General features: G+C 35.0%; 1 protein-coding gene and 1 pseudogene across 3 annotated transcripts; one reads left to right on the top strand and one right to left on the bottom strand.

Annotated features, from left to right (window-relative positions):
- Positions 1–8,013: 8,013 nt before the first annotated feature.
- LOC124082234 (sulfotransferase 1B1) lies at positions 8,014–35,864 on the bottom strand. 3 transcript variants are annotated; one of them, XM_046428712.2, is made up of 8 exons: positions 35,727–35,864; positions 31,445–31,628; positions 31,048–31,176; positions 20,482–20,579; positions 15,781–15,907; positions 15,009–15,103; positions 13,876–14,056; positions 8,014–10,722 (listed from the first exon to the last, which is right to left on the bottom strand). In XM_046428712.2, exons 2-8 carry the CDS (start codon positions 31,590–31,592, stop codon positions 10,610–10,612), a joined length of 891 nt encoding a protein of 296 aa, XP_046284668.1. In that variant the 5' UTR covers positions 31,593–31,628; positions 35,727–35,864; the 3' UTR covers positions 8,014–10,609. The 3 variants fall into 3 exon arrangements, with proteins under 3 accessions (XP_046284668.1, XP_046284670.1, XP_046284671.1); XM_046428714.2 differs by having other exon boundaries at positions 31,445–31,631; positions 35,727–35,863; XM_046428715.2 differs by lacking the exon at positions 31,445–31,628 and having other exon boundaries at positions 35,727–35,851.
- A 12,460-nt stretch (positions 35,865–48,324) lies between these two features.
- The window catches only part of LOC124082253 (UDP-glucuronosyltransferase 2B31-like), a 21,257-nt pseudogene continuing 4,365 nt past the window's right edge, over positions 48,325–65,216 (top strand).

Below are 65,216 nucleotides of genomic sequence, written 5' to 3'. Positions count from 1 at the left end.
GAAAATGTAACAAAAAGTAGGAAATACACCTATCCACATTTAGTTAGTCTGTGCTAGACACGTCCCAAAATAGTTACAAAGGCCTGAGATTGTTCCTAGCTTTATTGGTACCTGTCAGGTTGGAGGATTTAGTCCTTTAGATTCCCTTTTAGGGGAAAGTTGTTCCCAGTTCAGGCAGGAAGTTAAACTCAGTCTGTTTTGACACCATCAAATTTCTGGATCTCAGGACTGTGAAGTACACCACTAGACTTCTAGAGTATCCAGGTTGCAGAGGGCAGATGATGGGACTTCACAGCTCTCTCAGTTGTTACCCATTCCATCATGATGGACATTCATTTCTCTGAAGAACCCAGAATAATCATGAGCATACATTTTTAAAGCTTACTTATTCTTAACAGATTGGTTCTATGTCAATATCTAATGTCTTTCTTGTCTCTCAAAACTATTTGATTAAAGTATCTGATAGTACTATGGACATTCTACTTTCTCTCCCTCTCCTCCTCTGTGTCTTTGTCAGTTGTCTATCTCTATTATCTATTTCCTTGGAATACTATACGATCCATATGTTTTCCATCCCAAAATTTGTGTTCAACTCTCTCTGAGAGTTTTTGTCTCTTTTTGAAATACTTTTGATGAGATATTGTTCTTCTGGTTTTCTTTAACTCTTTGTCCATATTTTCCTACACTTCTTTGAACATGATTTATACATTTAACTTAAATTGCTTTGTCCAGTAATTTCAATATATGGCCTTCTTTATGGATAATGTGTACTAAATTCTTTTCTTCTTCTATGCACGTGCTATGTTGTCTTCTTGTGATTTTTGTTGTAAAATGGACATTTCCAATACCACAATGTGATCAGTATGGAAATCACATTTGATATTTTCCTCATTGTTTGTTGCTGCTGTTTGATGCACATTACTATTGTTGTTTAGTAACATTTCTAGATTATTTTTGTATAAAAGTATTCATTTTGATTTGTGGTCACAGAAGTACCTATTTTTTTCCTTACTCCTTAACTATTAAATTGGTGGAAATATTCTCAAATGCTTTGAGATAAAGAATTACTCTCACAGCTTTTGCAAATTAACTCTTTGATGCAGAACTTACTTAAAGATTTTCCAGACCATTTGCAAATTTTTGTGCCTTAATTCCTGCTTCCTTATAGTCTAATACTACAGAGAAATATTGGACTACTTCAGAGGTTTAAAACTAGAGTTTAGTAAGGGGATTTTGAGCATGTGCCTATTTGTGGACATGCACATAACTTTCCAGATTCCTCAAGATATGCAAAAGCTTTTGTAATTTCATATTTTTTTATAATTTCATATCTTAAGTATATCTTTCCCCAACATTCTCACTGCCAGACTCATGATCTGACCATTATTTGCTCAGGACTTTTATGCTTTGCTTTAGGCTACTGTGTTACATTTACTTTAAAATGCTTTTTCTAAGTAACCCCTCCCCTCAAAAAAACAACCTCTGTCATGGGGTAGCTTTAAGGAAAGCAAAACAAAGCTATGAGTTTGATAATTTCTTCAGGAACTGCCAAACATGTTAAAACACACATCACAAAGCTGGAAGACCAAGATTCATATTAGTCTTTTGAAACAAGCAATCTGCACCAAGAAGGTAGTCTGTCATTTCCAGAGCCAAGCCAAAGAATAGGATTGGGTAAATGACTAAGTTAAATGTCGCAGCACACTCTGACAAAAATTCAGTGACTTCTTTCTTCATGAGGCATTCTCTCAGTCGCTGTAACTTCTCAGTAGTGGAGTAGTGTCAAGAGTCCATTATCCTTGTTAAGTTCTGAAATGTATTCAATATGATTTTTAAAGGTTTTCTTTTATGTCTCCCAACAGTTCCAGGGCATTTTTCTTTTCTTTTTAAATTTTGTTCTCAGTGTTTATCCCTCTATATATTGAGCTTGTTCCTTTACTGAGACATGATGCGGTTTTTGAACCTCCAAATATTTATACTTATGTATTTTATCTGCAATATCAAAGATAAAAGTGTTAAAAGGAAAGAGCCTACCAAGGAGCTGAGGCATAGTGGTCCTTCCTCACCAGTTCCTGTGATCATACCAGAAAGATTTCAGACATGCCACTTACAATGGACACTTTCAAAGGAAAGAATGAATTCTCTCAGAGAGGAGAGGGAGGGCTGCCCAGTCTCCCCTCCTGTTTTACTGGTGTACTGGGAAGTTTCCAGAGAGTACACTCAAGTCTACTTCTTGACTTGACTGAGCAGGATTACATCAGACTTTCAAATCCCTGCTGTGTATGGTAAACTTTCAGGAAAACTCAGTTCACTTTGGCCCATGCTGACTTATTCTATTTGGAACTGGCTCTTACAGATTTTTATGGTTATGGGGAATTATTCTTTTTTTGATAAGCTCTGCAAACTGATCTGTGTAAAGGTCATAAATGTCCACCACTCCAGGGTAACTTGCGTTCTTCTTATCAGCATTTTATACCTGCGTTTGTCCTGCAGATAACAGATTGTTTGCTGATGAATGTAACATATTCTACCCAGCAGGATTGAAAGTAAATCATTTTCTAAAAGAATGCATGTAGAAGTCAGCACAATAGACCCAATTTATGGAATTATTCCCTTAAACTCACATTCCCAGTTCTCATGTATGTCAGCTATTATCAATCCCGGCAACTTTGTGTCCCTAAATTCTTTTAGAGTATTTGGGCATTGATTTGTTCTGGCTGGTACTTGCCAAGAGAGGGTGCAATTAAGAGTGACCTGAAGTCACTTTATGTCCAGTAGGGCATGGAATGTTAAGGGTATTTAGCATCAGAGCAATTCACAGGTCCATTATGGCAGTTGGTGGGTGACTCAGTGAGATATGCATAGGGTCAGGATCATGTAAACATAAAAATAAACAAGACAGTTAAGATAAAATAAACAACATAACGAAGATATTGTTTTTGTAAACATTTAGTAAAAAAAAAGCAATCAATAGTTTTTTTGTTTTTGTTTTTGTTTTTACACGGATAAGTAACTCATTAACAGTTAAGCAAGTTGCCATTTATTTGTTTATGGAGGTCGGTCATTTAAGTCTTTAAATATATTAGCAGAGATGTTAGAAAAAGACAAACAACATGGCACAGTTATCTGCTTGAGCTATCTCATTCAATAAAATATCTCTTTTAAAAATTACTGTTACTTTTTTGTGGTTAGTGGAGGAATCCTTTAGCTGTGTTCATTAGAGCTCTCTTGGTAGAATTAGACAGGGCTGACACAAATTCACATCTCAAGTTCTATTCTCATAATAGTGTGAGTAAATTTTGTTGCACTTTTCTGTCAGGTGTTTGTTTTAGTCGGCGTTTTCACTGCTGCAACCAAAGTACCTGACAAAAATAATCTTAAAAGAGGAAAAGTTTAGTTTGGGTCCCACAGATTCAAAGGTCTCAGACCATAGAGTGCTAACGCCATTGCTCAGTGCCTGAGGTGAAGCAGAACATCATGGCAGAAGGTTGTGGTGGAGCAAAGTGGCTGGGAATATCACACCAGGACGCAGAAAGAGAGACTAAACTCAGTTCACAATATATAAGCCCCAAAAGCACATCCCCAGAGACACACCTCCTCTAGCCACACCCTATCTACCTATAGTCACTACTCAGTTAATCTCTACCAGGGATTAATGCATTGATTATGGTAAACCTCTTATAAACCAACGTTTCATCTCTAAACTTTCTCAAATTGTCTTATATATGAGCTTTTGGGGAACATCTAATGTCTAAACCATAACAGTGTTTAACAGCAAATTGGTAAAAAAAAAAATCAACCATGGTCCTATCTGTGGTTAAGTTTGGCTGAGATTCCACAGGGATCACTTTGGGGAGCTTGTGAGAAGCCTCTTGACTCCTTTATTAGCTTTTCCTATATCAGGTGTACCAACTGCCAGTTTAGGTCAGGGTCTTACTGATCACACTTCCCTTGGAAGGATCACGGATATTTTCTTCCTCAGTTCCCCTCCCTCTTGCAGAATGTTCAGTGATTTCCTTCCTTTTTTCTAGAGTCCCTCACAATCCCACTGATGGGAGATCAGGTGACCCACAGAGTTTCAGGGCCCTTAGTGAGATTCCATCATTCCCTGGATCCGGGATGATCTTAGAAGACAAGGTCCAAAATATTGGCTGCTTTCCTCTTAGCCTTTTTACTCCTTCTCTTCTGTGTCCAAGTTTTGGGGTTAAACATGGAGCAGGCCAGTTATACCAGTCTTAAGGGTAAGTAATGAGTTTTAACTTTAATATATATGATTTTATGGTCACCCCTTTCATTTATGGGTTCACTATGAGTACTCAGATTAAGCATTATATCCTGTCTGTTCTGTAATTGATGGCTGATTATCATAAGTTATCTCAGATTATTCTGTTAGAAGTAGTACTTCCACATTAGCAGGTAACAGTTATAAAGTTCTACAAGGAAAATAAAAAACAAACAACAATAACAAAATCATATTAGTTTATATGATAGCTTTGAACCAAAAAACATAATTTTTATAGCAACAAAAATACATCTTTGATATCTCTTTAGCCTCCATTAAAATTTACATTTAACAAATAAATTGCAAATAAAATCCTTAATAGGTCCTTTATAGATTTTATTTTAATTTTTTTTAAATTTTATTTCTAACTATTCTTTGTAATTTATGCAGATCTTTTTTTAATTTTTGTATTATAACCATTTTTATTTTGAGATCACAGTTTAGGTCAGGGTCTTACTTACAACAAAAATCTATCTTTTAAATAGGAACTATCTTAACATGGAGTATGTTAAGAGGAAAAGCCTTAACTTAGATGAAGCTGACCAATTAATGAAAATTTTTTATTTTTGAAACTGACCATTGCTCTTCTTTCAAATGTCATTCTATATATTGTTTTCTAAGACTATCTGAACATCAGTTAACATAATTGAATATCAGTTAATCGAAACCATGAATCAAACAGTAGTTTCCTCCTTTCTCTAGTATATAGGGAGTAACTGATTGAGAGAACAGAGTCCCAGAGTACAAAAAAAGAGAAAACACGCATTTATGTACAACAGTAAAAAATGATTCAAAAGTGACACTTTTAAGCCAAGTATTGTGTCTCACACCTGTAATCACAATGACTTAGAAGGCTGAGGCTAAAGGACAATAAGTTCAACACCAACCTCTGTAATTTCTCTAAGTTCCCTAAGCAACTTGAGAAGACAGTGTCTAAAAACACAAAAATAAAAAGGGCTGAGGATGTGAATCAATGATTAAGCACCTTGGGTTCAATCCTCAGTACCCCAAAAATAAAAGTGACCGAGAAAACTATACTGGGAAAGTTTCTATTTCTCCTACTTGAAACAGTGCAAATTTGAACAAAGGCTCATGTTGAGCTGTGTAATTTGCTGAATGTACTTTTTCATTTCAAATTATATTAAACCATTAGTTTTAAATTTCATTTGCCCATTTTATTTTTCACTTTTTATTTATAAATATTATTTAAATCAGTGCAAAAGGGATGCCTTGATAGCTGTTTTGAAAGTATCTATTATCCATCTGTCTATAGAGCTGCTCCTTGGAAAACATGAGTAGTTCAAATTTGTCACTAGGAAAAATCAATAGACAATACAAGCATTGATTCACCTTTGATGTTTATATAACATACATAATCTGGGGCCAAATTCTACACTTTCTTAATCAGACTCTCTAGAGAGAACCATAAGAATATTTTTTTTCTTTTCTAAAGCTTCTAATATGCACAGCATTTTTGGTTCCCCTGCTAATAAGATTAGAGGAAAGTAGGGGATATAGAGAGTGTAAGTTATGTGGAATTTTGTTTTCTCTCCTCTTTTTTTCACCATATTCCAACTTTCATGAGAAGTTTCTCCATAAAATTTATACAACTAGTTTTCTTCAAGCCCTCAATAGAAGAGAACAGGATAGTGGAGTCAGTGCTCATCTTATAAGTAAGCTGCATTCCAAAAATTATCTTACTAATCATTTGTTGAAACTGGTGAATTTTACCAGAGACATTTTTTTTTTCTGATTGGTAATTTAATTTAATTAACCTACAAAAATTTTTAAAATGCTATTGTCATTACTATTTAAAACTATAAACAAGTACCAATCATGTTCAATTACAGTTTATAAAAAAACATTAGAAATTTAATCACAGGTGTGGGAGGCCATCCTCACACGTGATTTGGGTTACCTCTCTGGCTGGGTGAGAGGTGCTTAGGCTCAGCTGTGTCAGAGCTTTCCCCACCCTTCTCCAGGTCGGAGGGCTTGTCTGTGCAGAGGCGTGTCTGGCCACTACCCCGAAGACCCAATCGATGCCCCTGACCTTGGGATGCTGCCCCCCTTAATCTTCATTAGATGGGATTTTCCCCAGAATTTTTTGTTTCCCAATAAAAGTCCACTCCCTGGCCTCTTCAGTAAACCTCGCTACCATAACAGGTGGCTTGAGGCTGGAGCTAGGAGGAGCCATCCTGAAGCTGATTTAAAGGTAATTCGAGGCTTGTCTCTTTAATTCAAAACTCCCTAGCGGTTTCTCACTACTCAACCTTCTTTCATGAAGCCAGAGCTGGTGGCGGGCTAAACACAGGCTCTTAGGCTGCATCTGTGCAACACTGGTGCTCTGAGAATAAACACAACTTGGAACTTTTACACTGTAACATTGACCACCATTACCTAATTGTTTCTATGACGATGTTCCTAACATCTATAGGAACTTCTTATACATAATTCTATGTATTGTCATATAATGGTTAAGAATGACAGTTGGAATCAAACAGACTTAGATTTGAATCCCAGTTGTGTCACTTTGAATACTTTAAAAATTCTTCTATAAAATTGTCTAACATCTAATTGAAATGGCAATGAGATACAAGGTTTAGTAATTTTATATATCATTGTTTCAAATTTTAAATTATACAATTGCCATATATTTAATTTTATTTTCCCCTTCTATAGTTATTAAGAAAATTATAGGTAAATGTGAATATACATATTCATAGATGCAAAGACTAACCGTAGAGTCTTCCCAACATAATCAAATTTCCACTAAGAAATTTTAATCCACATGTGTGGAATGATTGCTTGATTATATCTAACTTTTATTTATATTTTTTCAAAGGTTGTATTATTATATTCTAAACATTATTTGCAGAGGTATTTCAATCTACACAACTTTCTTATGCTTTTCCTTTGAATGATGATCATTGGCTTCCATTGAAAATACTATTATTGGACAATAATCCCTTATATAGTAATAGCTAACACATGTGGGAAATTAAACTTGAGAATACACAATAAAAGAACAATCATTAGATGTAATGAAATCAGAGAACTCTTTTCCTCTCACTAATATGTAAAATATCTGTCATTTTGAAGCCATCTGTGTGAAATAAAAAATTTGATGCTTCAAGCCTATTTAGATAAACAAAATTTCAAGATTTATAAAACCAAATTTCTTAAGGGCATCTAATAATAAGTGGGCATACCAATATATAAGAAGTACCATTCTAATTATTTTATTGAATGTTTCTTGTCATCCTTTTTAGAATTTCCCACTGTGTACATTGTACAGATAAGGAATTGAGTCAATAGGAAAGTTAAGTTACAGTCTCAAGGTCCCAAGTTTCATGGTTAGGAAGTGGCACAGACTAGATGCCAAAAAGATTCTTTTACTCTAGTCTGTGCTCTTATCTTCTGTTTTCTATTGCTTCCTTTTCTGATTTAGTCCCGGTTTCCGGGCACAAAAACCAATATGCCAATTTATTAACTAGTGAGATAGAAGCTGTGAATTTTGATGCTTCCCTTTCTACTAAGACATTTGACTACTTATATTTTGAAGGTAGAAAATTAAATTAACCTCTAAAATCAAGCATTAGATATCACAAAAAGTTACAAAAGTCAATGGCACACAGAGCCACCAAATAGTCATCAATGAATTTAGTATGGCAAATAACAATAATTATGTTGTATTAGATAAGTGGCAGCTTAAAAAAGATTGGTGCTTAAGGTAACATTTTAATAACATAGAAATTTTATTTATATATAACAAGTCCAAACGTCACAAATAATAATGAGACATTTGTGCAGATAGCTTACTAAAAACTAGTGATTTCTAGGCCTATTTTTCCTTCTTGCCTTTGGTGAGTTTTCTGAAAAACTCTAGCAAAATAATTGGCTTTCACATCTCTTTAACATCAAGTATTTGAAACAGGTTGTACTACCTTCTTGTCTGTATATGAAAAGCACTGTCAAATATGGAGGAGAGTGTTTTGTCGATTGATGGTGAAATGGGGCATAGTACTCAAACCTCAAAATCCTCAAAGGGAAAATGAAAAATAAGGCCAGGGTGGAAAGGGAGTAAATGGTGTGGGTAAGACAAGTTAGAGCACGGTGGAGTGAAAGGGAATAGATTTCTGTGCTGTGATGTTTATTAAAAAGTTTATTAACTTCTTGATTGAATAATGAGACTTGTGGCAGATAAGGGAATATTCACATCATTGGCAGATGTTTGTTACTACTGTCCTTACTTCATGGTACATCAGTTAGGTTAAAAACAAACAAACAAACAAAAAAACAACAACAACAACATGAGGATGAAGTTAATGTAACTGTGTTCTATTTGGCAATTAAAAGAGAAATAGAGATAAAAATTATTTTTGAAAAATTAGTTTGATGGCAGTTTTTTATGGTTTCAAAACATATAGAACAATCCAAAACTGAATTCTATTAAGAATGTTTGGCATTAAGAGTGAGCTTTAAAGTGAGGGAATCAGAATGGATGTTTGAATCATAGATTAAGGAATAAATAAGAGGAAATAACCCATAGAAAAGGAAAGGAAAATCTAGATTTTGTTTTCCACTCTACATTTAGTGCATAGAAAAAATACCTGGAGAATAGATAATATTACAGTATTTTGTTATTGCTGAACCAAGTCCAGTTAGAAACTTCTTCCTAAAAAGAAAAACTAGGGAATGGGGAAATTATTACATCCTGCTAGTGAAGACAACTAGTGCAGCCAATCTATTGCAAAGATTAAAGTCTAGATCAGAGATTTTTTTCTCAATAACAGACAATAGTTGCAGAAGCCCATATGTGTTAGGCCACATTATCTTAGTGTTAGCAAAGATAACAAAGCAAATAGACACATGATTGGTTTATTTTACTTCCTTCTTAACACCAGTATTAGCTGGAATTAATTCAAAATATCCCTAAAATCACAGGATTAACTCCCTCAAAATATGTTTATAAAGCACATGAACACAAGTTTTGTACGCTGATTTGATTTATAGCATACACTGTAAATATATAGAAGCAAATATTTCCAGAAGTAGAGGCAATCACTTATAGATTTGAAATATAGATTTGATTCTATATCACTCTTCTGCTGGGATTAAAAAGGAGTGTAGTTACAGGCTGAAGGAATGTTTCCAACTATTCCAGACTGAGAGCATATATTTGCAAAACTACAACCCACTGATATCTGTATTATGCCTCAGGGGGTCTGAAATGCATTTGAAGTTCCAACTCCTGAACATGAAAGGGAACAGCCCAGAGCACTCTAAGGAGCTTCAGTTTGGGAACGGTGGCTTTGGATTTAATTTGGCACATGCTGATATGAACTTCAGGTAGAAGTTCTTGCTGCAAATGGATAGAGGCATAGCTACATGCATGGAAGAACCAGAGTTGAAATATAAATGTTCCCAGGAAACGTCTATCAAAGAGTTGAAGCACATAGCCATAGTGTGGGATAGTAGGTAGGAGGGATACTGGGTCAGGAGGGCAGAGTGAGACTCAGACTAATCTTCCTTGGACAGCAGACTAGAAAATTTTCAGCAGCATTTATAACCTTATCTTGGGTGCTATTAGGGTATCCAAATCTATTTGGATAAGATGAAAGTGACCAGAGCATGGCCATGTGTGATTTGTAGAAATTGAAAAGGGTCTGCTAAGAGAAGAGGACTCTCCACAGGAAGCAGGTCCTGGCCCTCACAGTAGTCTCTCAGAGACAAGCTCAAGTCCCCAGGGAAGACCTTAGAGAGAATAAGGTAAGTCTTTGCCTTTTTGAGACCTGGACATGAAATAAGGTATAGAAAAAATATTTTCACTAGATCTGGAACATGAACTGCGTGTTATAGAAATAGAGAAAGATGAGCTATGACTCCAAGAATAGTTTGACACCGAGTAAATAGTGGAACACAGTGTCCTGGGTAAATAATTCAGCAAAGGAAACCAGCAGAGGCAGAAAATATAGTGTTAGTTTGAAAAAACAGCATTTCTTAGACCACAGTAAGAGGGAAATCAACTTAACTAAGTCATAAGATATAGGAGACTGAAGAGGGTAAATACTGTCTTATCTGGTCTAATCTAGGAAAAGGCAGCATTGGCCTACAAAAAAGGGAATGATGGGCCTTGGCTTTAGGGATTTAGGAATCTCAGAGACAGTGGAACAAACTGAAGCCTGATTAACGATGCTGAAAAATCCAAAGTTTTAAAATCAAGGTCTTTCCTTCCTATAATCATTTGATTGTTCAGCCAAGTCATAACTGCCCCATTTCTAAAAACTGTAGGTCATCTCTTCTTTCTTCAAGTTACAGTTCAGCACTTTAAATCTCTATGCAAAATCGAAGTGTAGTTCCAGACATTTCTTTTTTATAAAGGGCATCAAATTTCTCATTTTGGGCCACTGTGAAGTAATTTTTCCAGTCACCTGTAATCCCTAAAAATAAAAAAAAAACAAGGAAACATATGAAAGATAAAAATATATCCATTATGAAGGAAAACCTAACATACACCAAAAGAACAATTAGAAGCCATAAGGAAAGTCTTGCTTGTGTATGAAAACTTTAAAATGTCATTTACTAAAAAAGTTGGAAATTTCCTCTCATTTGTAAATGTGGCTTATAACTAAACACACAATCTAAATTTTAAAAGGTTAGAAGGACTAATTTTTGTATATAAATTCATGGAAGCGCAATTTTTTTTCCTGAGAGAGATTCTTTTATTTTTTCTGACAGTTCTGGGTCATGGGATTATCACTGAATCCTCTGGATCAATACTCAGGACTTATTATATTTCCTGAGTTACTTTGGGAAAATGTACAAAGAACAATAATTAGCCCAAAGAACCATGAAACAGAATGTGGATGTATAGTTTTCTAGCATTCATAAATAAAAATATAATGATACCTGGAAGACACTTGTTTTCCCTAAAATTCACCAGGTTTGCACTTGATTTTTCAAGTTGGGTAAGAATAGCACTATAAAAATCACACATATAACATCCCTGAACATCTTTTTTACAATAAAATTTGGAGGACATAAATGAACATTTAAGCTCTGATACTTGGATGATTATAAAAATTCATTTTTAAAATGAATAAACTGTTAATGTGCTGCTAATAGTCTAGGAGGAAAATACATTTTCCATTTTATGAAATACTGAATTATGAACTATGTTAATTCATGATACCTTAATAAAACTTGCAGGTATTCTCAATGAAAAATATACTCCTAAACAAGGTTGTCTTTCTGGTTATTATAATTTATTTTATGTTTACCAAATGGTAATAGCTCTTTGTAATGCACATGAAGATTTACACAAACATATATGGGATAGTGCATCAGCAAGGATGTCATTAAAAACACAGAAGAACACAAATTTAAGAAATAAAAAGTTATACGTGAAGCATTCTGGTGATCTTCTGAAATGTGCATCAATTATATAATATACATAAACACTTTGTAACAATTTTTTAAATAACGTAAATGCTGGCCAAAGGCCAGATTTTTTTGTTGTTGTTAATTGGGACATAGGAATAGACATTGGACATCATCTGTCCCCTCCTTTATGCTGACTATTGTGCCACTAAATGAGGACATTAATTTTTCCCATAAAGACATTTTTCCAATCTGGGTGTGCAAGGTTCCTGTGTCCTATTTCACATTGATCCCTTTCCAGCATTCATTTGTATGATTCTTATATTCCATTGTTATATTTTTGAAGAAAATGTATTTGTCACTTATCCTTGAATGGCCTAAGTATGTGTTGCATGTAGGTATTCAGAAAGAGCATTTTGTATATGTGAATTATTGAGTAAATACAAGAATGAGTGAAGGAATGAACAGATGAATCTTGAACTATTTAGACCCATTTTATTTATTACTTCTTCATGTATTATGTTTATAAAATACCCTAAATGCTTGCATTTGATTTGCTACAATACTCCCACAAAAATCTTATTAGATAAGTGTTCATATTTTTCCCATTTTGTCAATAATGTAGACAGAACTTTGGCAGGTAAATTAATGTATTCAGTATCATAGATTTTGGCAAATGCATAGCCTGGATATACACTAGATCTATCTACCACAAATGTTTTTTTTTTTCTTTATCACCACCAGAGGAGATGCAAAAACTGACCTCATTATTAGAAAAGCATGTACTCTTCCTGTTGAACTGGAGAAGTTAAATAATCCAGATGAAAGGTTATTTCCTCTACATGTACATTTTAGTAGATGTCATAAGATGGCATCAATTTTTATCTGATTGGAAGTAACAAAAATCTCTTGGAAATTACATTGAGTGATCTATCACTGAGAATTTGCTTAAAAAACAGTTTTTAAATTTTCTTCTAGGGAGTGAAAAAATACATTATGTATCTTTTATATATTATATATTATATATTTTATACATATATTTATTTTTGCTCCAATTATAATGTAATGTTTATAAAGAAAAGTCTGCCTTTCTCTCTTTTACTAGAGGTAATTTTTAAGATGTTATATGCAGTATTTTGTGGGGAAAAAGCTTAATTTGAAAACATTAAGTATATTTTATGTTTTAATGTTATCAAAACCTCTTTAGAAAAGAATTCATTGAATAACTCATTTCAGATTGATGGTTTTCATTCATGTGTTCATGTGCAGAACACATTCATACAGTTATGCTTGCTTCCAAGAACATTAACTGAAATTCTTCTCCACCCACTCACACAAGAAAGTATTGAAATTATATGGTGATATAATTATTAGATGGATAAATTCTCAGATTTGAGATAATTTGTTAAGTGTGTTTTTATTAATAGTAACACATTTTACATGTTTCCTATTATAAATCACAATATACACAATTTTCTTTTTTCTTTTTGTAATTTATTTAGAGACAGGGTCTCATTGAGTTGCTTAGGGCCTCACTTTTGTTGAAGCAGGCTTTGAACTCGTGATCCTCTTGCCTCAGCCGCCCAAGCTGCTAGGATTACAAGCATGCACCCAGCCCACAATTTTCATGAATGTGGTAAAATTGTATTTTAACAGCAAATTTTATATTCTCCTATGTTAAATCTGGACTTTGTTTCTGTTTCCTGTAATTCAGATAGTATCTGTAAGACAGCAATTTCCCATAGGATTAAAAAAAAAAAAAAAAGGCCTTCCTTTTGGTGAACCTTCTTAGTGAAATAAATGACCACTATTTTCTAAATGATGTGGAGGCTGTAAAGAACAGAGTACGGTACTAAGTGAAATACTGAGGAGGAGAAAGGGGTCTATGCCAATTTAGACAAAGAATTAAAGAAGAATGAAGACATTGTATTTTCACCACAATTCTCCAAAACCACTTCTATGTAGCAGAACAGTAAATAACGGGGAAAATACTCCTCAGACATTTATTGTATTCTACAAACAGCTTTATACACATTACCTCATTTAATAATGTTGATGCAAATTGAGCACCTTTTGGTGCTAGGTATTATTAGAGTCCTATTTTTTACAGGTGAATAATCAAACCCTAAACAAGTTAATAATGCAGGAGAGATCACAGAGCTAATCCTCCAGAAGAAAGTAAAACAGGAAGTTAAAATGAGAAAAGTGTTTACCTTTGCGCATGAAAGGAGATTTGCTGTGATCCATTACTGCAGTGGGCAGGTGTGTGTAATTCACCAGAGGATTGTCCTTCATCGATTCAAATGAGGTGTGATGGATGATCTTATCCAAGACCTCATCATTCAGGTTCTTCTCTAGAAATCTAGTAATCTTCTTGATTTCCTCCTTTGGATTCTATCAGTGGGTAAAATACACATCTAAGGAAATGATGGGAGTATAAATGACTATCATAATGTAAAAAAAACACAAATTTATAATTTTCTTATGGGTTGACCCCAAATGTTGAAGGAAATTTATAATTAGTTGGGTTCATTCTCCATAATTTTTTAAAGTAATTAAAATTATTGAAGATTTGAAATTTGCCTTGAAAACTAACAGAACATGTTTGGGCATAAAATATATTTTAAAAAAAATAGAAGACTCCAGGGATCAGTGGTAGTGTGTTTGCCTAGCATGCTTGAGGCATGGGCTCAATCCAAGCACATCAAAAAAGGATGAAAACAGACAAGATTATAAGGTGCAAAGATATCAAGAACTAAATTACTCATTAACTATTAAAAATAAAATGAACAAAATATGAAAAGTGGGTCATTCTCAGTTGCTAATGATGAAAACTCACCTTTGTAATTTCATTAAAAGCAAATAAACCTCCATGGATATATCTAGAAGATTTGGGGGAACTCAAGCTGAAGTTGAGAAAAATGAGTTACAATTTACCAAAATGCATTGCCTATTCCTGTGTTGGACAGTGACATAAATATTCATGGGGAAAGTGAGCCTGGACGTGATCGCAAACAATTCAAAAAGAAAAACAACTGAGTCAATGGACAGTATACAGAGGATGATCATGAGTATGAAATCTGGGGAAATTTAGGAGACAATTTCAAAAGGAAAAGATGCTCAAAGAAATACAGTGGTTAAGGAAGGAGAGGAGTGAATATACGTCATTGATTTCTCAATTAGAAAATTGTTAATGACTCTATCAAGATTCAGATAAGCAGACATGGAGGATAAGAAAGCAGTGATACCATTTTGGACTTGAGACTAGTTTCAAAAATAAAGATTAATCATTTTGCCCTAGGACAGGGCAAAGATATTATCCATTATAAATATCCACCACTTTTACCTCTTTCATATCTTCATAGTACAAGAAAAGTATCGGATGTTCTTCCTTTTTCTTCCACCAGCTCTTAACGTGATTAAACCAAGAACCATAGGCCACTAAAACCAGAGAAAAACCATAACATTCATCAAATCATTTTTTTTTCTGAACAATAAGTTAAATTGTAAAGACATTTTGTGGAATTTAGTAATCATGGGAATTGAAAATATAAGATCAATTTTAAGAGGTAAAATTAGCCATTTATGGATGTGCAAGCAAATTTTCTTTAAATATGAAACACAACGGAAACATTTCAGATAAAAATACAATGACTGCCAATAAATTATACTCAGTCTCACATGGAAGGAAACTATTCTCATACAAATGTTTTTTTTTTATCAAGTATCTATTACAAATGCAGGTGTAACAGAGCTAACCAATGATTTGAGCACGTTAAGCAATGTCTATTGTGAGCACAGACTGAGAACAGATTCCTAGCAACTGAGAAAGGATTCTAAAACACTTTCATTATGCTAGTGTTCGATATCAGGTCAGTTGACTAATTTTCTAAAATGGAATTTGAATGTATTTGTGCTGAGTTTGAAATACTTATTTTAAAAAAAAATAAGTTTTGAAATGAAAATCCGTAACAGTAATGGCTAACAGTACTGTTTAAAATTATATATATATATATATATATATATATATGTGTGTGTGTGTGTGTGTGTGTGTGTGTGTGTGTGTGTGTGTGTGTCTGTGTGCGCGCGCGTGAATTTTAAGCTAAAGATCACTTAACCATTTCCAGTCATGAATTTCTCCAGATATTCTTCCCATGTTCCAGGAAGAGGGTGTAAATTATTCATTAAGTCAAAATGGTAAAATGATACTGCAACATCCTTGGCATTTCGAGCAACATAAATCATCTGCAGGAGAGAGGAAAAAGAAAATAAAATGAAAGTTATTCACAAAAGAAAAAAAACAAAAAAACACTCATAGATAATTAAAATGGCAGAGTGCTTTTTCTCCTAGAAACTGTGAACCATAATGCTTCTTCGTCAACACTTCAAATATAGAATTAATTTAAGTGATTTTTCTGGTAGAGCAATGTTTTTTATGAGATAAGAAGCAGAAAGTTCTGAGTGCTTTGGAAAAAGCCTTGTCAGTTTCTGGCTCCTTTGACTCTGGGATCCATGAATAAACAGCGACATCTTCAGGGAGAACAGAGAATAACAAGCAAATTGAAAATAAGAAAATTGTGAGGCTTTGGTGACCTTATTTCTACCACTTAAGCATCTGGAAGCATACAACAGGTTGAAAAAGATAAAGGTTAAGGAGGAAATATAAAACAAGGACAGGCATTAAAATGAGTTTTTAAGGGCATTCAGTTCAAAAACTGGAAGACACAGATCCACTCGCCCCTGCTTTTCTCCTCTAAGGATCACTAAAGCCCTAAAAACTTAACACAGTGATATAGGAACTCTGGAACTGAATAACCTGAGGAAACTAATATAGTAAGCTCCCTCTGGATTTTCTTTTTATCTCCTGTATGCTCTTGAACTAGACAACAAGGAGCTTTGTGACCTGGAACCTTTAGCAAGCATAAACCAAATAAAACAAAACCTAATTTCTAGACAAAAGATCAGAAAATAAGAAGCCCAAAAAGACACAGCAGAAAATCCCAAACTCTGTTCTATACTTGGGCCCATCTACATGACCTGATGCCCTTGGCTTTCCCAGCTTCTGATCCACAGTTGGGGCCCCCATGGGTAGTTCCATGTACCACAGCAGCAAAGCTCTGTTTCTGCATACCCTCCACCAGGTGGCACAAGGAGACCCAGACATCAAGGCTCTGTCCTCCTTTAGTAGTTCAGTCAGTACTAGCCAGTGGTCCTAGGAGGTATCTTATGCCTCTGCATAAGGCATGAGCAGGGACAAAGCAAGATCACCAACAACCCCAGAATGTCAACACAACGAGAAAAACATTGCACAGACTTACGAAAATAAACTCCTATAGGAACAAAGTCCCCAAAATACAGTAAAAATCTATATGGTAAACCTCAACAGGGTGAATAACTACTAAAACTAATCCTAAAAACATAGTCAAAATATCCAGGATATAAATAGAAATAATCTGTCTTTCTAAATACTAGGAAAATCACAATTTAAATGTAGAAAGACAATAGACACCAATACTGAGATGAGTTGAATTCTGAGTTATCTAAACAGGATTCTAAATCAACTTCATAAAGATGTTATAGCACTCAATTAAATTTTTTCTTTAAACAAATGAAAACATAGATAGGAAAGATGTGCTATACATGGAAAGTTTTATATACATGGAAATAATAGGCCTAAAATCTACCATAACTGAAATAAAAACAGCTTACTGGGTGGACTTAATAATACAGTAGCCATAATAGAGGATACAATTAGCAAACCTGAAGATACATCAATAGAAGTAACTTGATGTAAACAACACAGAGAAAAATGACTGAAGAGAAATGAACAGAATCTTAGGGATCTGTGAAACCATAATGAAAGATTTCTCAGTCATATATTCAGAACTCCAGAATAATAGGAGAAAGAAAAAAAACTGAAAAAAATGTTTTGGAGAATTAATGACTAAAACCTTCCAAATTGTTATGGTTTGTATATGAGGTGTCCCCCAAAAGCTTCTGTGTTAATACAAAAAAAAAAAAATCCAGAGGTAAAATGATTGGATTGTGAGAGCTGAAATTAATCAGTCCATCCTACTTTGAGTGGACTAATGAGGTGGTAACTGTAGGCAGGTGGGGCATGGCTGGAAGAGATGGGTCACTGGGGGCATGCACTGGAAGGGTTCAACTTTCCTGTGGTTCCTTCCTCTCTCTTTCTCTGTTTCTTGGTCACCGTGAATAGAGCAGTGCTCTTCCACCATGTCCTTCCTCCGTGATGTTCTACTTCTCCTTGGGCCCAAGAGCAATGGAGTCAGTCCACCATGGAACATCCTTTGAAACCCATGAGCCCAAAATATCTCTTCTACCTCTAAGTTGCTCTTTTCAGGTATTTTGGTCACAACAACAAAGTGTCACAGCTAACACTCATGTATATTAAAACAAATAAATCTATAGATCCAAGAAGCCAAATTAACTCCAAAAAGGAGAAACCAAATAAAGTCAGACCAAGACAACTTTGTTAATAAATTCTAAATATAAGGGCAAATAAAAACCTTAAAACCAGCCAGAGAGATACTACATTGCCTTTTAAGGATCATTAATGTGAATGGAAATGAATATCTCATTCAAAATCATGAAGGTCAAAAAGATGTTGCATGATACTTTACAAGTACAGAAAGCAAAATATTGTCATCTGTATGCAGTTAAAACTCTACTTCCAGCAGGAAAGGAAATAAGACATTATCAGATAAGGGATATGAAAAAAAAAAGCTGTTACTTGCAGACCTATCTTAAGGAAGGGCTAATGGAAGCTCTGAAGAGAAAGAAAATAACCACAGAAGAATGGAATCTTCAGAAAGAAAAAAAGAGCAAGAAAATGGGTTAAAGGGAAGTAAACAGAATGTCTTTGACTTGGCAAGTTTTTTCTTCATATTTTATAATTGAAGCAAAGGTTAAAAGAACATCTGTTGAGGCAATTTATTCATGTCCGGGAAAATAGTTCAGACCATTATGTTTAACACATGGAGGGGGTATAGGAAATAAAATTGAAGTAAGAAAATGTTCACAACAATAGTCTATGATAAGTTATGTATGTTTATATGTTTATAGTAACATCTAGAGCAGTCACTGAGAAAACCATATCTAAAAACAAAACACAAAAATAAAAGAACAAAAAACTCAAAAACATTAAAAGCAAGTGAAAATGACCCTCTTAAAAAACGTTCTGGTAAAGTGAGAATGGAAAAATGCAGAAACAAAGATATGACAACAAAAAAAAAACAAAGAAAAAACATGACAGATTTCAGTTTTAAAATGTCAATTTTTTTCAAGGTAAATGGTATAAGTATATGAATTTAAAGACAGACTGGCAGAAAGAAAAATTAGGAGTGTCTGTGTGATTATTAGATAAGGTAAAATTCAGGAGAAAAAATTACTAGGGACAAGAAAGGACATTGCATAACGACAAAAGAATGAACCCACTGGGGAGATCATGCAATCCTAATGCCCAAGCACAAAAAATATAACTTCAGAACACACAGAGCAAAACCTAGTAAAGCCGAAATCAGCAATAGACAAGCCAAAATTTATAATTGGGGGCATTTATACTCTACCCTCACCAACTGACCAAACCACCAACTTGTAGAAAACAAGCAAAGACAAAGAATTGAATAATATTATCAAGCAATGGGTCTAACCAAAATTTATAGAATGTTTCAACCAAAAAAGAAAAATGCACATTCTTCTCAAATGCCCATGGAACAAAATAGACAGAGATAAAATATAAGATATTTTAAAAACTAAAAATTATATAATGTATGGTCTTTGATGAAAATGGAATCAAACTAGAAAGCAATAACCAAATTGCAACATGAAAATTTTTAAACACTTGGAAATTAAAGAACACACCTTCAAATAAATAAATAAATCCTACAGTTAAAAATGGAATAAAAACATTCATAGTACTGAATGAAAATCAAAGTACAACATATCAAAATTTGTGAGATGTAACCAAAGCAATTCTGAGAGGAAATTACTGCACTAAATTCTAACTCTAGAAATAGAAGAAAGGCACCAAATCAATAATCCACATGTTTACGTGAATAAATTAGAAAAGGAAGGGTAATTAAATACAAACAAGCAGGAGAGCAATAATAAAGATAAAAGAACAAATCCATGAAAATAAAAGTAGAAATACAATGGAAACAAAAATCTATTTTTAAAAATAAAATTGATAACCCTCTAGCAAGAACAACAAAGATAAAAGAGAGAAGATCCAAACAACTAAGATAAAGAACAAAACAGTGGGTAATATAACAAATCCAAAAATCACTATAAGAATAATATAAGTATATATTATATGAATAATTTTCATTAATAAGTTCAACAACTTGGAAAATTTCTCACAGATAACAAACTAGCAAACTAGCAGGTAAGATAAAATAGATAACCTGAACAGCATTATAGTTATTGAAGAATTTAATTTGGAATTTAAAACTTACTGCAAAGCAAACATGAAGTCACAAATAAATGTTCACTGAAGAATTTTACCATACAATTAAGAATCAGCACTCTTAGGTTAAGTTTTTGTAGAAGGCCACATTATCCAGGGACTGCAGAGGAATGAAAGTAGTAGCACGGTCCTTAGGTGAGGATTCTGTTGCTACTAAAGTTTAGATAACTTAAACATGGAAGCTTACACTAATTTTTAAAAATTGAAACAATTCTTCTATAGCTCAGTGCTCATGGTCACAAGTCAATTAAACATGTGGCCATTATCTTACTATGTGCATGGTAAAGAGACAGGGTCACATTTTAAAATCAGCTTCCAGTATAGCATCTACCTTGCAGTTGTTCTCCCAGAAAGACTTAGGAAGAAGGTCAGTTGGTAGATGTGTCTTCACAAGACGAGGTGATGGATTCTTCTCTAAGTGTTCTATACCTGGGGAATTTTAGTTTGGCATTTAGAAATATTAGAGTCTCCAAGGAGCCTGTATTTTCTCATCTTCCCAACCAATATTTCAAGACGTTTTGAGCAGCATATCATGTAATTAAATGCTGTGCCAATTACAGGCATTTCTCTGTATTTCAAGGGAGAGTGTTGTGTAATAGTTGAGTGTTCAATTTGAGACTATCCTTCCTGTGTTGAAATACTACTACTTATTCATTTTGAGATATTTCAAAAATATTTGAGTCTCCATGCTTCATTTCCCCTTTCTCCAAATCAGGGGATAGAAATGCCCACTTTAGTAATTTGAAGTTTTATCCTCTCTCCTCTTTCAGCTCTTTATTCCAATAAATTTTAAGGTATTATGCATCCTTCCTTTGTTTTTCACAATATTATTTATATCCAATATAACATTTAAATTAACTTCTAATCCTACATAATATTTTCACCTTCTGCATAGGAAGGTCTACCCACATAAAATTGCATCTGATTACACACTGAAAACAATAATTGTTTCTGTTTTATGCAATGATTGCTTTATTGTGGGGGGAAGGAGATGCTGGGAATTGAACTCAGGAGCACTGGATCACTGAGCCACATCACCAGCCCAATTTTGTATTTTATTTAGAGACAGGGTCTCACTGAATTGCTTAGGTGTCTTGCTTTTGCTGAGGCTGCCTTTAAACTCTCAATCCTCCTGCCTCAGCCTCTTGTGCCACTGGGATTATAGGTATGTGACCCTGCACCAGGCTGCAATAATTTCTTATATATGTTAAAAGTCTCTCGGTTGCCATTATGGCACTCTCTTCACATGTTCTATATGATACATATTTAAGTTTGTTTACTTTCTTAGTTACTTTTGCCATACCTCCTACCCATCCTCACTCACCCCCAAACACACTCAATACAATGAATATTCCAGAAGAACAGGAAAGTAACTCATATTCTTCACCCAGGGATGTCCAGTAGAGCAGAGTGGACAGCACATGATTAGCATTAAGAAGAACCTTCTTATGTCAATAAAAATAGGATTGGCAGAAGCAAGATGTCCAGTTAAATTTTAATTTTATATTAAAAAATAGATCTTGTTAGCATAAATATCTCCCATACAACAATGGTTACTTTTCTGAATTTTCAATTTAATTGAGTTTCTTGTATGTTATCTGAAAACATTAATTAGAGATGAATAAAATTCCACTAGGGATTTTATTATACTTCTAATGTGGCTGCAGTCACTTTACCAATCACAGAGAAATGGGAAATTGTAATTTTCCATAATTCACTCTTCCCAAATGTCCATGAAATGAACTTGCTTCTGTTATTTTTATGAAGTCTTCCCATATCTGTTTTTCCAGGTCTCTCCCTCAGCTTCCCTGTAGTATTTCTTTCCCTTCTCTATCTTACAATCATTTTGCCATATGAGTATCTTTAAATGAGCCCTTTATATCCACAAATATGCATGCTAAGAAGACACAAAGACATCACAATAATCCCCATTCAGGCTCCAGAGTAAGTCTGAAAGCCAGAGTCTATCCTCATCTCCTAGCTGAACAACTATTCCCTCTCTGGCAGCCCTACCCAGCATTCCTCAAATCCTAACCCTGCTTCATACCAATGATCCTTGACTCTTTGTCTCAGATTATTTTGGATCAATCACTTTTTCATTTCACACTTTCCTTTGGCTGAGCAATATTCCATTGTGTATGATGTACCACATTTTCTTTACCCATTCATCTGTTGAATGGCACCTAGTTTGGTTCCATAGCTTAGCTATTGTAAATGGAGCTGCAGTGAACATAGATGTGGCCAATCACTATAGTATGCTGATTTTAAGTCCTTTGAGTATATGCTGAAGAGTGGGATAAATGGGTCAAACGATGGTTCCATTCCAAATTCCACATTTTCTGAGGAATCTGGATTTGAAGTCTTACCTCATTGTGGAACTTGCCTCAACATAATCCTTCAGTTTCCAGCCTTATCAGTTTGCCCTTAGCCTACAACCACAGTAAGGACTGATATCCTTTCAGTTGATCCCTGCCTGCCTATGGAAGTTATTAGTCCAGCCTGTCTGCTGAGGGATACATCCTCCAATGGGAGAGGGTTTGGATTCTGCTCTTGCCATTAACAGGAAGATTTACCACCATCCGTCTTCTTATCTCTGGTTTCCAGAAGCACTCAAGAGACAAACTTCCCTTCAGCTACCCTTCAATCATGCCTATAGGACTCCATGCTCTTTCCCTCCCTCCTACGTAAATGACACTTTCTTTTCCGTGTCTTTTGGCAACTCCTATTCACCTACCAAGCCTCCACATCTGGGTGGTTTCCACAGAGTTCTGTTCTTCTCATGTTTTCCTGCTATTTTTCCTTGGGCAATATCATGACTTTCCATGCTAGTTATGCTGTGGCCCTAATGCATATATTTCAACATGTTCCAAATACTATGATTTTAATTCATTATTTAAATTTTTCAGTGCCATCTCAAACCTACAATTTCAAAGCTGATTATTAATTGTCTTACACCCAGATGTATTTCTGTCCAAATATTTTCCATAGTAGTAAATGGTTCCATAGTCCACTTGATTGATTTTAATAAAACTATGGGAATCACCCTTAATTATTACATTTCCCTTATATTTCTTATACAGTTCATCAATACAATAGATACAACATGTATCTTGTTTGTAATCTTCAATTCCATCTCTCTCAGAAGTCAGTGGAATAATTACATTTTAAATAACAAAGATAACACAGCTTTATATCTCTTCCTTGCTTAAAATTCTTCTTTTGCACTGTTTAGAATAAAATTAAAGAGACCACGTTAAGAATCACAAGCCTCACATAATTTTTTTTTAAATTTTTTATTGTTGGCTGTTCAAAACATTACATAGTTCTTGATATATCATATTTCACAATTTGATTCAAGTGGGTTATGAGCTCCCATTTTTACCCCATATACAGATTGCAGAATCACATCAGTTACACATCCATTGATTTACATATTGCCATACTAGTGTCTGTTGTGTTCTGCTGCCTTTCCTATCCTCTACTATCCCCCCTCCCCTCCCCTCCCCTCTTCTCTCTCTGCCCCCTCTAATGACATTCGTTTGTCCCCCTTATATTATTTTTCCCCTTCCCCTCAATTCCTCTTGTATGTACTTTTGTATAACTCTGAGGCTCTCCTTCCATTTCCATGCATTTTCCCTTCTCTCTCCCTTTCCCTCCCACCTCTCATCCCTGTTTAATGTTAATCTTCTTCTCATGCTCTTCGACCCTACTCTGTTCTTAGTTACTCTCCTTATATCAAAGAGGACATTTGGCATTTGTTTTTTAGGGATTGGCTAGCTTCACTTAGCATAATCTGCTCTAATGCCATCCATTTCCCTGTAAATTCTATGATTTTGTCATTTTTTAATGCAGAGTAATACTCCATTGTGTATAAATGCCACATTTTTTTATCCATTCATCCATTGAAGGGCATCTAGGTTGGTTCCACAGTCTAGCTATTGTGAATTGTGCTGCTATGAACATCGATGTAGCAGTGTCCCTGTAGCATGCTCTTTATAGGTCTTTAGGGAATAGACCGAGAAGGGGAATAGCTGGGTCAAATGGTGGCTCCATTCCCAGCTTTCCAAGAAATCTCCATACTGCTTTCCAAATTGGCTGCACCAATTTGCAGTCCCACCAGCAATGTACAAGTGTACCCTTTTCCCCACATCCTCGCCAGCACTTGTTGTTGTTTGACTTCATAATGGCTGCCAATCTAACTGGAGTGAGGTGGTATCTTAGGGTGGTTTTGATTTGCATTTCTCTGACTGCTAGAGATGGTGAGCATTTTTTCATGTACTTGTTGATTGATTGTATGTCCTCCTCTGAGAAGTGTCTGTTCAGGTCCTTGGCCCATTTGTTGATTGGGTTGTTTGTTCTCTTATTGTCTAATTTTTTGAGTTCTTTGTATACTCTGGATATTAGGGCTCTATCTGAAGTGTGAGGAGTAAAGATTTGTTCCCAGGATGTAGGCTCTCTATTTACCTCTCTTATTGTATCTTTTGCTGAGAAAAAACTTTTTAGTTTGAGTAAGTCCCATTTGTTGATTCTAGTTATTAACTTTTGTGCTATGGGTGTCCTATTGAGGAATTTGGAGCCCGACCCCACCGACTGTAGATCGTAGCCAACTTTTTCTTCTATCAGACGGCGTGTCTCTGATTTGATATCAAGCTCCTTGATCCATTTTGAATTAACTTTTGTGCATGGCGAGAGAAAGGGATTCAGTTTCATTTTGTTGCATATGGATTTCCAGTTTTCCCAGCACCATTTGTTGAAGGTGCTATCCTTCCTCCATTGCATGCTTTTAGCCCCTTTATCAAATATAAGATAGTTGTAGTTTTGTGGATTGGTTTCTGTGTCCTCTATTCTGTACCATTGGTCCACCCGCCTGTTTTGGTACCAGTACCATGCTGTTTTTGTTACTATTGCTCTGTAGTATAGTTTGAAGTCTGGTATCGCTATACCGCCTGATTCACACTTCCTGCTTAGCATTGTTTTTGCTATTCTGGGTCTTTTATTTTTCCATATGAATTTCATGATTGCTTTCTCTATTTCTACAAGAAATGCCGTTGGGATTTTGATTGGCATTGCATTAAACCTATAGAGAACTTTTGGTAATATCGCCATTTTGATGATGTTAGTTCTGCCTATCCATGAACAGGGTATATTTTTCCATCTTCTAAGATCTTCTTCTATTTCTCTCTTTAGGGTTCTGTAGTTTTCGTTGTATAAGTCTTTCACCTCTTTTGTTAGGTTGATTCCCAAGTATTTTATTTTTTTTGAAGATATTGTGAATAGAGTGGTTGTCCTCATTTCCATTTCAGAGGATTTGTCGCTGATATACAGGAATGCCTTTGATTTATGCGTGTTGATTTTATATCCTGCCACTTTGCTGAATTCATTTATTAGCTCTAATAGTTTCTTTGTAGAGCCTTTTGGGTCTGCTAGGTATAGAATCATGTCATCTGCAAATAGTGATAATTTAACTTCTTCTTTTCCTATTTTGATGCCTTTAATTTCTTTCGTCTGTCTAATTGCTCTGGCCAGTGTTTCGAGAACTATGTTGAACAGAAGTGGTGAGAGAGGGCATCCCTGACTTGTTCCAGATTTTAGAGGGAATGCCTTCAATTTTTCTCCATTCAGAATGATGCTAGCCTGAGGCTTAGCATAGATTGCTTTTACAATATTGAGGTATGTTCCTGTTATCCCTAGTTTTTCTAGAGTTTTGAACATAAAGGGATGCTGTACTTTGTCGAATGCTTTTTCCGCATCTATCGAGATGATCATATGGTTCTTATTTTTAAGTCTATTGATGTGGTGAATAACATTTATTGATTTCCGTATATTGAACCAGCCTTGCATCCCAGGGATGAATCCTACTTGATCATGGTGCACAATTTTTTTGATATGTTTTTGTATCCGAGTGGCCAGAATTTTATTGAGGATTTTTGCATCTAGGTTCATTAGAGATATTGGTCTGTAGTTTTCTTTCTTTGAAGTGTCTTTGTCTGGTTTAGGTATCAGGGTGATGTTGGCCTCGTAGAATGAATTTGGAAGTTCTCCCTCTTTTTCTATTTCCCGAAGTAGCTTGAAAAGTATTGGTATTAGTTCCTCTTTAAAGGTTTTGTAAAACTCTGCTGTATACCCATCTGGTCCTGGGCTTTTCTTAGTTGGTAGTCTTTTGATGGTTTCTTCTATTTCCTCAATTGATATTGGTCTGTTTAGGTTGTCTATATCCTCCTGACTCAATCTGGGCAGATCATATGACTTAAGAAATTTATCTATGCCTTCACTATCTTCTAATTTATTGGAGTATAAGGATTCAAAATAATTTTTGATTATCTTCTGTATTTCTGAAGTGTCTGTTGTGATATTGCCTCTTTCATCCCGTATGTTAGTAATTTGAGTTCTCTCTCTTCTTCTCTTCGCTAGCATGGCTAAGGGTCTGTCGATTTTGTTTATTTTTTCAAAGAACCAACTTTTAGTTTTGTCAATTTTTTCAATTGTTTCTTTTGTTTCAATTTCATTAATTTCAGCTCTGATTTTAATTATTTCTTGCCTTCTGCTTCTTTTGCTGTTGTTTTGCTCTTCTTTTTCTAGGATTTTGAGATGAAGTATGAGATAATTTATTTGTTGGTTTTTTTCTTTTTTTAAGGAATGAACTCCAAGCAATGAATTTTCCTCTTAGAACTGCTTTCAATGTGTCCCATAGATTCCGATGTGTTGTGTCTGTGTTTTCATTAATCTCTAAGAATTTTTTAATTTCCTCCTTGATGTCTTCTATAACCCATTGATCATTCAGTAACCTATTGTTCATTCTCCAAGTGATGTATTCTTTTTCCTTCCTTCTTTTATCGTTGATTTTCAGTTCCATTCCATTATGATCAGATAGGATGCATGGTATTATCTCTACTCCTTTATATTGTCTAAGAGTTACCCTGTGACATAATATATGATCTATTTTTGAGAAGGATCCATGTGCTGCTGAGAAAAAAGTGTAACTGCTTGATGTTGGGTGGTATATTCTATATATGTCAATTAAGTCTAGGTTATTAATTGTGTTATTGAGTTCTATAGTTTCCTTATTCAACTTTTGTTTGGAAGATCTGTCCAGTGGTGATAGAGGTGTGTTGAAGTCTCCCATGATTGTTGTATGGTGGTCTATTAGACTCTTGAACTTGAGAAGAGTTTGTTTGATGAACATAGCTGCACCATTGTTTGGGGCATATATATTTATGATTGTTATGTCTTGTTGGTGTATGGTTCCCTTGAGCAGTATGTAATGTCCCTCTTTATCCCTTTTGATGAACTTGGGCTTGAAATCTATTTTATTTGATATGAGTATGGATACTCCTGCTTGTTTCCGAAGTCCATATGAGTGATATGATTTTTCCCAACCTTTCACCTTCAGCCTATGTATGTCTTTTCCTATCAAATGCATCTCCTGTAGGCAGCATATTGTTGGGTCTTGTTTTGTGATCCATTCTACTAGCCTGTGTCTCTTGATTGGTGAGTTTAAGCCATTAACATTTAGGGTTATTATTGAGATATGGGTTGTTCTTCCAGCCATATTTGTTTATTTATGTTACTAAACATGGTTTGTTTTCCTCTTTGATTATTTTCCCCCCTTTAGTGTCCTACCTCGCACTGTTGGTTTTCATTGTTATTTTCCATTTACTCTTCCTGTAATGTTTTGCCAAGGATGTTTTGAAGAGATGGTTTTCTAGCTGCAAATTCTTTTAACTTTTGTTTATCGTGGAAGGTTTTAATTTCATCCTCCATCCTGAAGCTTAATTTCGCTGGAAACACAATTCTTGGTTGGAACCCATTTTCTTTCAGTGTTTGAAATATGTTATTCCAGGATCTTCTAGCTTTCAGAGTCTGTGTTGAAAGATCAGCTGTTATCCTGATTGGCTTACCCCTAAATGTGATCTGCTTCCTTTCTCTTGTAGCTTTTAAAATTCTCTCCTTATTCTGTATGTTGGGCATCTTCATTGTAATGTGTCTAGGTGTGGGTCTCTTATGATTTTGCACATTCGGCGTCCTGTAGGCTTCTAGGATTTGGGGTTCTGTCTCATTCTTCAAGTCTGGGAAGTTTTCTCTTATTATTTCATTGAATAGATTGCTCATTCCTTTGGTTTGAAACTCTGTCCCTTCCTGTATCCCAATGACTCTTAAATTTGGTCTCTTGATGTTATCCCATATTTCTTGGATGTTCTGCTCATGGTTTCTTAACAGTCTTGCTGAGCTGTCTATGTTCTTTTCAAGTTGAAATACTTTATCTTCATTGTCTGATGTTCTGTCTTCTAAGTGTTCTACTCTGCTGGTAGTATTCTCAATTGAGTTTTTAAGTTGGCTTATTGCTTCCTGCATTTCTAGGATTTCTGTTTGTTTTTTATAACCTCTATCTTCCTGTATAGTTGATCTTTTGCTTCTTGGATTTGTTTATGTAATTCATTGTTGAAGTGATCTTTCATTGTCTGATTTTGCTGTCTGATGTCTTCCTTGAGACTCCAGATCATCTGAAGCATGTATATCCTGAATTCTTTATCTGACATTCCATCTGCTGCAGCTATTACCTCTTCTAACGTTGAGTTGACCTGCAATGCTTGTGGTCCTTTCTTTCCTTGTCTCTTCATACTGTTCGCGTTCCTTTCTACTTGGTGAAACTGTTGTGCTATTGAATTTTCCCCCTATATATTTATATTGGTCTTGTATAGTTGCAAAGTCTCCCTCGCAGGCGCGGGCGGCGGCTCTGCCCCTCCTCCAATTGGGGCAATGTGCCTACCACGCCGGCAGGCCGCTGGGCCTGCTCTGCCGGTCGGTAGCAGGACCGCCGACCCTGCAGGCGCGGGCGGCGGCTCTGTCCCTCTGCGGGCCGCTAGGCTTGTTCTGTTGGTGGTCGTAGTTCTGCCTACTTTGCAGGTGCAGGCAGCGGCACTGCCCCTCTGCAGGCCTCTGGGGCTGTACTGCCAGTGGGTCGCAGGTCCGCCAACCTTGCAGGCGTGGGGCGGGGGGGCGGCTCTACCCTTCCTCAGGCCACTGGGCCTGTTCTGTCTCTCGGTTGCAGGTCTGGCCTGTTCTGATGGTGGTCACAGTTCCGTCTACCTTGCAGGCGCGGGGGGGAGGGGGCGGCTCTGCCTCTCAGCAGGCCGCTGTTCCTCTTCTGCCGGTGGGTCGCAGGCCCGCCTACCTTGCAGGAGTGATTGGAAGCTCTGTCCCGCCGCGGGCCACTGGGCCTTTTCTGTCGGTGGTCACAGTTCCACCTACCTGGCAGGCGCGGGGGGTGGGGGGCGGCTCTGCCCCTCAGCAGGCCACTGGGTCTGCTCTGTGCGTGGTCACAGTTCCGTCTACCTTGCCGGCGCAGGGGGAGGGGGCGGCTCTGCCTCTCAGCAGGCTGCTGCTCCTCTTCTGCCGGTGGGTCGCAGGCCCGCCTACCTTGCAGGAGTGATTGGAAGCTCTGTCCCGCCGCGGGCCACTGGGCCTTTTCTGTCGGTGGTCACAGTTCCCCTACCTGGCAGGCGCGGGGGGTGTGGGGCGGCTCTGCCCCTCAGCAGGCCGCTGGGCCTGCTCTGTGGGTGGTCACAGTTCCCTCTACTTTGCCGGCGCAGGGGGAGGGGGCGGCTCTGCCTCTCAGCAGGCCGCTGTTCCTCTTCTGCCGGTGGGTCGCAGGCCCGCCTACCTTGCAGGAGTGATTGGAAGCTCTGTCCCGCCGCGGGCCACTGGGCCTTTTCTGTCGGTGGTCACCGTTCCACCTACCTGGCAGGCGCGGGGGGTGGGGGGCGGCTCTGCCCCTCAGCAGGCCGCTGGGCCTGCTCTGTGCGTGGTCACAGTTCCCTCTACCTTGCCGGTGCAGGGGGAGGGGGTGAGCCTCACATAATTTATGCTTGCTTAATCTCTGCTTTACATGCCTATTTCCCCTCTTTCAGTGGTCATTATTTAGTCCGTGTACTACACCAGGGTGATTTCTACATCAAGGTGCTTATGCCAGCCTGGTGAGGTGGCATATTCCTGTATGGCATAGAAGGCTAATAAGGCAAAAAGATTGTGAGTTCAAAGCCAGCCTCAGCAAAATTAGGCATTAAGCAACTCAGTAAGACCCTGTCCCTAAATAATATACAAAATAGGGCTGGGGATGTAGTTTAGTGGTTGAGTGTCCCTGAGTTCAATCCCTTGTTACCTTCCACTCCAAAAAAAAAAAAAAAATAGACCCTTTTGCCTAATGCTTTGCCTTCTTGGAATGTGCTTTTTCCAACTGTGTGCATAGTTTTGAGTTTTAATTCCAGCAACTGCCCCTAACATCCAACCTAAAGGAAACTGTCCTATTCTTCTCTTTCCTGGCATCTGATACTTTATAAAAACTAATAATATTGAAATGTTATTAATGTATTCACAAAATTTCATTGTCAAAATACATTTATAAGCTTCCTGAGTATAAATATATAAGTTAATAATCATTTTGTAACTGACTAATAGCACAGTGAAGTTCTTAAGAAGTACTCAATAAATATTTGTGAAATGAAAAACAAATTTTATTAATGAATTCTGTTCTTAAAACAGAGTTGGTACTTCTTTGCTTATTTCTTAAATTACGAGAATGTCCCAAGTTTGAAATGATTGTTTCCTTGTGACAAATTCTGTACAATAAAATTCAATAAAGCATGAGAAATGCTATTCATATTATTAACCAAATTTTTAACTGCTTTGTACTATTGAACTCTTTCATCTTTTGTATCATACCTGGATATGCAATGGAGTAAGCAACAGTTCTTTATATGACTTGGTAATACTATTGCTTGCAAACTTTCATTTCATGCTGCCAAATCTATGAATTTCTTTGAGTGGCCATCACAAATATAATAATACACATCTATGTAAATAATACTACAAAATCACAATTACCAGGTGACAAATTTACCTGATATATTTAATCCAGGAACAGCCATTTCCAGCATGGGAACTTTAGTAGTAATAACATCTCGCTTACATTTTTCAACATCTCCACCATTTAGAACCATGTCCAAGATTTCACTAATCCAAGTGGTACCTGTAGGAAAAAAAAGGAATTATTTTTATAGTAAGCACCTAATTATAGTAGGAAAAGTGAAAGCCTGCCATCTTACTATAATCTATTAGAAACGTAAACCTGAGTTTCCATTTCTATACCACAATGTTCATTTTAATACACTGGAAAGAGATAGTGGCACTGAGGGGTAGGAATGTTAACTTCACTTAGGATGATATTTTACAGAGAAGTTGATTCCAGAAAATGAAAGTTGAAGTCAGACCTGCATCAGTCAGTCTGCAGAGCTCACCTGATTTGGGGTAAGTGGCTATCACAATGTCATCTGGCCTGCTGCAGAACTGTTCAATCCTTTCCCAGTTGTGTGCAAAAGCATAGATCATGGGGCAACCATGGACTGTCTTCAGATTTTTTCTCAGGACATCACTTTGGGAGATCATTTTTATAGCAGATTGTACAAATACTTAATAGACTTCCTACTGACAGTAAAATCATAGAGAAATAAAGAGATTAGAAATCAAAATCTGAGTGAAAAATATCATCCTTTACACAGTGCAATATAACAGAAAGCAAAATTGGCCTTTAACACATGGAGTCCACAAAGATCTAAAGGCAAAGGGCATTTTTGTAAGCATAAACATACAAATTGCAACAGAAGCAAATTGCTCAGTGACAGAGAACAAAGGTCTTTAACAGAAACTTTGGAAACAAATAGGAGTACACATCTTATTTTCAATTAAAATCATGTTTCACAGAAATAGGCTAAAAAATCAGGATTTACCCAAATCAAATCTTTCCTAATAATTATCAGTTTAGTTGTACCTTATTTTTCCTTAAAGGAAGTCTATTCTCATTCTTACCCTTTCTCTGTAGAAAATGCATGTGTTTTCTCTGTCTACTTCTAGGATTGTTTACCTTATACTGGTTTTGAGCAATCTAATTATGGTGTTTCTTGGCGTCATTGTGTGTGTGTGTGTGTGTGTGTGTGTGTTTACAAGCATACACTTCAGCTATACTGAGTTTGATGGAACTGTGAGCTATGGTTTTTATTAAAGTTGGATAATATTAGCCATTATTTCTAATTTTTATTTTTGTTTTGTAGTACTATTTTACATTTGTCAAATTAACTAACAACTATTATTCAAACTGCAGTCCATGTACAATCATAATGTGCTATTGGTCTCATCTGAGAGTTTGTTGTAAATATGGAATCTCATGTACCAATCTAGAATCAGATTTTTTAATTTTAGCATAATATTCAAATAATCATTTTCTCCTTAATATTTTAGAGAAAACTTTAAATCACCTTTAACTTAGTCTTCAGTGATATAGGGTGTATAAATGATTTATCACAACGAATTCAATGGCTTCTAGAAAATAAATTGCATTGATTTTGGTAACATGCAATTTTTTTTTTTTATTTTTTTTCCTTTGAACCAGGGTTTGAACTCAAGGGCACTAGACCAGCGAGCCACATTCCCAGTCCTATTTTGTATTTGATTTAGAGACAGGATCTCACTGAGTTGCCCAGTGCCTCATTTTTGCTGAGGCTGGCTTTGAACTCATGATCTTCCTGCCTCAGTCTCCAGAGCTGCTGGGATTATAGGCCTATGCCACCCTATTTGTTTTTTCCTAATTCTTACCCACTCTGAATATGCATCTTTCATACTGTAGATGAGGTAAAGAAACAGAGCTTTAGAGTATATTCCCAAAGACACAGAAAAGGAGTGGCAACCCAAGAATGGATTTTTACTGTACACTTAATCATTCTGCACACTGACTATGGGCCCAACCTAGAGTTAAAAGTTGTCTCAAGTCTCTCATTCAAATAGAGTGTTCACAACTTGTAAGGGCATTTTTCTTCAATGAAGAAATTCCTCTCTGACTAAAAGTTCAGGCTGTTTATGCTCAAAGACTGTTGCCAGAGAAGGTTGGAATGAGTAACAAAACACAGCAAGGGGGCCAATTCTGACACATACCAGTCACATCTGGGAAGTGGGTGTGGCCAAATCAGGAAGCTCCAGGGGATTAGACCTGAGTTAGCATCACTTATCCTAATCATTGGATGATGGTGAGTTCAGAATTGTAGGGGGAGGGCCACACAGAGGGGAGGGCTGGAAAACCTAAGATGATTAGTGTCATTGACCAGATGTGCAGGAAGAGGGTTGTCACTAAAAATTAAAAAATATATAGTTTTAAAAAACCTTTTAAACCCACAGAACAGTGACAGGCAATCTTTGTGGTGACAAATTATAGTCCCCATGACATATGAAATCTTTCTGTTCAAGTTGAGCCATAGGCTGGAAATTAAAATGTCTAAGATCAAATTAAGGAAGATGAATGGATTAAAAGGAAAAAAAAAACAATGCCCCTCTTAGGAGAAATGGAGTCATTTGCCATTAAAACTAAATGACTCTTAAGAAACCCAGAATAGCTAAAGCAATACTTAGCAAGAAAAGTGAAGCAGAAGGCATCACAATACCAGAACTTAAACTATACCATAGAGCTATAGTAACAAAAATGACTTGGTATTGGCACCAAAATAGACTTGTTGACCAATGTTACAGAATAGAGGACACAGAAACAAACACACATAAATACAGTTATCTCATACTAGACAGGAATACCAAAAACATTCACTAGAGAAAAGATAGCATGAATTTTAGCATGATGTTCAAATAATCATTTTGCCCTTAATATTTGAGAGGGCAGCATTCAACAAATGATGCTGGCAAAACTGAAAATCCATATACAGCAAAATGAAATTAAACCTCTATCTCTCACCCTGCTCAAAAATCAACTCAAAGTGGATCAAAGACTTAGACACTAGAATAAAGAGCCTGGGCCTAATAGAAGAAAAAAATAGACCCAAATCTTCACCAGGTTGGCCTGGGATCTGACTTCCTTAACAAGACTCCTAAAGTGTAAGAAGTAAAATCAAGAATTAATAAATGAGATGGATTCAAATTAAAAAGTTTTTTCTAAACAAAGCAAATAATTAATAATGTGAGGAGAGAGCCTATAGATTGTGAGGAAATCTTTACCACATGCACCTCTGATAAAGCATTAATCTCTAGGACATATAAAGAACTCAAAAAACTTAAAATAAAACAAACAACAAAAAAAGAACACAAATAACCCAATCAATAAATGGGCTAAGGAACTGAACAGACACTTCACAGAAGAAAATATACAATTGATCAGCAAATATATGAAAAAGTGTTCAACATCTCTAGCAATTACAGGAAATGCAAATCAAAACTATTCTAAAATTTCATCTCACTCATGTCAGAATGGCAATCATGAAGAATACAGGCAACAATAAATGTTGGTGAGGATGAGATGAAAAAGGTACACTCATACATTGCTAATGGGACTTCAAATTAGTGCAACCACTATGGAAAACAGTATGGAGATTCCTCAGAAAACTGGGAATGAACCATTTGATCCAGCTATCCCACACCTTGGTTTATACCCAAAGGACTTAAAATCAGCATAATATAGTGATGCAGCCACATCAATGTTTATAGCAGCTCAATTCACAACAACTAGACTATGGAACCAACCTATTGAGGTGTCCCTCAATAGATGAATGAATAAAGAAAATGTGGTATATACACGCAATGGAAAATTACTCAGCTTTAAAGAAGAGTGAAATCATGGCATTTGCAAGTAAATGGTTGGAGTTGGAGAATATCATGCTAAGCAAAGTAAGCCAATCCCATAAAACCAAAGGGCAAATATTTTCTCCAATATGCAGATGCTAATTCACAGTATGATGGGAGAACACTAGGGAAGAATAGCAGCACCTTAGATTGGGTAGAGGGAAATGATGGGAAGGGAGGGGAGGAAATGTGGGGATAGGAAAGATAGTATGAAAATGAAACAGACATTATTACTGTGTGCATATATGTGACTACAATACGATTCTGCAACATGTACACTCAGAAAAAATGAGAAATTACATGTCATCTATGTAAGATATATCAAAGTGCATACATGCATTCTACTGTCGTGTAGAACTAATTAAAATAATTGAAAAAAATTAAAGCTGAAATTAAAAAAAAACTAAATGACTCTTAATAAAAACACACATTCTTTAATTCATTCCACAGTAACAAAATTTGACTCTACCAGGTCCACATCCAGTTTCAGCTCCTGGAATAAATGTAGTAAACAACACAGTCTGTATTCTGGAATGTGCTTCAGAGTGATGTGTGTGTGTGTGTGTGAGTGAGTGTGTGTGTGTCTAGAAGACAGGGAAAGAAAAGAAAGATGAGGCCTTAAAGAGGATTTCTTTATCCTGAAGTGCCTTCATTTCTCAAGAGAAGATCCCCAGTCCTGGCAATGCTTCAAAAGCATTCCACTGAACCCAGAAAAATATGTGAACATTGAAAACTTGAAAGATTCTTCATGACATAAACAACAGAACTGAGTTTTCCATGGGGAAAAAAATTAGAATTATGCAAAAACAATCAAATTAGGAAATTGCTCAAAACATAAATTATTCTAACTAGCATAATGCTCAGTAGATATTGGACAAAATCTTTAAGAGATTAAAAAGAAAATTTTACCTTTCAATGTAGCCTCCTCTCCAGAAAGTAAACAAGTGTAAGGACAGAACCCAGCACTGCAGTCAAAAGTGATAGCATTCTCCGATTCCACCGGCAGTTACGTAGTGACCAGTTTGAACTGCACACACACACACACACACACACACACACACACACACATGCGCAGAGCAGCCCTGCTGTCTCCACAGCTGGCAGAACCAGGAAGCCCGGAAAAGGAAATGGAGGAGGGTGGTGACCAGAAGTGAGCTCAGGCCAAGTTTGCTTAGAACTGAATTCCCTCACAGACTGCAAAGGATCTGAAGGAAATGCAGAGGGAAAGCACATGAAGAGTCAGTGGGTCAGAATATTTTGCCTCGCTACTAAGAATATCTTCTAATAATTTCAACCATGATGAAAAGTGGTTGTGATGTACATGTATGTTTTCATTTAGACAAAACATGAGTTTCCAATATGATGGAAAGATCAAGTGTAACAAAGATACACTGAAGATGAACATTTATTTGGAGAACAGAAACAGAGATGGTTTCATAATGCTTTTTGTCACCCTATTCATTTCAACAACCTCTCAGCTTTTTTTTTTCTTTTTATAATGCTGACTGACTCATATAAATAGATAAGGAGTAAACTAGAAGCTGGTAGTGTACATGAAGGGGAAAAATTGGGGGCTCAGAAATATACCTTTGTCCTCCACCACTTAAGTACCCATGAGATTTTCTTTATTCCACTTGCTGAAATGAATCCTTTGGTTAATTGCATTCAACTCAGATTCAGCTACGATGACAAGCACTAAGCCATTGCTGAGTGGCTAAACTTGTGTAGCCCAAGAAAGTCAGGAAACTGTGAAAGAAAACAAAACATTCTTTTACACCAGCAATTTTATTTACAGATTCTTAAGGAAATTTTTCAAGGGCATTGTGATTTTAGCATATGTTCCCAAGAGATAATTCAGAATCTCAAGTATATATTTTGAGAAGTTTGTACCAATTTAAATTAATATCAGCAGAGTATCAACATACTGATGCATGAGATTGAAATGTGGAGGTCTGAGAATGGGATCCCACTATCCTAGATTAAAACCCTAGGCAAGGGGCTGAGACTGTAGCTCAGTGGTAGAGCACTTGCGTAACACCTGTGAGGCACTGGGTTCAATCCTCAGCACCACATAAAAATAAATAAATAAATAAAGTAAAGGGTATATTTTTAAAAATATACCTAGGATGAATCTTGTTTTGTTTTTGTTTTTGTTTTTGTTTCTGTCAGCCTGACTGGGAGGCCCCACTTATGCTTGGATGCCTGGAAATTCTGTTGTTGCCCTAGGTTTTCCTTACTACCTGAACCTTTGTCAACCCCAAAGAGTTGTTTTAAATCCAAGCAACTCTTTCATTTTAAGGAAAAAGTACAGGACAAACTCAGATTAACAAACATATTAAACCATCCCATTGTGAGAATAACAAATTAAAATTGTACACATTTAAATGAGTCAGAGAAAGAGAACAATCAAGGAGGACTCTCCAATGAAAGGTTAGTTCTTTGAACAAATAAATTAAATAGATAAGCCCCTAACCATGTTAACAAAGAGAAAAATAGAAAACTCAAATTACTAAAATATGACATGAAGAAGGAAATACCACAACAGACATTTCTGAAATGCAGAAGATAATTAGAAACTCTTTTGAAAATTTATACTCCAATAAAAGAGAAAACATCAAAGACACTGACAAATTTCTAGAAACATATGACCTACTCAAACTGAATAAGGAGGTCATACATGATTTAAGCAGATCAACTTCAAGTAATGAAATAGAAAACACCATCAAAAGCCTACCAACCAAGAAATGCCCAGGACCAAATGAATTCTCAGCTGAGTTCTACAAGACTTTCAAAGAAGAATTAATTCCAATGCTCTTTAAAGTATTCAATGAACTAGAAAAGGAGGGAACCCTTCCAAACTCATTCTATAAGGCTAATATCACCCTGATACCAAAATCAGACAGATTCATTAAGGAAAGCAAACTTCAGACTAATATCTCTGATGAACATAGAAGCAAAAATTCTCTATAAAATTCTGGAAAATTGCATACAAAAACATATTAAAAAGATAGTGCACCACAATCAAGTGGGGTTCATCCCAGGAAGGCAGTGTTGGTTCAACATACAGAAATAAATAAACTTAATTCATCATATTAAAAAACTTAAAACAAGAATAATATGATCATCTCAATAGATGCAGAAAAAGCATTTGACAAAATACAGCATACCTTCATCTTCAAAACACTAGAAAAACTAGGGATAGTAGCAACATACCTCAGCATTGTAAAAGCTATATGTGCTAAACCCAAAGTCAGCATCATTCTAAATGGAGAAAAATTGAAAGCATTCCCTCTAAAAACTGGAACAAGACAAGGGATGTTCTTTTTCACCACTTCTATTCAACATCATCCTTGAAACTCTAGCCAGAGCAATTAGACAGAAGAAAGAAATTAAAGGGATACAAATAGGTAAACAAGAACTCAAACTATCACTATTTGTTGATGACATTATTCTATATCTACAGGATCAAAAAAATTCCACCAGAACTTCTAGAATGAATAAATGAATTCAGTAAAGTATCAGGATATAAAATCAACACCTATAAATCAAATGCATTCCTATACATCAGTGATGAATCCACTGAGAAAGATTAGGAAAACTACCCCATTCACAATAACCATAAATAAATAAATAAATAAATAAATAAATAAATAACATGGAATCAATCTAATAAAAGAGGTGAAAGACCTCCACAATGAAAATTGGAGAACACTAAAGAAATAAATTGAATAAAACCTCAGAAGATGGAAAGATCTCCCATGCTCCTGGACAGGCAGAATTAATATTGTCAAAATGGTTGTACTTCCAAAAGCGTTATATATGTTTAATGCAATTCCTATTAAAATTCCAACGACATTACTCATGGAAGTATAAAAAGCAATCATGAAATGTATTAAGAGACCCATAGTAATCAAAGTAATCCTCAGTAAGAAAAGTGAAGGAAGAGAAAACACAATATCAGACCTTAAACTATACTACAGAGCTATAGTACAAAAAAATGGCATGGTATTGGCACCAAAAAGGCATGTAGACCAATGGCACAGAATAGAAGTCACAGAGACAAACTCTCACAAAATACATTGTATTTTGTGCCAGTTTTTTTTAATCATTCCTCTTTTTAAAAAAAATACTTTGTTTTGTAGTAGTTGGACACAATACTTTATTTTATTTTTATGTGGTGCTGAGGATTGAACCCAATGCCCCGTATGTGCTAGGTGAGTGCTCTACCGCTGAGCCACAACCCCAGCCTCAATCATTCCTCTTTAATAGTAGCTCTTTATTTAAATCCCTCACTGTGGAATACAATCATCATCCATTAAAGGCAATAAAATCTTGTGAGTTCCCCAGATTTACACCCACTCAATAGAAATAATTCACAGACACAGAGCAGTCCTGATAGAGATAAGGCCTGACTAAACCAGTAAAGTAACAATAGGATTTTTCTAGGGGCCAAAACAACAAATCCCACTATTATTTATAATTATCCTGCACCACTAAAAAAATTAGGAATAAAGGGACTGGGGTTAAGGCTCAGTGGTAGAGCACATGCCTAGCATAAGTTTGATTCTCAGTATCACATAAACATAAATAAATAAAATAAAGGCATTGTGTTCATCTATTTAAAAATTTTTCAATAAGAAATATTAGGCATTTAAAAAAAGAAAGAATAAGAAAGTGAGTGCAGTAAATTTCAAAGTATTATGATCATGGACATGAAAATAACTTGAAACTAATGAGATCTTCTTACTAACCACTGTCATGATTTTGTAGTATATGTTCAAGTTGTTAACAGACAATTAAACAAATGTAGCAACATCACAATTGAACTTTTTTTCAATAGTGTGTGTTTATTTACAAATTATCCATGGTTTCTTCTTTTCAACACTTAGGGAATTTTCAAATAGAGTAATAAAAGTCTAGGTTAAGTTTCACAATTAGTGGTTAAAATGTTTCTTTTGAATAGTACTTAATAATTTGGAATCCAAAACAAATTATATGTACTTCCTAGTTAGGATTCAATTATTTTTCACAAATATCTAATTGTGTTATTTTATTTTTTTGCATATCAAGAGAAGCAAATCTATAATAAGCAAAAAATGAACAAGTGCATGTAAATAAACTCCTTCCCATACAACTCATAAAGGAATAGGTCTTATTAAATTTAGAAAATGAGTTAGAATAAAATACATAAAATCAAATAAACATGTAACTTAGTAGTAATTTATTATCTTTATCCACACTACAATCACATTGACTGCCAAACAATTTCTTAAGCACTAGAATTTTTCATTAATCATCGCATTTTTCTAAATTACTATATATGAACATATATTACATTAAGTACTCAACTGAATATGAAGATATTCATGAACTACAGATATTCTATTTACTTCAGTCTTTGTAATTCTTATTATTCAAAAACTCTTGTCTTCTTTTCTATGTTTCAAGTGTTGAACTTCACGATCTCTCCGATTTTTTAGAATTCTAATGTCCTCTAACTTTAAAGAACAAGTCATAGAATAAATGTTTTCTTTACCGAACAGGTTCTATGGAAATTTGATGGCAAGAAACCAGGTAACTTAAGACCCTACACTTAGCTATACAAGCGAATTCCCCAGAATGAACTTTTTGGTAAGATTCTGGAGAATAAATGCTGAAAACTTGAATAACAAGTCAAGATGAAAATAGTTCAACAGGAAAAAAAAAGTTGCACACTTGTTATTTAAAACACTCATGTGGAAACCTGGCATGATAGTTTGCAATCCCAACAATTCAAGGCCAGCTCAGGCAATTTAGTGAAATCCTGTCTCAAAATGAAAAATAAAAGGGGCTTGAGATGTCACTCAGTGGTAAAGTGTTCCTGGGTTTGAAACTTAACTTCTTCATATTTTCCTTCCAGTACTGAGGATGGGGAAAGGATAAATTATAAAAGGTGTCATTTTGTTATGCTCAGTCATGCTGTTTTAGGGCCAGAATGCATTTTTTTTTTCAAATTAACCACTTTTTATATTATAAAAATCCAAGGATCTTTCTATCAACTCTTGGATTTTCTGTCTGGTATCTCTACAACTTTCACTTTCCTCTACTGAAGAAGTATATTAAAGGCCAATAAAAGTAGCTTTTATTACCATTTTTTCTTCATTTTCTATGGACATAAAATCTGAATCTTTATCATGAAGTGTTGACATATTTTATATGAAGTGTATCCTCACCTTCCTCACAATCAAGCACCCCACCACCACCACTTTTCTGCTGCCTTGGACACACTACATACCAAACTCAATGACTTCACTTCTTTGTGAGAAAATGTCTTAATGTGTCCTCCTGGACTTATTTTTATTTGTACACGCTGATACTTTAACCCAAAACTTTTTCATTTTTTTTCTCTATCTGTTTTAGTTAAAGCTTCATCCCAGGGTTTCATAAACTGACTTCCAGACCACTCATGTATAATCGAGTCAAACCTTTATTGAAGCACACCGGTGGTGGCTGACCAGAATGTAAAGCTGTTCCCCTGATCAGCCCCGAACAATTGCAAGGGCACTCCTTATAAGCCTGAAAACCGCAAAAGGGATGTTCGGGGGATCTAGCCAAGGAAAGCAAGCCAGGTTACAGAAGCAGGACCGTGCAGTCAAGTAGAGGGAAGCCTAACCAATCACAGTTAGCCCAGTCATGCCAGTTACAGAAACAGAGCCCCGTTACCCTAGTTACAAAAATACCCCATTAGGTAGTTCCGTGTTCTTAAAGGTTTCTATAGCAAAAGGAAAAGAACATCTTGCCCCAGTCATGACTCTTCTACTTGGCATGGTTGTTTTACAGGATGAAGTCATAAAACAAAATGGAGTCACATTTGCTCCTACTACCACAATCTATCAATTCTGTGTTCATTTTTCAAGTCTCAAGTCATGCACCTCCTCTTCCATGTAGCTTTCATTTACCTCTCCAGGGGACTTAGTTGCTTTATCCTATGATATATGATAGAAATTTCAAAATGGGACAATAATTGTTACCTAAAATACATTGTCCCCTTTAGTGCCTTGTTTTATATTTATTTATTTATTTAGTTAGTTAGTTAGTTAGTTAGTTTTAGGTGGACACAATATCTTTATTTTATTTTTATGTTGTGCTGAGGATGATCGAACCTAGTGGCTCATGCATGTTAGGTGAGCACTCAACCACTGAGCCACAACCCCAGCCTCACTTTAGTGCCTTTTACTAACATTTCTCATTTCATTTCTAAAACTTCTAATTAATAGTTTTGTTGACATTCACTCAATCCTAAGTTATCCAAAAACAAAAGCTTTTATAACTCACTGTTGAACCAATGACATCTGTGAGGTATTCTACCATGGGGTTCATATGGTGGGCATTCCTTTGTTTGCAGATCAACCTGATAACATTGCTCATATGAAAGTCAAGAAAGCAGCTATTAGATTGGACTTAAGAACAGTGCAAATATTCTCAAGGCTTTGAGCATGATTATTAATGCCCCTCATGAATATAGCAAATTTGTCATTAAGTAATTAATAGAAGGGTTATCTTCTCATTGGTGAGTATGAATTGCAGACCATTTCCAGAGGCTAATTTTGAAATAATTTGATGAAACCCATGTAAAATCTGTTTCTATTTTCAACTGAACAGATGAAATTTTAGTATTTCAGGATTGTTGTCTACTTAAAATATAGTAACTATTTCAAAGTTGCATTAACTTCATAGATTAAATGGGTAATCAATTAGTGCAACTTTTCTAGGCATACACAAAATGTTTGCCATGTACATAAACTATCTGCAAAAGGGATGCAATTTTTAAAATATGATGGAATCTACATGAGGGAGGAAAAAATAATGAATCTGAAGAAGTATGACAAATGTCTTAATTCTGTAATTAAAATTTCTGAAACTAAATTTTTGCTCAAATTTTTATTTTATTATTATAATTATTTTGTTAGATTTTATTACTGATATACAACACACATATATAAAATTTTCCTTTTTAAAGAAGAAAACTCAAATTCAATTATATTTACCATGTTTACAGAATTATGAAACTCTCCTAAGACTATAATTTTAGGAAATTTTTATTACCAAAAGACATGTGACATGGCATTGAACTTAGTTCAAGAATATCATCATTTATGTCTTATTTCTATCAATTATCCTCTTCTGAATATTTTTCAAAATGTAACAGTCAAATTAGTTTCTTTATATCTATTTTCTTTTACTGGCATATGTTTGGTATCGTTTATATTATGCCATACATCAGAATTTTATTTTTTTCTCCTTGAATAATATTTTATGATTGGATTCATCACATGAAATTTACTCATGTGATATATTCTGGATGTCTTTGTTGCATCCAGTTTTGCTAATTATAAATTATATATATTATGAGCATATCTTTTTATTTCTTCTAGTTACATAATAATACAAATGGAATCTGAGTTCATTTTGTACACATATGGGAATTTTATGTGTATAAAGGTGTACCAAATTTTTTTCTAAAGCGCTTACAAACTTTTTATTCCAAGCAACAATACAAGAGGGTAGTAATTTCTCTTCATAATTGCTAATACATTATCATCTGCTTCTTTTGCCTTCATAGTGGACAGAAGATTATAGTTCATTGTGGCCTTGATTTGAATTTCCATTATGGCTAAAGCAAATTCTTTTGTGCTCTTATTTGCAATTAATAAAGCTTCTTGAGAAAAATATGAATTCACATTCTTTATGCATTTTAATAGAATTATCTTCTTATAATTTATTGTAGTGATTCTCTATAGGCTATGGATGTAAGCCTCTTAATAGATGTATAATTTGTAAATATTTTCTACCATTCTAAATGAGTTGATTTTTTAAAAATTTTATTTATGATCTTTTCAAACACATTAAAATGTCCTGCATGATATTTGATGAAATAATTTTTTAAATTAACATTTTTAATTCTCCAAAGTAAAATAATGTGTGGAATGTGTAGTATCCACATAATATTACTACCATAATTCAGCATTCATTATTGCTACCACCAGCACTATTCCTTAAGCAGAGTATCATATTAAAACTATATTACCAAGAAGAATATAGTGGGACCCAAGGGATAACTTTTAGAATATCTAAAATATGAAAGATAAGGAATGTCCTTCTAAATAATTCAGAGTCAATGAAGATTTTTTAAATTTTTTAGATGTTCATGGACCTTTATTTTATGCACTTAACTGTATGCAGTGCTGAGAATTGAACCCACTGCCTCTCACATGCTAGGCAAGAGCTCTACCACTGAGCCACAACTCCAGCCCCTCAACCAACATTTTAATAAGAACTTTTGTCTCAGTAGTTCAACTATGTGTACATACTCAAAAGAAACATTTAAGTATGTTAACTAAAAACTACTTACAAGAATGTTTTATAACAGAATTACTACCAATGACAGAAAAAAAAAACTGTTACCTACTCAAATATCTATTATACATAAAACAATGAGATAACAAATAGTATTTTCATAAATAGAATATAGCAATAAAATTAAATCAGAGCTCCTACACAAAAGACAGGCATAATTGAGAATATGACAATATATAAACAAATTAAACTAAGCTATGTGTTAGAAGTCAAGATAATAATTAATTTAGGGAAGGCAGTACTAACAAAAAGTACTCATGAGCAGGGGTGCTTCTAGGGATATTTTGCATCATGATCCTGTTAGTTGGTACAATGGTTTCCTTGGTTCACCATATTTACCAAGCTAAATGTGAAATGTCCAGCTAATCACTTAGGTTATGTGCATTTTTGTGCATTTTGTATTTAAACCTGGGGCTCTTTTCACGAAATATAATATTTCTGCATTTTAAAATACTAGAAAACAAATATAAAAAATAAACGCAAACCAACAGAAGAAATGCCTAGGGTTCCCATGCTAATATGACCTGGAATAAACCTCAGAGAGGTGACCCATAAGCCAAGACCTCAATCATGACATGTGAGCAAGACTTGTGGTGCTACAGGGAAGAATGCCCAAGGAAAGGGATAGGGAGGATTAAAAGTATAAAGGTGCACTGGTCTTTTTGAGGAATTTGGTTCCTAAGCTGACATGATGGAGAATTGGGCCTACATATTCTTCTAGTATGCACAGGGTCTCTGGTCTAATGCCTAGGTCCTTGATGTACTTTGAGTTGAGTTTTGTGCAGGATGAGAGATAGGTGTTCAATTTCATTCTGCTACATTCCAGTTTTCCCAGCACCACTTGTTAAAGAAGCTATCTTTTATCCAATGTATGTTTTTAGCACCTTTGTCTAGTATGAGATAACTGTATTTATGAGGGCTTCTCTCTGTGTCAGAGCATTAATCTCCAGGATATACAAAAAATTCAAAAAATTTTAATACCAAAAAACCAAATAAATCAAATAATAAATGGGCAAAGGAACTGAACAGACACTTCACAGAAGAAATACAATTAGTCAACAAACATACAAAAAATGTTAAACATTTCTAGAAATTAGAGACAGACAATTTAAAAGTACACTGAGATTCCATCTCACTCCAGCCTTTATCAAGAATACAAATAACAATAAATGTTGGCAAGGATATGAAAGAAAGTTTCACTCATTCATTGGTGGTGAAACTGCAAATTGGTACAACCATTCCAGAAAGGAATATGGAGAATCCTCAGAAAACTTGGAATGGAACCACCATTTGACCCAGTTATTGCACTCTTCAGCGTACACCGAAATGGCTTAAAATCAGCGTACTGCAGTGATGCAGCCACTTCAAAGTTTATAGCAGTTCAATTAACAATCACAAAGCTAGGGAACCAACCTAAGTGCCCTTCAACAGATAAATGGTGTAAAGAATATTCTTGTAAAGAAACCTGTAAAGAAGCAAACAAAAGAGAGAGACACACACACTCAGTGCAGAAGCAAGAAGAAAAAGTGGCCGCTCCTCCCAGCAGCTGTGTTTATTATCTCAAAAATTACATAGCTCCCATTCCATGTCTACATTCTAGTTTAGTATTTCTCTAACCCCATGTGCTAGCTAACTGAAATAAGGTCCACGTTAATACAAACACGCAGTCCTTTCTCTCCAAGGACATCACCATAGAAATTAGATAGTTATTTTAATAGCTTCAGGGGGAAACTGCTGGACATTGCAATTGTGGGAAACAGGGCACCAGGTACCCCCTGCCGGAGCTTGCTCACTAGGGAAACTCTTCCCTATATATTTGCACTGTCAGAAAAAAACTACAGAATGGATAAAAAACATGGTAAATATACACAATAAAATATTACTCAGCCATAAAGAAGAATGGAATTGTGACATTTGCCAGTAAACGGATGGAACTGGAGACTATCATCCTAAGTGAAATAAGCCAATCCCCACACACCAAAGGCCAAGTCTTCTAACATACAGATGCTAATACACAACAAGCTGGGGGATGGAAAAATATAAGTTCATTGGAATGAAGGAGAGGGAGGTGGGATGGGAATAGGAAAGGCAATAGAAGGAATCAGACACAGCTTTCCTATGTTCATATATGAATACATGACAAGTGAAACTCCACATCATGTACAGTCACAATGATGAGATACTAGTTAGAATAAGTTATACGTCATGTATGTTAAAATACATTATACTGTCATGTATATCTAAAAAGAACAAATTAAAAAATTACAAAGAAATCTATAAATAAGTATATCATTAAATTTATCTAACTGTAAAAATCTAAATTCACACATTTTTGTAAAATTACTTGGCTTTTAATATCAATATTTAATGCACTTTACAGTAACTTAACGGTCTTTGTTAGTGACTTCAAAAATCTGTGATAACTTGACACATGACTACAAATACTCTTGTCAACCTTAACAAACCATGTCCCCTCTCAGTGAACTTTCCTGCTGAATTTCAGCAAGTCTTGTAGATCCCTCAACAAAGAGAATGCAGTAGAAGTAACATAGTTTATTTTAAAAGACTATTAGAAAAGACGACACATATTCATATTCTCTCTCTCTCTCTCTCTCTCTCTCTCTCTCTCTCTCTCTCTCTCCCTCTCTCTCTCCCTCTCTCTCATCTATCTTTAGTTTCTGTCCCAGTATCCTTTTTCTGTCTCTTTCATTCTCTCTTATTCAGTCCTACACTCTCTATAGAATCTGAGTCAGAACAGATGCCCACATGATAAATGACCCTTTAGTGGAGCAAGAGAATTGTCCAACCCACCATCAATTTGACTTTTTCTTGACAATCACCAGATAAATGAATGAGTGACCTTCCATGATTATACCTCTGCTGCCACAGGACCATATCCACCTAAGAAAGCCTGTGTAAGTACCATCTTGCTGAGCCCAGTCAACACCAAATTATGAAAGAGGATACCAAAACAAATGTTGCTGTTCTAGTTCTTTACACTAGACGGCAATTTGTTAAACAGTGATAGATAACTGGAACATTAAATTGACATATCTTTACTTACATTAATGTAATACATTTTCAGTTATATATAAAGGGGAGACTAAGAATGTAACGCTTTGAAAGTAACTATTGCCCAGGAAATGGAGTCAGTATAACATAGTGGTAAATGGTTCATATTCTGTACCTAGATAGCTTTGATACTAGTCCCTACAAAGTGCCCCCCCAAAATCAAGTGCTGGAAACTCATCTTGGGTGCAGCAGTGTTGGAATGGGGGCTGGTGGGGGTGTTCAGGTCCTGATAGCTCCATCCTCCTGAAGGTCCTAAGCTGTGCTTCCCAGACCCGATCCTCCCTTCTGCTCTTCTGTCAGGTGAGGACATGGCAAGAGGCCCCGCCCTCCAAGGCCAACTCCTTGATCCTGGACTTCCCAGCCTCCAGAGCTGTGAGAAATAAATTCTCTTCTTTAAATGAGAGAGAGAGAGAGAGAGAGAGAGAGAGAGAGAGAGAGAGAGAGAGAGAATATTAGAGGTTCCTAGGACTGGAAAAAGGAGAATGGTGAGGCACAGGGCTTATTTTCAGGATGCTAAAATTCTCTAATCTTGATTTCAATGGTGAGTCTACAATTCAGTGAGAGTCCTGTGGGCTCACTGAGCATTATGCTTATTGCTGAATTGTATGATATGTGATTTATGTGAAAACAAGATTGCCACCACACCAAAAAAAAAAAAAATCCATTGAAGGAAGTCATCCCCAAATGCTGATTCACCAGGATCATGACTACATTTCTGCTTCTGTACAAAGAAGCTGCAAACAAAAGTAACATGTCACATGCCACTGTTCTTACATTATTCTAACATGTCAACTAAAACATAAGTGACACTTACATGTAAGGTCATTAACTCTTAACTACAGGAAAGCACTCAGAAAGGAATCATGGCACATCTACATATGGACATGAGGTCATCTACCATCTGCTTTTCCCACTTGGCAGTCAGACACTCTATTAGTGTATGTATTTACTTAGGTGTGTACAAGTTATATTTTAACTAATGATTTCTGCTTGGATATCAGCAAGAGCAGAGGGAATCCAGTGTGAAAGGAAGTCTTGCATCTCACCAGGATGTCTACGAAAATGACGGCAGTTCTGCTCCTGTTACAGCTGAGTAGTCACTTTGGTTCTGGAAGTTGTGGGAAGGTGCTTGTGTGGCCAATGGAATACAGCCATTGGATCAATATAAAGACAATATTGGATGAACTAGTCCAGAGGGGTTATGAGGTGACTGTTCTGAAACCCTCAGCTTCCATTTTTCATTATGTTAAAGAAGGATCTGCTATTAAATTTGAGATTTACCCTACAACAATATCTAGAAATGACTTAGAGGTTTATTTCATTGAAACAATCAGGAAGGTGATTTATGAGCTGTCAAAAAAAATCAATTTGGACACACTTTTCACTGTTGCAAGAAATGATGTGGGAATATTCTGAGTACTTTGAGACACTCTGTAAAGAAGTAGTTTTCAACAAGAATCTTATGACAAAACTACGCGTGGATCCAAGTTTGATGTCATTCTTGCAGATGCATTTGGTCCCTGTGGCTAGCTGCTAGCTGAGCTACTTTAAATACCATTCATGTACACTCTTCACTAATTGTCTGGCTACACGTATGAAAAATATAGTGCAGGACTTTCATTCCCTCCTTCCTATGTACCTATTTTGTCAGAATTAAGTGACCAAATGACATTCATGGAGCAAAGACATGTTGCATGTGTTTTATTTTGATTTTTGGTTCCAAACATTTAATGAGAAGAAGTAGAATCAGTTTTACAGTGGAGTTTTAGGTAAGCCCTGTTTTCTAATAGCAATGTAAATTCCAAAATTTGCCATGTCTTTGAAAGTGAGCCTGAAGGAATATGAAATCATATAAGTTAATCTTTTAAAAGATTAACTTTAGGGGCTGGGATTGTGGCTCAGAGGTAGAGCGCTGGCCTAGCCTGGGCAGGACCCGGGCTCGATCCTCAGAACCACATAAAAATAAAGGCAGTGTGTTGTGTCCATCTACACCTAAAAAATAAATATTAAAAAAAATAAGAAGGACTATAAAGAGATACTTTAAAAAAAATATTAACTTTAAAAATCTTTTTAAAATATTTTACCACAATAATACATTAAACTCAAAACATGAACAAAAAGTTTAAATTGTAGAGTCAGTTTGAAATCTTTGGACACAACAGAAAGTCACACACACACACAAAATAAACCACTGAGGACTTCCTGAGGCAGTCACACATATTTATTACCATTTTATTATCCATTTGGTTTCATCTTCAAAAGCAATAATTTTAAATGTCACTGAATGTCTTCATGAGTATAGACTACAGATTGAGAACCTCTACAGATATTTCTGGAACAATCATCTCTGTAGCTTTGAGGAAACTGTCTTCATATTGGTAGGTTAGTTTCCTCATTTATAAAGTCAATTATTTTGTTACTTTATTCATCTTTCACATTGTGTCTTTCTTATATGTCCACATGAATATGAGCAATAAGTATATATACATAAATATGTATACACACACATTAGCTTTATTAAATCGCACACACTTTTAAACATATTTGGCTTCATTATTAAAAGTTCTTTCAGATACTTACCAGACATATGCATTTCCACCTGACAACTTTCTGATGTCCTATAGATTTGTATTCTTTTTCCTGTTCAGGACTACCCACTACATTTTTAGAGACAATGTCAAAAGCAGATATCTAGTTCATTAGAACCTATTGGTATTTGGAATTTCCTCGCCCAACCCTACCAAATGTTGATTTCATTGGAGGACTCCACTGCAGACCTGCCAAACCTCTGCCTAAGGTAAACTTGTTTCCATTTAGTTGGTTCTGTTGTCCTTGCGTTTTCACCAGAAATGATCCTCTGTTTTCACTCAGAATGTCTCATTCTGTGGGAAAAAAAAAGTTATAGTAATGGGGTAATGAGACCTGCAGATAGAAATTCTTATGTGTCTATGCCACATAAGTATGTGAATTTCATTTTTATTACAGTAGAAAAGAAAAGCCTGGGGGACTTTTGAGGATGAGGTCAGTTAAATGAAAGTCTTCATTATTCAACATATAAAAAAATATTAGTCATATATAATGACAAATTATAGTGAAAATATAATTCAAACAACTGACTAGAGTGTATCATAGGAAAGTTCCAGATATGCAGAGAAACAAAGTAGCATAGACTTTGCTCTCAATTTTCTTACATTTTACATTGAAAGACAAATTATGAACAACAAAGAGAAAGTTTTTGAAAATATTATAATAAGGAAAGACCACAGGTATTTCTTATCTACCCCAAGCCTATAGGGGAATCTCAGGAAGACTCCCTCAGAGAACATGGGTCTCCACACCTTAGCTGACTGGCAGAAAGAGATGGAGAAATACATACTTCACAATTAACAAAGAGCATAAATTTTACATATATGAGGAATATCTATTAATTTGAGCTACATGTATGTGTAGTCTGATTTTAGCTTACAATTGTAAAATATTTATAAGTATTTAGGATAATACGGCTTATGAAAAACCTTAAGAATCTCATGTATTTTTAGCAAATACCACACTTTTATGATTATAATACCTAGCACAGATTTTTTTTTCACTATTAAATGATCACTTCAAAGAGATTTGTGTGTGTGTGTGTGTGTGTGTGTATGTTTCTGGGGACCAAACCTAGGGCTTTGTGCAAGCAAGACAAACACTCTACCAACTGAGTTATATCCTCAGTCCCTGAGAGACTCTTTTTGTCTACCCTTTTACTGGCAGTAACATCGTATTTTCTGATCTCATTGAACATTTTAAATCCAAATATCTGTTTTTAAAGCCAACCTTTGAAACTATTTGTGGATATTCAATTCCCAAAGCACACCTAAGAGTATTGGAAGTTCTGGGCAGTTCAATTATATTTTTTAAAAGATTTCTCCATTTATGTTAAGGGGAAATGACACTGTCAATAAAAGGGGTAAGAGAGGAGGTCCAGAAAGAGAACAAGAAGGATGAAGAGCAGGCTAAGTGCTAGGTGAGGGTCAGTGGATAAAAGATTACTAAGAACAAACATCAGAAGTTAAGGATATTCTGGCCAAATGGTATCACAAGATTCTTCTTGAAGATAGGGCATGGTACTCCAACATCACAACTGACAAATTTCCTAGTGTTCCATTTAAGTGCTTTTAGTGATGGCACAGACATCAACATCACAGTCTTGATGATTTCTTAGAGCAAGACATGAAACCAGCCAGCTTCAACTGGTGGGAATTCTTTAGAGAGTCACCAAAAAAAAAAAAAAAAAAAAAACATCTGGGAAGTCAGGATATCATTCCCAGTGGTCCATGACAGAAAGCAGAAACAATGGACACTTTAGTTTGGTGAGGAACCTGGAATTGAAAATTCAGTAAGGATAAACACAACATGGCCCAGTCCAATTTACAGGTTAAAACAACACAAACGGTGTATCATGGTATTCCATTGAAACATAAAATTTACCTACAACTACTCAAATCCATTTCTGAACAATGATAAATAAAGTAAGGTAATACTTCCTGATAAAATATGCTTTGTTTCATTGGATTGGTCAGATTAGTTTCACAAGTGAAGCAAAAATGGAAATTGACCATAATGACTTTGGGGTTTGCCTTGCCAGATCTCTTCAAAAGGAATCTCATATTAGAATTCTAAAAGCCTTCTGAAGCTGGGAAGCCTGGAAAGCCAAGTTCGACTTCAATGCAAAGAGCACTCATAATGTTGTTTCCAAATTGTGCAGAGATTAAAACAAGAGAAGTCAATAAATGTTTCATTTCCATTAACAAAAGTGTAAACTACAAATTTGTTACATAGAAAAATAGCATAAAACAAAAGAAAAAGGGATGCCTTGAATCATGAAACTAAAACATCAAATTCCAGCAAAATCTCAAACAAGAACATCACAAAATACTATAATTGTTCTTTATCAGATCATCCATTCCCAAATCTGCTTCATCTAGGGTTAGCAGGTTTATGAAACTGCAGAAGTTAAAGATCTGACTAAAGTCCATTTGACAAGAAAATGTTTTGTGACACATGTTTTCTTACAGGACTGTTTAGTCATTCAATAATTTCTTATGTTTCTTAACACACCCAAATATAATTAAGCTTAAAATCCACATGTAAAAATTAAATAAATGCATACTTAATTGTTTCAGTAGTTAGTCTTATTTAGAAATGGGCTACACATCTAATAAACATCTATGATTAATTTAATTTGTATATCACTAAGGTATCAAATAAACAAAAAAATTTTGGTAACTGGTTTTAGGGAGACATACTATAACAGCAACAATACTATACTAGCCCTCATCTCAAGTTATTTCCTTGTTAACTATTTGTAACCATAGGTGACTAGTAAACCCAGGGAGAATAAATATTTAGCTCATATTATACTTATGTTGGTAAATGAGAAAAACATCTGTTTTTAGTAAACCAATAACATCAACTAGTCACATTTACCAAAGATTTACTAAGTCATGTGATATTGAAAGAATTTGGGTTTTTCTACATTCCTGTTACTCTTAGGTATGTTTAATTTATGTAAGTGCTCATTTATCTCACAGTGAGTTGAAATAGATTATCATATATATGTAACATGTAACATACAGGCATACATACACATAAATAAATAAACATGTAGACACAGAGAACCTCTAACTTTCATTCTAAAATTTTAGCCACAAATCAGGCAATACAAAACTCACTGTTATTATCTCCACATAATGTTTCAGTTAAATGTGTTTCTGACAAAAATACAACAAGGTAAAATTTTTTGTTCAATATGGGTTAAAGTTTCATGGAACTAAAATAATCTGTGAAGAAGGATTTTAAGGGAGGTTGCATTTTAGGTGAGGGAGACAAGACATCTTGTGGCCCTCTGAGTGACTTTGAAGCCCATCTAAGTGGACAACATATTCAGTTTATGTCTAATTAGCTGTTTTCCTTTCAACCTCAAGTAGTTGCTTTTGGAGGATCCTGAGTTCCTTGAGAGCCCTTGCTTGAGGCAGAGGAACAAGTGACTGTCACTGCAGGAACAGAGGCGCTAAAGAGGGAAGTGAAAAGTGCAGCTCTGGGCACAGACGGAGGGAGGAGGTAGGACCTTGAAGGAGACATAGCAAAGGGTGCAAGGGCCTGAGGAGAACAGTGACATGTTAAAGGAAGAAGAAACAGGAGATGGAAAGGGAGAGGTCACCAAGGAGCAGGTTTGGGGATATCTAAAGTTTCCCTAAATAGCATTAAAGATCAAAACTGTCTGTACTAAAATCATACCAACAAGAAAGAAAGCAGAGAGAGTTGTCAAGAGCACGAAGTTGGATTTCCTGTGTGAAAAATAAAAGTGTTCTGGACATTGTTTGCATAAGAATGTGAAATACATGCATGTGTAATACTACAGAAGTTTAAACCTTTAGAAATGGTTATAACTATTTATTACATTATGTATATTTAACTTAATTTTAAAAGAGCCAAATATAATTCCTGTTAATACTTGATTTCTCTCTTTAAATAGTTGCACCAAACCTTACAATAGTCTGTGTTCTGCCTTTGCTCTGTTGTGATGGAAAAAATTATTTCCTTTACATGAAATGGAAGACTTTGTCCAGAGCTCTGGAGAGAATGGTGTTGTGGTATTTTCTCTGGGGTCAATGGTCAATAACATGATTAAAGAAAGGGCCAATGTGATTGCATCAGCCCTCGTCCAGATTCCACGAAAGGTTAGACAAAGTGCCCTAATGGTGGAGAACTATTGAATAAGTAGCCATTTAGTTGTCTTAAACTCTGTAAATGTTCTGATTATAGAAATTTTCACTGTGAAAGGTTAACTGTCATGATAGTGCAAATTTTTCTCAGAAATCACCTTTAAAACAAAAATATACACAGCAAGTTCTAAAATTGCATGAAGGGTATACTTGATTAACAACATTTTGGCATTAACATTGTGCTCAGAAAGAAATATATTTTACAGGTGCAATATTGCAGGTAGATACACAGTAATCTCCAAATTCTGCCCTGTCGTTTCCTCCTTTTACTTGCAGAATTTCTGAGGACACTACACACTACAGACATAATCAGCATGGAGTTAAATATTAGACAGTAAGTTCATCAGTGTCATATCACTAGCAGGTAATAAAAAGTCTAAAGAGCATCATACAGCATCATCATCCTATGTAATGCTGGCCTTGATTATTCCCCTAAATATTGGACGGGGCTTATATTAGTTAGAGAAAGGAAGTCCAGGGCTCACCAACCCTGAGTCCAGGTGTCCACCAAACCCAGGAGACTTAGTTTGTCCTGGTGGACATGGCCCTATTAATTTCTCAAGAAGGAAGATATAAGAGAAAAGATGGAGATCTGAACATGGATTTAGAAACTGTGACCATACAAGGATCAAACACTAATAACCTGTGGAATAAGTGGTTATAAATAATCTTCACATATCAAGAAAATGTTAATATGAAATTTAGCAGATGAGAATTAGTATAAAATACAGATTTCTAAAACAAAATAAATATGTAATTTTTTACAAATTATGCTCTAGTTTATAATTATTAATTTCTTAAATATTAGTATTTGATAAACTCATTTGTCTAATCTACTACTTATATGAAGCTACTATTTGTAAGACCTTGATTAAATATAAAAATAAGTACAGGAAAATTATGTCCTCCCTTTACATTCTCCATTTCAATAGTTCTCATTATTTATTTTCTCTTGATGTCACCTATCTTTCATTTGGTATTTAAGTATGTGAATTCTTTCTTCATCTCTTTAACATTCTATAATTTGAAATTTAACTCAACTAATAAGAGGTTTGCTTTACCCTAACAGATTATATGGAGATTTCATGGTAAGAAACCAGATACCTTAGGACCCAGTGCTTGATTTTGCAAGTAGATTCCCCAGAATAACCTTCTTGGCAAGACTCAGGAGAACAAATCTCAGAAACATGAGTAACAGCCAATCAGAAAGATAATAATTAAGTAAAACAAAATTATGAAAATTTAAGAACATTTAAGAAAATTTAAGAAAAATTCAAATTAAAAATTTCAATTTTAAAAAATTTCCTTTTAGCCCTGGGGAAAAATGAATACAGAGAAATTGTGGGCATTTTATTACATAAATTTGCCTTCTTTATAGTCATCCAAGTATCTTTGTTTCAGTGATAGTTACTTCTCACAGAGAATTTTTTAGTCACTTCCTGGATTGTCCCTTATCTTCTATTTCTACAATTTTACACCCAACCTTTGACCTACAATAGTATTATCTGAAATGCCAATAAAAAATAGCCCTGAGTCTTTTATTACAACTGACTACATGTTCCATGACAAAAAAAAAAAAAACAACAAAAAAAAGAAACAAAAAAACCACAATTTTTAAAAAAATTTTTTTAAGAAAAAAGGGTAGAATTTAATCTTTATTTACAGGACACTGTATAATACGAAATTCCACATAGAAATTCAAAACCCATGTGGAGGACACACTTCATACAGTTTGGTACTGTTCAAGTACAGTTTTATTGTAAAAAGTGCTACAATAACAAACCACATTTACAAAGCGTTCTTAGCAGAAAAATAGTAAGACAAACTTATTCCGAGCAAACTACACAATAAACTTTATGTCTCAGTGGTGTGGCCAAGAAGGTAAAATCCCAGGAGTCCTGTCCTGAACTTGGAGGGTACAGCCTTCAGAGGTAGTTTCTGGCACAACATTCTGATCGTCTTTTTTTTTTCTGCTGAAAAATACTTCTCAATCAAGTTTAAAATCTTAATCATGAAGTTATATTTCCTAAGGAAGTGTAGTCACTGCTACCTCTGATATCATAACCACAAACAACCCACTCCTTGCTACACTGAACACCTTCATAGCATGCTCTGGGACGTCATTGTTGTTTTAATTGAACACATAAACCCAGGTCCCCTCTTATGTTTGGACAGGATAGTTGTCCTACCCAGCATGTGCTCCTTTAGTTTGCCCAGGTGACAACCTTGTTTTCGTTTTACAGATCTCACGTAACATACCAACTCTTCCATGTAGTCTTCACTTACCTCACTAGTGGACATAGGTGCCTCTTGCCCCAAGATTTGAAAGTAATTGCAATATAGATCATAGTTGTAATAATCTACTACCTAGAAAACTATCTTTAGTGTTTTATATTATATATTTGACACTTTTTTTCTGACATAAATAATTTCCCTTGATTTGTTCCAATCCTAGGTCATCCAAAAACCAAAGCTTTCATAACTCATGGTGAAACCAATGGCATCTGTGAGGCCATCCATCATTGGATCCCTCTGGTGGGCATTCCCTTATTTGTGGGTCAACCTGATAATGTCATGCACATAAAGGCCAAAGGAGCAGCTCTTAGATTGGATTTTATTACAATAACAAGTATAGATTTACTCAATGCATTGAATACAATCATTAATGAACCTTCGTAAGTATAACAATTTTTTCAGTAAAGTAATATTTATAATTAGGTACCCTTGACAATGAAAAAAGATTTATTCTTCTTTTGAGTCTAATATTAATAACTAAAATTATTTAATTCTCTGAAATGTGCTTTTATTCTCAACCAATCATTTTACATTGCAAATTATCTTACAAATTTACTTAATTAAAAGTACTAGTTATTAGTACATTATTTAATGTGATACTAAAAAATTTTTACTGTAAAGCTAAATATAAAGAACACAGTTTTTACTAATATGACAAGAGAAGAGAAGAACAATGCAGTTGAAGAAATAAGATACTTCCATTTGATACCTAAAATTTCCAAAACTACCACCTTTTTTAAAATCATATATACTTATTTGGTATGGCAGAATAATTTGATATATGTATGTAATATGGAATGACCTAATCAGGGAAATTTTTATTTCCATCTTCTTAAACATTCGTAACTTCTTCTGCTAAGAACTGTCAAATTCTTCTAATTCTTTATAAGATGCATCAGAAATTGTAAACAATAGTTACCTACTGTGCTTCAGAAGAGTAGCACTTATTCCCTTCTACTTAACTGGAGCTTGATATGTGCTTTTCAATTTTTCTGCAGACCCTCTTGCTCCTATACTTCCTGGCCTCTAGTTACTACTCTTCTACACTCTACTTCTATTAAATCAACTTTTTAGATTTCCACATGTGAATAAGAAAATGCAGTACTTTTCTTTTGGTGCCAGTTGATATGATTTAGCATAATGGCTTCCACTTCCATCCTTGTTAGTTAAAATGACAATATTTCATTCTTTTAAAATCCAGCTGTGTGTGGATATATATCATGTTTGCTTCTGCCATCATTGAATAATGAACACTTCTACTGACTAGCTTGACTGTTGTGAATATTGCTGCAGGTAAACATGGAAGTTCAGGGACCTCTTTGATAAACTGATTTCGTTTTCATTGTGTTAGTATTCAGTAATGCGAAAGCTGAATCCTATGGTAGTTCTATTTTCAGATATTTGGGGAAATTCCATGTTCTCTTTGCCATAGTGGCTGTACAAATTTGTATTCCTGTCAATGGACTATAAGAGGCCCCCATCCTCTTCTACTCCTCCAGCATTTGTTATTTTTTGTCTTTTTGATTATGACCATTCTATCCAATGAGATCATCTTTCATTGTTGTTGTTGTTGTTGTTGCTGCTGCTGCTGCTGCTGCTGCTGTTGCTGCTCTTTTGGCATGTTGAAGATTGGTGTTTTTTCAAAGTTTGAGTAGAAACCTACAAAAGAGTTGTGAAATCAGTCTTGTGGATTGATTGTTGTTTGATTTACACTTCACTGATTGCCAAATAAGTGGCAGGATTTTAAATTCCTAGCAGCAGTGTAGGAGATTTCCAGTTTTTCCACATCACAGCTTAAACTTGTCATCATATTTTTCTTTTTTCTTTTTGTACCAGGGATTGAACTCAGGGGCACCCAGCCATTGAGCCACATCCCCAGTCCTTTAGAGACCACTAAGTTGCTTAGCATCTCGTAGTTGCTGAGGCTGGCTTTGAACTCAAAATCCTCCTGGCTCAGCCTCCTGAGCTGCTGGAATTACAGCCATGTGCCTCAGTGCCTGGCCCATCTTCTTTTTATTACACGCATCCTAGTGGTTATGAAGTGGCATCTCATTGTGATCTTGATTTGTATTTCACAGGTTGATTAAAATGATGAATGATTGTTCATATGCATACTAGATATTCATGTTTACTCTTTGTAGAAACAATTATCCTAGTCTTTAAATCCTTTCTTAATTAGGTTATTTGTCTTCTTAATATCACACTGTTTATAGTCTTTATGATGAAGACATCTCCATCATGAGATATTTGATTTACATGTATTTTCTTCCATTCTGAATAGATAACTTCATCACTTTTGTAATGGTGCACTCTGGAAAACAAATACTTTCAATTTTGATAAAATATATTTTATAATCAAATTTCCCCTTGATACAACAAAAATTGTTCCATAATATGTGTAGTGCTTAGATTTCTACCATCAAGTCAGTATTGATTATGACTACCAATACTCATTATTTAAGGAGGGTATCACCTATAGGGATACTTTGACAATGTATTATCAAAAAAGAAATTCGTAGCAATTTTGAATGGTAATAGTAAATTAAAAGCAGATGAGAACAAATAAAAATAAACATAATGCAAGTTGGAAAAATGGTAAAGAAAATATGAAATAAACTGGTATATTTAAATATGAATATATCAATATCAACATTAATTATTAATTATTAATGAGATCATTAAAAGATAAAGATTATCAGACTGGATACACTTTTTTATAAAATTTGCTTAATTGCATTTCCTAGAAAGGCTATAAGTAAAGAGATAAAAGATTTCAAGTCTCAATCAAGCTTTTGCAGCTGGCCATGGTGGTACATGCCTCTAATTTTAGTGATTTGTGAGACAGAGGATTGTGAGCTCAAGGTAAGCCTCAGCCACTTAAAGAGACCCTGTCTCAAAGTAAAATATAAAAGGATTAGGTGGTAGAGCACCTCTGAGTTCAATAATCAGTACCACAAAATAAATAAATAAATAAATAAGCTGTTGTAGCTATATTAATGTCAATAGAGTAGACAAAACTGACTAAATATAAAAAGAATATTTCTTAATTTATGAGTCATTCAACATAAATTGAACCTACTAATAAAATCTTAAATAACAATATATGTAAATGCACAAATTTATAGTCATAATGGTAGGTCTTTTAAAAACTTTTATTGATAACACAGAACATAATGGAATATAATATTTATACTTGAAGAACATAATTAATAAATGTAACCTGATATGTGTGGGTATGCCATAAAACTGACTTAGTAAATTAGAAATGATTAGAATTCAAAAATATATTTACCAGCCATATTGGAATTAAATTAGAAAACAAAAATGTAAAGAGAAAAGTTAACTCAATAAACCTCTAAGTTTGGGAAATTAAGTAATATACTTCTAAATAATTTAGATTCCACAAAGAAATCACAATAATACTTCCATTTTTATCTCAGCAATATCACTCCCAGGCATATAAGCAACAGAACTATATGAATATGAAAACTATATGAATATGAAAACTATATGAATATGTATTTTCTATATACAAAAATATATATAAGCATTGGTGAAATTTAACAACCCAAATATCCATCAATCATAATATGAAGAGAAAATCTGTGTCAATGACATATAATGGAATATTATACACCAATGGAATTAAACAACTGCCACACAAATTATAGACACAAATGAGCATGTACAATACTATTCCCATATATAAACAAGCAGAACTAATCTATGGTATTAGCAGTCAGAAAAATGATTACTTGGGGCTAGGGCTGTAGCTCAGTGGCAGAGCGCTAGCCTAGGACAAGTGAGGCACTGGGTTCGATCCTCATCACCACGTAAAAATAAACAAATAAAATAAATGTATGCTGTCCGTCTACAACTACAAAAATTTAAAATAAAAGAAAAAAAAAAGAAAAGTGCTTACTCTAGGGAAAGGAATAATAATGCTAAACAAGTCCAAAAAGAAGGAGTACTTTTGAGCAGATGTGAAATCCAAAATCATGATCTGACTAGTATATACAATGGCATCTTAAAATTTACAGCATTTTTGTTATATTTCACATTTAAATTCTTATTTAAAAAAATATATATAATGTATTTTAAAATTCTAGGGATACAGGTCACATAAACACACAACACAGAGGAGCTGCCTAGAGGTGCTATCCTTTCTGAGAGATAATGTTTAGACAAATGCATCAATTAAAAGGTAGAAGAAACAAAACTTTGGGAAGTTTCAGGGAAGTATGCTGTAGGAGAGGAGAGGGAACAGAATGTTCAAGGTGCCAAGATGAGAACATGTTTGATGACTTCATGAAAAGCTAAAAGAAAACAATATTCCTGTAACAGAATATGCACAAGAAGAATGATAGGAGGAAATGTTTCCTGTATGTGACCTTTTGTGGTCCAGTAGTCCAAAGAATATATCTGGATATGATTCTAAGTATGATGATAAGGGAAAATTTGGGGGCAGGTGCTGTCACAGTCTGGCATGACTACTAGGTGGAAATCAGACAGTAGAGGGCACTGAAAAAAAAAAAAAAAAGAAGAGTAAAAACAGAGACTGATTGAAAGTCATTTCACACACTATGATAATTTCTCTTCAAAGACTTCAAGATGATCATCTCATTTGTATTTAACTATGTTATTTATAGTGCTTAGAATGAATTATTATCATTTTCTCTGCTGCAAAAGATTTCTCAATCAGCCTTCCATTTTCATTTTGGAAAATATTTGTCAATAAGAAAATTCCAAATTAAAAGCTAAACATTCTACAATGATCTAAACAAAAAACACACAAAGTCTATGGCTATTCTTTGCATTCAGGCCTTTGTTCATGGCAGGAAAGTGCTCTACCACTAAGCTACATCCTCAGCCCTTTTTGTTTTATTTTGAGACAATGTCTTGCTAAGTTGCCCAGGCTTAGCCTTGAACTTGTTATTCTGCCTCAGCCTCCCAAATAGCTGGGATACAGGCCTGTGCTACCAAACTGGCCCTTCTGTGTCTATTCTATGGCACTTGTTTAGATTCAGTTTTATGAGCATTTCTAAAAACCTTTCATAGACTTAATATACTTATGCAAACTAACTTACTTTAAATATTCGTGTCTTATGGTTTGTTGAATATTTACTAATAAAAAAATTCAAAAAGAACATTTAAATGTTTTATAATTATTTTCTAGTTTGACAGGGGAAAGATAAACTATAAGAGTTAGGATTTTTAATACACATTTACATTCCCTAGGACCAGGGTCCAAATTCATTATTTTAAACGTAGCTACTTATCACAGAGAATTCTCCAAAAACTTCCTGGAGTGTCTATCTCCTTGTTCTGCAACCTTATACCTACCCCTTCTATGTACTGTAGGGGTATTTCAAATGCCACTGAAAAATAGATGTCCCTTTTTGTTATCTGTGACTCTATTTTCTATGGGGAAAAAATTCACAATCTTTATCATGAAGTCATAATATTTGACACTATGGAAAAGCTTTTTTTCTTCCTCTGATTTGGGCACCACTTCACCCCACTTCCCTGTACACACTACTATAATATTCAATGACATTGCTATTTCTTTAAAAGAATGCATTTTGGGCTGGGGCTGGGGCTCAACAGCAGAGTGCTCGCCTAGCATGTGTGAGGTCCTGGGTTTGATCCTCAGCATCACATAAAAGTAAATAAATAAAATAAAGGTATTGTGTTCGACTATAACTAAAAAATAAAATATTTTTAAAAAGAATGCATTTTAACATGAATCCTCCCACCCCCCCTTTTTTTGTTTTTGCACGTTTCTGCTTTTATCAGTATATGCTCGTCCATTTTTTCCATCTACCAATCTTGTATTCCTTGTTCAAGTCTCATGTCGCACATTACCTCTTCCATGTAGCCTTCACTTTCCTCGCAATGGTGTTAGGTGCTTCCTTCCCCAAAACATGAAAGCAATTGTAATGCAGTTGCATATATATTGTATGTTTTCTAGGAAAAAAAAAATTGCCTCTTTTAGTGCCTAATAGTGTTCATTTCTCATTTTATTTCTAAAGGCCCTTGATCTAAAAGTCTTCTGAATTGACAAAGGAAGCGACCAGCTACAACCAGCAATGTACAGCCAAAAAGCCTATTTGACAATGTTGCTGTGAACTGAGGTTGTGATTGTAACTTCTTTTTATAAATGGTTGTTTGTTTGATTCAAAAGTTTGTGAAGACAGAAAAATAGAGAAAGAGGAAATAGAACTGAGGTCACTAGACATAATTCAATCAACTACCAAAGGATGACAAGATTATCACTTATGTTTTCCAAAACATGTGCCTTCTTGATTTCCCAAATGTTTAACTCTTGGTTCAGCATTAAGCAATGTAAAAATCTAATTTCAAAAATCTTCAAATAAATCTACTTTAATTCTGACATGTGTAATTTCATAACTTAAATGAGACTCATTGGAGCCTTAGCCTATTGATCTGAGATGATCATAAATCTGATGTTTTTACTGTATGCTTTCAGAAACACTATTTCAATAAAATGCAAGTGAGTATAACATATGTTCTTGTCAAAGAAAAGCAGAGCATGACACTACTTAAAAATGGCATGAAAATGTTATTCTGATTCTTGTAGCAGGAGACACTCCTGTATTAACTGAATTCCACTCCAATTATCTAAAGGTAACTGAGGTTTTCAAAGGGAGAACAACTAGGAAGCAAAATGAGACAATAGGTAAGTGAAAAGGGGGGAGACCAAAAAGGTTCTTGAGGATTTTTTGAAATGGAAAATTACAGAATGGGTAAGTGAAAAATTTACCGAAATGGCTTGACTAGTGTGGGTTGGACATTTTATATTTTGGGTTGAATCCCATTTTCTTGGACAAATATTCAGCATGGTAGCTGTGGTCACCTTTATGGCTAAACTTTGGTCATGCATCTTAGCACAGGGTTTAGTCAAGCTCTTTGTGCAGCATGGAAATTTACAGTTTGGGCTGGGATTGTGGCTCAGTGGTAGCGCGCTTGCCTAGCATGCATGAGGCACAGGGTTCGATTCTCAGCACCATGTATAAATAAAATAAATGTCCATCAAAAAATAAAAATTTAAAAAAAAAGAAATTTACAGTTCACCCCTCATAATATACAAGACACTTTTCCATGGAAATATTGTTTCAGAAGTTCTGAATGGTCTTAACTAGCTACCTACCTAAAACTACGCAACTCAATAAAATATTTAAGTAGAAAGACAAAAGATTTTTACATAGTTTTTAAGTATGCTGGAGTACTTCCTTTATTAAAAGTACCATTGTAATTGATTAGTAAGACAAATTTAAAGAAGAGACTCTTTCTCTTTAATTAAGATTGACAAGTGGGACCCAGCCAAGTTGAGTTGAGTTCCTCTGAATTATAATATAGAAGTTACCTTATATTGTAGATGTTGCTCTTTCTGGAACATATAAGATCTCTCCTTTCTTAATTTTATTTCCTCATAGGAAATAAATAGTTCCAACTATTTTAACAGCTAAGATATTGATATGAAAAATAGAAACATAATATTTTATCAATTCTTTCTTATATCACATATAAAAATGAATTGAAGATGGAATCAAGAAACAAATATTGACTGGGTATGGTGGTGCATGCCTGTAATTCCAGCAACTTGGGACACCTAGGCAGGAAGAGAGCAAGTTTAAGGCCAACCTGTGCAACTTAGTAAGATACTGTCTCAAAATTAAAAAAAAAGAAAGAAAGAAAAGAAAAGAAAAGAAAAGAAAGGACTGGAGATGTAAGTTCAGTAGTAAAGTGTTCTTTGGTTTCGTACCAAGGAACTCCCCCTGACAAAAAAAAAAAAAAAAAGCACCTAAATATTGTATGGAACATACAATAAGATCCTATCCCATGATATAGAAAGTATTTTATATGTCCAGAAGGTCTCAAAATCTTATCTTTAAATAGAGATAATTATAGTCTTTGAATTCACAATAAAGTTTGTAAACCACCATGAAAAGAAAATGTGGTATATGTACTCAATGGAATATTACTTAGCTTTAAAGAAGCGTGAAATCATGTCATTTGCAAGTAAATGAATGGAGTTGGAGAATATCATGCTTAGCGAAATAAGTCAATCCCACAAAACCAAAGGCCAAATGTTTTCTCTAATATGCAGATGCTAATTCACAATAGAGGGGGGGCACTTGGGAAGAATAGCATTACATTAGCTTAGGTAGAGGGAAGTGATAGGAGGGAAGAGGAGGGGATGTGGGGTTAGGAAAGATAGTAGAATGAAACAGACAGTATTACTGTATGTATATATGTGACCACATGATGAATATGACTCTGAAACATGTACACTCAGAAAAATGAGAAATTATATCCCATCTATGTATGATATGTCAAAGTGCATAAATGCATTCTACTGTCATGTATAACCAATTAAAAGAAATTTTTAAAATGATTTTAAAAAGAGAAACCAAGTTAAGAGCAGTTCTTTTGCTTGACAAGATATATGTTTAAACAACTGGATGGGGCTGGGGATGTGGCTCAAGCGGTAGCACGCTCGCCTGGCATGTGTGCGGCCCAGGTTCGATCCTCAGCACCACATACAAACAAAGATGTTGTGTCCGCCAAAAACTAAAAAATAAATATTAAAAATTCTCTCTCTCTCTCTCTCTCTCTCTCTCTCTCTCAAAAAAAAAAAAAAAAAAAAACTGGATGGAACAAAGACTTAATTAGTTGTTTTTCCAAGATGGAAAATAATTTATAGAACTCTTCTTACAGGGGAGGAAAGGGGGAAATACTGGGGAATGATATTAGCCAAATTAAATTGTAGTATTGTGTGCATGAATGAATATGTAACAACAAATCCCACATTAGGTACAACTATAATAATTTACATTATGGCAGT

The sequence above is a fragment of the Marmota monax genome, unplaced genomic scaffold (genome assembly GCF_021218885.2).
Source record: "Marmota monax isolate L192 unplaced genomic scaffold, Marmota_monax_Labrador192_F-V1.1 WCK01_AAM20220418_F8-fsc00132, whole genome shotgun sequence".
Classification (NCBI taxonomy): Eukaryota; Metazoa; Chordata; class Mammalia; order Rodentia; family Sciuridae; genus Marmota; species Marmota monax.
The sequence above is the reverse complement of the archived record's forward strand: the minus strand, read 5'-3'. Positions and strand labels throughout refer to the sequence as shown.

Excerpts from the sequence above, each read along its gene's own strand:
- LOC124082234 (XM_046428712.2), bottom strand. The coding sequence starts at position 31,592 with ATGATCTCCCAAAGTGATGTCCTGAGAAAAAATCTGAAGACAGTCCAT. Across the intron at positions 31,177-31,444 it reads AGCCACTTACCCCAAATCAG|GTACCACTTGGATTAGTGAA; the intron begins GTGAGCTCTGCA and ends TTTTTCCTACAG. Across the intron at positions 15,104-15,780 it reads GAAATTCATGACTGGAAATG|TGGCCTATGGTTCTTGGTTT; the intron begins GTTAAGTGATCT and ends CTCTGGTTTTAG.